General features: G+C 36.1%; 1 protein-coding gene and 1 long non-coding RNA gene across 2 annotated transcripts; both read left to right on the forward strand.

Moving 5' to 3' along the window:
- Positions 1–6,560: 6,560 nt before the first annotated feature.
- LYPLAL1 (lysophospholipase like 1) lies at positions 6,561–43,578 on the forward strand. The gene is made up of 5 exons (XM_082395434.1): positions 6,561–6,855; positions 11,573–11,672; positions 25,795–25,964; positions 35,180–35,295; positions 36,105–43,578. Exons 1-5 carry the CDS (start codon positions 6,573–6,575, stop codon positions 36,321–36,323), a joined length of 888 nt encoding a protein of 295 aa, XP_082251560.1. The 5' UTR covers positions 6,561–6,572; the 3' UTR covers positions 36,324–43,578.
- LOC309630690 lies at positions 11,679–21,693 on the forward strand. Its single transcript, XR_014245891.1, has 2 exons — positions 11,679–19,971; positions 20,513–21,693. It is a non-coding gene; the product is annotated as an uncharacterized lncRNA (long non-coding RNA).
- Positions 43,579–72,089: the final 28,511 nt, after the last annotated feature.

The raw sequence follows: 72,089 nt of genomic DNA on the forward strand, positions 1-72,089 counted from the left end.
CTTGCACTTAAGGAAACTACAGTTTAGTAGATTACAGGGATAGCAGGAGAAGTATTTAAACTTAGGTTTCATACCTCAAAGCCACTGCACCTTCCACCATACAACACTGACAATTTTGTCCAAACCAGGTGGGAATTGTGTGTGGGTTTGTAGATTTTCAACACTGTTTAATACAAACATTTCTTTTCACTTATATTATTTTATTCTCTTAAGCTCTGTGAAGGCAAATGAAACAAATGTATACAAATGAAAATATGTAATGAGTGCCAAATTAATGTTCTGAATTATCACTGCCTTAAACTCCTGTTTTGTCCCTTGCATCTATTTATCTATTGTGATAGTAGCACATAACATGGAATTTATCATCTTAACCATTTTTAAGTGTACAGTTCAGAAGTGCTTAGTCACATTGTTGTGAAACAGATCTCCAGAACTTTCTCATCTTTTAAATCTGAAGCTCTATCTGAAATCCTATACTCATTAAACAGCAATTCTTCTTTTCCCTCCTGCCTCAGCCCCTGGTAACCACCATCCTACTTTCTGTTTCTATGAATTTGACTACTCTAGACACCTCGTATAGGTGGAATCATACAGTATGTGTCCTCTTGTGAATGGCTTATTTCACTCACCATAATGTCCTCAAGTTTCCCTCATGCTGTAGCATGTGACAGGATTTCCTTCCTTTTTAAGGCTGAATAATATTCCATTGTATCATATACCTCACTCTATCCACTCATCTCTTGATGGACGTTTGGGCTGCTTCCATCTCTTGACTATTTTGAATAGTACTGCTATAAACATAGGAGTGCAAATATCTCTTCAAGACCCTGCTTTCAGTTATTTTGAATATATTCGCTCGCATCCATTTTTAACCTATACAAAGAAAATTTTCTCCTAAAGACTTACATTTTGCCAGCATTTTATAAAAAATTCTCTGAAAGTATAATTAGAAAAGGAATGGTATTTGCCTTTAGAATATGAATTAAGGAGAATTTACAGTTTCTGTATTTTCTTAATGAAATACAGAGATGACAATAGAAAATCCATTGTCATACCTTTATGTAAAATATTTTCCATTGGTCAATAATACAGACAGATAGATAGATAGGCAGAAAATAGTCCACTTCAGAATAAATTGCACTTACTTTCTAAATTGCAAAGATTGATTCATATGATCTGATTGTCTTCTTAAAAGATCTTTTTTAATTCTTTTTTTTCCTGGCTTTTAGAAACCATCAGGAAGAGAGTAGAAAGAGAGTAAAGGTACTAAAATCAGCCACACAAGAAAGGAGGAGAATTATATTTGCTGATATTTCTGATACTACTAAATAAAAGTTTGTACAGTACAATTAAGAGTTTTGAGCCGAGCATAATTAAATATCAGAGATATACTTATAAAAGTGGCATGTGTCACAAAGTTAAACTCCTTCATGATCTTAGAATCATAGAACTTGAGAGCTTATCAAGCCCTACTCCCTGATTTCACAGTTGGATAAACTGGTTCAAAGAGACTAATGGTCTGTTTAATGTTGCATAGCTTGTTACTCCTGAAGCTGGAACATCATTTCAGTATTCTGCTCACTGCGTGCTATTATGCCATTATGCTATTATGATTACATATATATTTCATCTGCTCTTAAACGAACGTAGCAGGACATAGATATTCAGACTGTATTAATAGGGAAATTACTCTTTTTGCTTTGCTTTTCTTTTTTTTTTTTTTAAATATGTGTATGGAATGCATCATCTTCCCCTCAGCCTATGGGATGGTTTGAAGATTGAGACTTCCCTGCCCTCAAGGAAACAAGATCTGGTTAGGCGTTGCTAATACCTCTTGCTCTGAATTTGAAGAGCCATCAAGATCTGTTATAGAAGAGCAAAGAATGGATTCTAGATATTCCAAGATCAATGGAGGGATTCTCATGAGGGATGTGAGGACATAGAGGAAGTTGACTAGGAAGCGTTTCCAGAAAGTATCAATAGCTTAGGAATATGAGAACTGGTCATGGGAAGTGCTCAAAAGGGAGGTGATCCCTTTCCTAAAGAAAAGTCATGTCACAAGGCAAACAACATTGTTGCAGTTTCCAGTCACATACACCGACCACCCAGCCTACGTCTGAGGCAGAAACTTCCACCGTCCTCAAGCAAGTCCTGTACACTGCTTTGGTGTGAATCACTCTGCTACAGTCCAGCAGGAGTGACAAGTGCCCATGCTCCAAGATTGTATTTAGTCCGTATCTGAGTAACTCATGTGGCATGCCCCCATGCTGCCTCAGCCTAGCTCACAATACCCCAGGTGACCCATCTGCTGTGAAATGGCCCTATGTCTGCCATGCATATCTAGTAGGAGTAGTGGTTTAAAAAAGGAGGATTCCCCACATCTGTATTTAGCAGGACTGAACGGAAAAAACTTAAGGTCCCTAGAACTGAGGAAATGGCTATACTAAAGTTTATAATCTCATATAGCCATTCATTTCTAAAAAGTTCATTCTTATTGTTTAATAAGAATTCAGGACCTTTAAGTATTTTCTAATTTTTCTTTCATAAATGGATAAGGGGAAAGTATAAAGGAACTTACTTTGTGAGTTTATAAAATTTTAAGTATTACCTAACACTGAGATATTTTGTCCAATGTGTACGTACTGTTAATGTATATGTGTTTCTCTCTTTGCATAATGCAACAGATAAAAACCCACCAACTCAAAGAGGGTAAGATTTGATGCTCAAGAATGAGGAAAACAACAAATGCACAAACTGTGTATTGTCTGATGACTAAAGTGATTCCAATTAACTGTGATCATTTGAAAGTACCAAATATACTACTCTAAATGGCTTATCTTACAATCATCTTTCTGAAGCCAATAAGTGTGTCCTAAAGGATTTCTAAACACACAGTGTCACAGCAAACTAAACTCTCACCTTACCATTTATCTTTAGATCCCAATAGATATTGAAACACTACAAAAAGGGAGGGTTTTTGTTTTTGTTTGTTTGTTGCTTTTATTTTATTTACTTGTTTTTCTGAGGTTAAACACTGAAGTTACCAAAAGGGAGTGCATCAATAAGGGGCATATGGATTGGCTGAAAGGAAACGAGTAAAAAACAAAAAAATTAAGAGATACACAAAGAGTAAAAGAATGTATGAAGAAAAATCTTCCAGGGATAACTCTTCCTCCAAGTTCAAAAGGGCAAAAGATCCACCAGAAAAGAAGCAAACAACCATCCTGGGACTTAATTACATTGCAAAGTAATGCATGAAAGGAACATGAAAGTTACAAAACAAAGTTACATGAAAGGAACAAAACATTTTTGTTCAATAGTTTGCCTACCAGCTGGCACTTCTAAATACAGTAATCTAAAACCTTCTGTTTGTTCTATGAATAAAGATGAAAGAAATAGCAACAATAGCTAAGCATTGAAATCACTGGAAATAAAAGAGTATTGTGATTAGGTTTATAAGACTCTGGCTTATTCCAATAATGATCCTGAATGTGGGAAGGCTCAAGTTCTAGGTGAAACTCAGAATCCCAGCATTCAGGTACTGCTTATCTACCCGCTCAAAGTGATGCCCATTCAAGGTGAACTGGTGCTCATTCAAGGTGGAGGAGCAAACCAGGAATTAAAACCAGGAGACTTGGGGATAATCTGAAGAAACACAGAACTCCTAATCCATAGAGACTCTAAAGGGCTACAATCTAAATCCCAGAAGCATGTTTTTTCCTAAAATAGAATAGTTGGAACATACCCTAATTTTTGTGAGCTACTGTGTAAATGTGTGTGACTGGACTTTGGCGTCAGATAGAACCAATATACAAATCAAGGCTCTACAAATGACTGGCAGTATGAGCTTGTGCCAAGTTCTTTACCCCTCTGAGCCTCATTGGTAAAAACAGATAGTAATAGTGCAGTTTTCTTACCGACCAGGGTTCTTGGCCTCCTTAATCAATAGGAATTGATAAGAGACCAGACAAGAAATTCAGGCAAGGCTTTACTGGGGTCCCTGCTGCAGCCGCAGGGAGCAAGAACAAGCAACACGTCCCCCTGCTTGCTCCCTGGAGGTGGGGGAGAGCTAGTTCCTTATATGGGGTGAGGGGAGGGATGTGTCCAAGGGTCAGGCCGGAGGGGTGCCTTAGATGGTCTGCCCACACCTTTGGTGGTGCTGTGTGCAGGGGCATGTGCAGTCCCCTGATTTTGCTCCTGGCTCTTCAGAAGCGGCAATCGGGTTTTTGGTCTTTTTGTATCTTGTTCATTATTTGCCCCAACTGCGCATGCATGCAGTTATTTTTAGTCCCTTATAGTTTGTTTGTATTTTGTAGGAGACGTCTGTCCAGGTGCAAGTACTGCAGCAAAGGGTCCCAGGTTCCAGCCTGTCTCAGTTTTATGGGAATTTACTTATGATACCTAGTTAAGTCCCAATGTTTTACTGTTTTTTACTATTATTATTTTACTATTATTAGCAATAATAATCATAATAATTATGTTTCTGATTTTTTTGCCATTTCAAAAGCATGGGGTAGTGCACAGAAAAGTTTTTCTGGAAGTAAATGGAGTTCTAAGAGTAGAACTCAAAGCCTTACCTGGCATATCTCCAGTGGTCACTCCTCCTATAGCACTGCCCTCTTCTCACCTGGCTCTTGAAAGTTATCGAGAATTCAAGTGGGGAAGGCAGATCTAGAGACAGAAGTAATTTTTTTTTTTTACTTGGAGTATAGCTGCTTTACAATGTTGTGTTAGTTTCTGCTATACAATGAAGTGAATCACCGATATGTATACATATATCCCCTCCCTCTTAGACCTCCCTCCCAACCCACCCCCCCATCCCACCCATCTAGGTCATCACAGAACACCAAGCTGAGCTTCCTGTGCTTTACAGCAGATTCCCACTAGCTACCTATTTTACACATGGTAGTGTATATATGTCAATCCTAATCTAGAAGCAATTTTTGAGAATTGTCTATCAGAGCTCAGCCCATCCCAGCCTGTCCTCCTTAATGACTTCATTCTCAGTACTCTCTGCTGAAGATCTAGAGGCTTGTGAAAGAAAACAAGAGTTCCTTTTTGATCTGGTTAACTAATGGCATGTAGGGCCATTCCCACGGACAGCATAGCTGATAGCATAGAGCTTATCTTGGCATCTGAAGATAAGCAGTTCAGTCACCTGGGAGTAGCATAATTACCTTGAACAAATAAAAGATAAGTTGCAATTGCTTAAATATGGAGCAGACTACAATGAATGGAAGGTTGGTGTTTAATGGCTCTTAAAGTTCCACTGGGTTGTTTGCTGAATTTTACATGAGGAGTGAGCCACCTGCTGGGACTGAAGCCCTCGGTATTAAAAGATGTCTATGATTAGGCCTTGATATAGAAAGCAATTCCTTTTTTTTTTTTTTTGGTACTTTAAAAATTGTGATAAAATATACATAACAAAAAATTTACCACTTTAACCATTTTTAAGTGTATAGTTTCAGTGGCATTAAGCACATTCACAATGTTGTATAACCATCACCATTTCCAGAAATTTTTCATCATCCCAAACAGAAACTCTGTACCCATTAAACAACAACTTTCCATCATCCCCCCCCCCGCCCCGCCCCGGCTTAAAGTCCTTGGTAACCACTATTCTACTCTACTCTGTCTTTAAGAATCTGTCTATCCTAGAGACCACGTATAGGTGGGATCATAAAATATTTGTCTTTTATGTCCAGTTTGTTTTCAAGGTTCATCTGTGTTGTAGCATGTATCAGAATTTCATTCCTTTTTAAGGCTGAATAATATTCCATTGTATGTGTATACCACATTTTCTTTTCCATCCACCCATCCATGGACACTTCGGTTGTTTCCACCTTTTAGCTATTGTGAATAATGCTGCTACCAACATTGGTGTGCAAGTGTCTGAGGCTGTGCTTCCATTTATTTTGTATGTATACCTAGAAGAAGCATTGCTAAATCATATGGTAATTCTGTTTAACTTTTTAAGGAACCGCCAAACTTTTCCACAGCTACTGCACCATTTTATATTCCCCTCAGCAATCTACAAGTGTTCCAACTTCTCCACAAACACTTATTTTGTTTTTTCAATAATGGCCACCTTCAGAAATAGAGACACAGAGGTAGAGAACAAATTATGGACACCAAGGGGGGAAAGTGGGGCAGGAGGGGATGAATTGGGAGACTGGGATTGACATAAATCCACTAATATGTATAAAATAGATAACTAATAAGACCCTACGGTATAAAAAATAAATAAAATTAAATTCAAAAATTTAAAAAAAAAGGCCACCTTAATAGGTATGAAATGGTACCTCTTTCAATCAGATTTTCCTAAGCAAACTATTTTTATAAACTACACGAAGATTTATCATTACATGGGTGTCTTATCCGGTATATAAAATGCTACAAATATCCTGTGTAAGTCTCACAGGAGAAGGTAAAATATGGTTATTATATGTTAAATTTTAAACATCATAACACCAATATTTCTCCAAATCAAAAGCAGTCCTGAGTTTTCGGACTGCAGCTGAAAATGCTACAGCAAAGAAGTATATCCGTGCCTTACCGAAGGGGTCACCTGTATGATACCAGTCTTGGCAAAACCAAAGCCTCAGAACAGCCTAAACTGCCTCAGACTTGACCCGGAGGCAGGACTGCGCAGCCCGGCCGCGCATGCGCCTCTCGAGGCGCGCCCCCTGGCAGCCTACGTGCGCGGGCCCGCGGGACAGCGTAGGGGCGGGGCTTGTGAATCTCTGGTCGTGGCGGCAGTCATGGCGGCTACGTCGGGTTCAGTTCGCCTGCAACGCTGCATGGTGTCGCCGGCTGGGAGGCACAGCGCCTCTCTGATCTTCCTGCACGGCTCAGGTGGACTACAGTTTTCCGTCCCGGTTACTGCAGCATGGGAAACGCCCCCCCCCACTCGGTTCCTCCAGTGTTGCCCTAGTGGGAGAAGCGCTGGCCCCAGTAGGGCGCGGTGGACTCGGAGAGGGTGACTGTCCCCTCGGTAGCCCCGCGTCTGTGGACACACGGGTCTGGTAACCTGTCCCCGGCCGTCCTCCCCACACCCCCCCGCCTTGTCTTCCTTTTTGCCTGTCTTGCAGCCACTGGCCCGCTGTTCTGGCCTTTGTGTCCCGTCATTCGGCCAGCCCTCTGTTTACATTCTCTCCATTGCAACCATTGCCACACATTCCCTCGCCCCATGTCTCTCCCCCAAATTTAAACAGAGCAAGTTAGAAAGGTAAGTCTTTTGCTAGAGGCAAATAACATTATCTAGTACTTTTCAGAGTCAGCTACTAGTGATTGGAATTTTCAACCGCAGTGGATTATTTATCTCCTTTCTGTGAGGGACCATGCCAGGGCTGGAGTGCCTTTCCCCCTTCACTCTTTCCTGCTTCCCCTTCCTCCTCCTTCCCCGCCCCCCCCTTTTCTTTAAGACTCCAAGATAACGCACAGAGTCAACTCTGAGTCCCAGGGACAGGTATTCTCCTTCCACTGCCTGCCTTTAGTGACGTGTTTAATTCTGTATAGCGTTTCTTACACTTACCTGTAGTTACTTCTGTCTTCCCCACTTCACTTCTTCCTCAAGACTAAGGACCCTTGTTTGAATCTTTGCATCCCTAGTGCGGCCCAGGGTAAGTTCTTGGGAAATGTTTTTTAAAGAAATGAAATGCAGCCTGTGTCCTCAGGGGGCCTACCTAAATTTAAAAACAATTCATTTAGTTTGACTCAGCAGTGGAGATCACAAGAGATCACAAGATGGTGCATGATTTACTGCCAAGTGAATTGTAAGGAAAAAAACTTTGGATAGGCATTATTAAGGCTTTTGGAAAATGAAGAGCTTGTTAGGGTTGCCAGAGGAAGTGGTCTTTGAGCTGGGACTTATGTAGGCTTAAAGAAGACAGTGATTGGATAGTGGAGAGGATTGTAAAGGTACAGGGTGGAAACCTGGAAATGGGCAGTTGTAGGAAATATTCTCATTTTAAAAATGAGTCTGCGTAGATTGAATAGTTTGTCCATGGTCACTTGGCTATTACTGTGAGTGGTGGTGGCGGCATTGGGATTTGAACCCAGATCTCTGACTCCAAAATCAGTGCTCTGGAGAGGTAAGTTGAAAAAACTCTGAACTAGGAGGTATCATTTTGGAAATAGGGAAGAAAAGGGCCAAAGATGTTTGAAGGGAAAGACTTGACTAATGAAATATACTTAGAAGATGAGGGGTCTAAGATGACAGCAATGCTTATAACTCGGAGACTAATGCTAATATTATTTGGGGCTCCAAGGGTGTTTATAAGCACCCAGAAATTCCCCCATACCACAGTCCTTTTAATAAATAAATAATTTCATAAAAAGTCTGAGACTTTTCTTCTTTTTTCCCTGGATAGCTTTGCTTAAAGTTACTATTCCTCACTCTTGTCAATTTCAAATTACTGACATTTTAAAATTTGTAACCATATGTCTCTGAAAGCCAGAGTTGTACGTATATATTTTTTCCCTCTGTGCTTTGAACGAAGACTTTATCCAAAGAATCCTGCCAGTTATGCAAGTATAATGTAGTTCCTGTGTATTTTGAGCTCCAACTTATTGGGAATATGATTTTACATTAGACAATAATATATGTGGTTATGTTATAGGATATGTTTGGCTTCTGGTTAATACAAATGTGGGCAAACCAATTTTAACAGTTTTACCATACTCTTGGAATAAGGTGCTGGCTTTTTAAAGAGCGGACTTTTTGAATGGATGGATGCATGTTGTTTTGTAGCATTTAGTTTTGCTTTTCAAGGTTGAAAAAGTATTTAGAGGCAGATTTTGTTTTTTTTTAAAAATCTTGAAAACTTGAGGTTCTCTTCTAGGCTGTGGCAGCCATAGAACATCATATAGGAACATAAGTTATATCTAGCCAACTTAATTTGAGTGTTTCCAACTACTAAAATACCAAAAGAGTACCTTCTTTAAGGATGATGAAAACAAATGATAGCTTAATTAGCTTTGCTCAGCTTCTCAGATAAATTCACTATTATACGCTCCATTAGGACACTGTGGTTCTTCTTTCAGTGGCATTCACCGTATTTGTAATTACGTAATTTAATGTCTGTATTCCACACTGAGCTCTAAGGTTCACACAGGCCCAAATCATGCATGACTTGCTTTCTCCCCATATAGTTAGTCTCAGCGAATTGACTGAGTTGGCTCTTACTAAATTCACCAGTAACCTCTGTGTTGCTAAATGTAATGGACATTTTTCAGTCATCATTTTATTTGAACTGTCAGCAGTATTCACCTTTCTTCTTGAAACACTCTCCTGGTTCTTTCTACCTGTGTATGTATTTTTCACACTCATTCTCCTCTCCCTGGCCATTAATGTTGGGCTTCCTCAAAATTCGGTCCTAGGGCCTCTTCTCTTCTCCCTCTACATTTTTCTCCTCAGGCTAAATTCCATACAAGCCCACAGATTCTATTTTTATCTCCGTTCATGTGACACAAATATGTGTCTCCATTTTAGATCCCCTTTGAGCTCTAGACCTGTTTATCCAACTGCCTAATAGTCATTCATGCATTAATCTATTCATTCAAGAAATACCTATTACATGGCCACTGTGCAAAGCACCGTTCTACGCTCTCAGCTCTTAAGAACCTGGATTTTGTCCTCCAGCTGGTTGTAGTTTACTCAAACCTTCACGTAGGACCTAGAGACATATATACACTACCAAATGTAAAATAGATAGCTAGTGGGAAGCAGCCGCATAGCACAGGGAGATCAGCTCGGTGCTTTGTGTCCACCTAGAGGGGTGGGATAGGGAGGGTGGGAGGGAGGGAGACGCAAGAGGGAAGAGATATGGGAACATATGTATATGTATAACTGATTCACTTTGTTATAAAGCAGAAACTAACACACCATTGTAAAACAATTATACTCCAATACAGATATTAAAAAAAAAAAAAAAAAAGAGGGGTGCTTCACACTCAGCATGTATAGACCTGCTGCTTCCTGTGTTTCCCGTCTTGGTGTATATAGCTCTGGCCAGAAACCTCGCCGTCACCCTTGAAACCCTTCATAATTGACCCCTCATAACTAATCTGCTGCCAGTTTCTTTTAATTTTATCTCCTAAATGTCTCTAGTATCTATTTCTGTATACTCCACTGCTGTCACTGTAGGCTAAGCATCTGTCATCTGAACAGCAGCCTCCTAACTATCCTTCCACACCTCTCTTTGTCCTCCTTCAGGTCTCTCTTCACATAGCTTCCAGAGTAATCCTTAGAAGCATGCCCCCTTTCTGCCCCCAAAAAACCTTCGTGGCTTCTCCATGCTCTCAGGCTTTGTCGGGATGTTAGGATCCATCCTGCATTCACTGCTTTTCGTCTCATTTTCTGCTTTTCACTTCTTCAGTGCCATACTGCTTCCTGTACAGCGTTTCAGCATTTGCCATATCCTGTCTGAGATGCTTTTCCTTGTGCACTTCAGTTTTTACCGTCCTGTAGATCGCAGTTCAAACCATTCAACAACTCTCTACTGGATGCCTAGTTTGTGTCAGCACTGTCCTAGGCATCAGATGAACAAGTAACTCACTGGCTGAAACACAAAAGGAACCTTGCCTTGTGGAGTTTATATTCTAGTGAAGTTATCCCTGAATCCTGAACTGGGTCAATTCTGAATCTAATAAACCCTTGAAGTGCAAAGTGTCTTACCTTTGCAGTGGTTACATTTGTCTTTCACATTTATTTATATGATTATTTGACTAATGTCTGTTTCTCACAATAAACTATACACTCCATGAGTATAGGAATTCTTTCTCCCCATCACCTTCCCATCACTGCCTCTCTAGCAGTAAGCACAGTGTCTGACACATTAGTAGGTATTCAGTAGATACTTTTTAAATTGCTGTCTTAATGAATTGATTGATTAAAAATTAGAGTTGTTAACTTGAAAATTTTCTCTTTAGGACCACATAAAATGAACCTATAGTTCCTTCCATTTTTTTATGGAAATACACATATATTAATTCTTGCATGAGGCTTGGTTGTTTTTCAGCCATGGGATGTACAGTCATTATTTTAGACTATGTAAACATATTGCCAAAATTAAATTCTCATTTCTTCAAGTAAAAAATAAAAGTATGCTGAGTACCCCTTTTGAAGAAATTTGGTTTTTTAACCAAGAAAATTGTTTTAGATTGTTACAATTACAAAATTTTATAAGCACTTTAGGAAGTAACTATTTTTAAGAGTAAAAAAAATGAATGACTGTTTAAAATCAGATATGGAAAGGATTTATTTTTTAGAAAAATCAGTTATTTATTTGTTTCTATTATATCCTTTAAACAAATGAGGAAACTTAAAACTCAGAGTTAAACAGGTCTTTAAAGTGAAGTCAGGAGTAAAATAATCAAAATTATTTCTAACTATTGATGCCTGATCAGTTATTTCCCATTAATAAATCGGTTTCTATACAGTTATTTTTATTTATGAAGACTTTTTTATTCTGTGTTCCAGCCTGTGTGTGACATGAAAGTTATAGACTGCTTTTAAATACACTGTATTGTCAAACTGTTTTAACTTAATCTAGATTTTGTGATTCATCAGGTGATTCTGGACCAGGATTGAGAACGTGGATCGAGCAAGTTTTAAATCAAGATTTAACATTCCACCACATAAAAGTTATCTATCCAACAGCTCCTCCCAGGTATGCAGTAATTTAAATCATTACTCAGTATAACTCTGTGGCATAAAATATATATAAATGTACCAGCTAGATGGTTTTTCAGCTTAATTCTGTATTTAAAATATTTTAAATTGGGATTCTTTTTTCCAGAACTTTTTTTTTTTTTTTAGCAATTACTCTGTTAGACCAAGTTTTGCTAGGTGAGTAATTTATTCTTTGAAAAGCATTCCCTGAAGCTCTTAACTTAAACTTTGTCCCAGGCATGGTTTACAGGACTCTGCTTTCTGTGGCCCTGCAGATTGCTCATCTTTCAAACTCTTTTCCCCTTCATTCACCCCCTAAAGAAACTAATAACTCAAACAAGGATAATCTTTCTAATAATTCAGTTAAACCAGAGTTCCTAATCTCTGGAAAAAGGGTTTTGTGACATTCTTTCTACACATAGAAGGTTTTAGAAATAATTTTAAGCTTTTTGAATCAGTAAACCTGAATAGGGACATGGAATCAACTACTTAATACATAGTTATACAACCTGTAGACATGTTTAACAAAATGCACAGTCATAAGACTGGTATAGTTTTGAAGTCAAACTGCTTTTTTATGATTATTAAATTAACATCTACATGGTCTCCTAAACTGGGATTTACAAGTTTTTCTGTGTGTGTAAGTGAAATATTGTGCTGAACTATGCAACCCAATCTGACTTACCATTATCTGTTCTTGATTTGTTTTTATTAGCACACTGTGTGCTTCTGCAAATGCTTTGATTTATTTTTCTGTAAACTTAGTATTAAGGAGAAGTATTGATAGAAGCAGAACTTCAAGGACCTTTTCATATATACTGTTAAAAATTTACTTACCTGAGTTGATAGAATTGAAAAAGGTAGAACAATAAAATGGTGATTTTGTTGTAAGATTTAAGATTCAAAAAAAAGTTATTATTTTAATATAATTTTGGAGCAGTTTAGTATTTTGGTAGTGCAGATAAAAGACCTAATGGCCAGTGGGTTATTTTTGTGCTGTAAATTGAAGGTCTTTGAAAATGTCTGAAGAGCTTATTATTTACTATTGGTTTTTAGGGTGAGTGAAGTTAAGAGGGAGGAAGACAGTGGTATTTCCCATGGGAATGGGAAAGATAAGTTCAGTTTTGGCTAAGTATAAATGTAATTGGCTGATAAAATTGAATGGAAGATCATTGGAAACATGATTCTAGGAATTACTATTTTTCAGCTTATGAATATCATGTCATCACCAATTATGATATGAATTTTAGAGCAGTGTACCTCATACTTAGGCCACAGATACTTCTGAGAGTCCAGAAATCTCCATGTGCTCTGAAGCATTATTTGTAGGTGCTGTTGTGATTTAATAAAATATAAAAGCATTGAAATTTTTTACTGAATTCATAGTAACTTTTTATTATATGTTTTCATAGTCAATAGCTATTTGGACAGATCAACAGACATTTTAGACCATGCTATCAATGGAATATACTATAAGCTACATATATACATTTAAAATTTTTGGCACCAAATTTAAAAAAAAGGAAGAAGAAACAGGTAAAATTAATTTTAATAGCTTATTTTATTTAACCCATATATCCAAAATATTATCATTTCAACATGTAATCAATATGAAATTATTAAAATGATATTTTACATTCTTTTATTTTCCTGTCATAGACCATTTTAGTTTTTATCCTCAGTTTATCACTATGCATACCTATTTATCTTATTTCTTATTTTCCGTCAGGAAAAATTCCTAGAAAGTGCTCAGAGGTCTTAAAGTCAATTTCTTTTTGTTTAGCGGATTAGCTTTTCCAAATTGTTTTCCAAAAATGGAACAATTTGCATTATTTAACTTAGCCTGTTATTAATGTAATGTGGTTAGGTTAAAAAAATAGTAGATTGGGAATTCCCTGGCTTTCCAGTGGTTAGGAATCAGTGCTGTCACTGCCAGGGCTCCAGGTTCGATCCCTGGTTGGGGAACTAAGATCCCACAAGCCACGTGGCACGGCCAAAAAAAAACACAAAAGTAGATAGATAGATAGTTAGATAAATAGATAGGTATAGATGTGTGGTTTTTTTTTCTTGTACACTCAAAATTTTTAATTATTTTTTCTTGATCACAAAATTAATTGTTGCCTTTACAGTGGTACCTAGTTTATAATTTAACAGCCTCTCAAAGAAGACTGAAAAGAAAAATATAGAGTTGTGTCAAAATAAGAGCACACTACTAATTTGTTGATCAATTTTAAGCTTAGTTAATGGGCATGTGCTTTGGAAATACATTTGAAGTCACTTTTATGTTATATTTAGACATTTTTAATGCCATTTATATTTCAATATATCATATATTAATAAGAGTGAAGCATATGTAATACATATCTAAAGTGACAAATATAGTAATAAATCAACAATAAATCCACTTGTTATTCCTTGTAATTAGTTTGAATGAAAAATCTGGTATGTACTATACAACGTGGAATCTCTGAGAAACCAGTACTTCAGTTAAAGAGGAAAAGTGAAGACTTTTAGAAATAGGTCATCTAATTCTTAATTAAAATAAAATTATAAGGGCCATTAATGAAGAATTTGTCAGTTCTGTGTCTTAATTTTCACGTCAGAAATTAATAGATTTGACTAGATCTCTAAAATCACTTACAATGATTAACTTTTTGGATTTGGGGACCCTTCAGATTTTAATCTAGTAAAGATAGAGTAAGAACCAGTAGTGTGGGACTTCCTTGGTGGCATACTGGTTAAGAGTCCACCTGCCAATGCAGGGGACATGGGTTCAAGCCCTGGTCCGGGAAGATCCGACATCCCGCGGAGCAACTAAGCCTGTGCACTACAACCACTGAGCCTGCGCTCTAGAGCCTGTGAGCCACAACTGCTGAGCCCACATGCCACAACTACTGAAACCTGCGTGCCTGGAGCCCATGCTCCGCAACAAGAGAAGCCACTGCAATGACCATGCACTGCAACGAAGAGTAGTTCCTGCTCGCCGCAACTAGAGGAAGCCTGTGTGCAGCAATGAAGACCCAACGCAGCCAAAAATAAAAATAAAAAATAAGTAAATTTCTAAATAAATAAATAAAATAAAAAGCAAACTGGGTTTATATGAAGTTCAAAACCAAGCTAAACAAAAATCATTTAAAAAAAAAAGAACCAGTAGTGTAATACTCATCATCTTTTTTGCTCTACTTGTTAGGCCAATAGGTCAGGGAAATACCCAAGATGATAATATTATTCAGTAGGAGATTGAAGATACGTGGAATTATTGTGGTACAGTATTTAAGAATGCAGTTTTTGGATTAAGCAGACCTGTGATTGAATCCTGATTTCTCTACTTAATGCTGTAAGATTTTGAGCAAGGTATATTGCCTCCCTAATGGTGTCCCAATTTCTTGAGCACTAAAGTAGAGATAATTGTATCTACCTCAGAGTTGTGAGAATTGAACATATAATGTACATAAATTCTTCAGCACGAAGTCTGACATAAAATAAGCACTCAATGAATGTTAGTTAATTAGAGTAGTCTTTGATATCCTTGTGGGCAAGATACAGAAATATCCAAAGAATTACCGATAATCCTTGAGGAAATTTTCCAGAACTGTGTTTCTGGGTTGTATTCTTAAGCCTTATTTGGGTTTGCAGTTTTATTTTAATTTAGGTGAGGAGACAGTGCTCAAATTTCCAGATGATATCCTCAAAAGAAATGCCCAGTCATGTTGTTTGCCCATGTTTTTATTTGGTTGTCTATCCTTTACTTACTGATTTGTTAAAGCTCTGTATTTTTTTAGATACAGCTGTTGTTGTTGTTAGATGTATGAATTAGATGAATTCAAATATCTTGTCCCTGTCTGGTTTGCATTGTCACTCTCTTAATGAAATCCTGTGACCAGAAGTCCTAATATGTTTCTTTAAAAGTAAAATTTACAGTGAAATGCAAACATCTTAAGCATACAGGTCAATCAGTTTTTATGAATATATGCACTTGTTTACTTCAAATATAGAGAATGTTCCCACTATCCCAGAAAGTTTTCTTGTGCCTCCTTCCAATCAATTCCTACCACACATAGATTACCATTGTTCTGATTTCTATCACTGTAGTATAGTTTCGCCTATTCTTGAATTTCAACTAAATGGGATAATTTAACCTTCTGTGTCTGGCTTCTTTCACTCAACATAGTGTTTATGTGCTTATCAGTAGTTCATTTAAAAATTTTTGAGTAGATATCATGTGTGAATATACCACACATTTATTTATCCATTCTACTGTTGATAGACATTTGGATTATTTCCAGTTTTTGAAAATAATGTATGTCACTGCTATAAGTACTTTTGTGTTTTTGTGAACATATTTTAATGGATTCTTACCTGAACTCTGTTCTGTTTCATTGGTCTATTTTTCAAATTTTATGCCAATATAAAACTGTTCTGATTAATATAGCTTTATAGGGAATTTTGAAATCAAATTGTATAAGTTCTCTTTAACACTTTTTCATCCTAGGTTCTTTGCATTTGTGTGTAAATGTTAGAATCCACTTACCAATTTTATGAAACACCTGTTTGGATTTTGATTAGAATTGCATGTAATCCATGGCAGGTTTATTTACAGAAAGTTGATGTCCTCCAGTCCATGCACATGGTGTGTCACTGTTTATTTAGATCTCTATTCACTTCTCTCTGCAGTGGTTTAGAGTTTTCAGTATAGAGGTCTTTTGCCAAATTTATTCACAAATATTTTATGTTTTTTTGTGTTACTGTAAATGGAATTTTTTTAAATTTAAATCTCTAATTTGATTGTTACAAGTACATAGAAACACATTTTATATTTGTTTCTTGTTCTTATATCTAGCTATGTTCCTAAATTCACTTATTTCTAGTAGTTATTTAGTAGATTCCTTATGACTTTTGTGTAAACAATCATATCATCTATGAATAAAGGCAGTGTTACTTTCTCCTTCCCTGTCTTCCTTTTATTTTTATTTTATTGTCTTGCCTGATTGTGCTTGTTTGAAGTTCTGATAAAGTGTTTAATAGAATCAGGGAATGCCTTCCTGTGTAATCTTAGAGGGGAAGTGTCCAGTATTTCACCATTAAGTATGATGTTAGTTAGTAGATGTTAGTTAGTAGGTTTTTTCTTTGCACCTTTTATTAAGGAAATTTATTTCTTTGCCTAATTAGCTGAGAGTTTTCTTTATGAACTAGTTAGATGCTTTTTCTGTATTGTTTTGAGATAATCTTGATTCTTATCTTTCAATTTGTCAGCATGGTGAATTACATTGGTGGACTTTCAAATGTTAAACCAACCATTCATTCCTATTATAAACCCTGCTTGGTCATAATGTATTATCCTTTTTATATACAGCTGAATTTGATTTGCTGTTATTTTGTTGAGAAATTTTGTGTCTGTGTTCATGAGGGATATTGATCTGTAGTTTTCTTTAATGTCTTTATAAAGTTTTGTTATCTAGGTCATACTGTCTCTTAAAATGTGTTAGGAAATGTTACCTTCTCTGTTTTCTGAGTTTGTGCTATTTCTTCCTTCAGTGTTTGATAAAATTCACTAGTGGAATTATCTGGACCTGAAGTTTTCTTCTGTGAAGGTTTTGATAATAAATTCAATTTCTTTCATATAATGAGAATGTTAAGATTTTCTGTTTCTTTTTCTGTCAGTTTTGATCATTTGTGTTTCTCATGGAATTTGTATCTTTTATCTAATTTACAAAATTTATTGGCATAAAGTTGTTTGTGATATTTCCTTTTAATGCCTTTAGGATTTGTGTTGATATCTTTTATTCCATTGCTGATATTAATAATTTGTATATTTTTCTCTTTTTTCTTGCTTTATCTTGCCAAGGGGTTATTAATTTTATTAATCTTTTCATAGAACCAGCTTTGGCTTTGTTATTTTGCTCTTTTATTTGTTTTCTATGTGATTTATATTTGCTCTTATATTTATTAGTTCCTCCTATTTATTACATTAAAGCTCTAAATTTCTCACTAATTGCTACCTTAGCTAATTCCCACTAATTTTCTCTTTTGTATTTTTAGTATTATTTATATTGAAATATTTTCCAATCTCTCTTATGTTCCCATTATTACTCCTGTGTAACAAACCACCCCAAACAACTTTTTATTATGGTGACACATCTGTAGATTAGAAATTCAGAAAGGGCACAGCACTAATGTCTTGATTCTGTTCTATGATAATTGGGGGCCTCTGCTGGGAAAACTTGGAAGGCTGGGGATGACTGGCAACTGCTAGGGACTGGAATCATCTGAAGGTTCACTCATATCTGGCATTTAATACTAGATATTAGCTGGGACCTTCCTCTGGTCTTGTTACTGTAACACCTGCATGAGTTCTCATTATCTGGTGTCTTGGGCTTCCTGGCAGAGTGGAGGCTGAGTTCCAAGAACAAATGCCCTAAGGAGAACCAGAAAGGAGCTGTATTGCCTTCTAAGACATAGTCTTAGAAGTTACATAGTGCTGTTTCCTCAAGAAGAGCATGTGGGATGAAAGATATTGTTCTGGCCAGATATGGAAAACAGAGTTCTGCAAGCTTCTTTAACTCATAAGTTATTTAGAAATATGTTGTTAATTTCCAAGTATTTGGGGCTATTCTCAGTCTCTTACTACTGTTGACTTCTGATTTCATTCTACTGCTGCCAATATTCTGTACAGTTTCGGTCTTTGATACTCTTTGGCACTTATATTATGGTCTTGCATAAGGTCTTCTTGGTGACTTATTCTGTGCCTTTGTGTATAGGGTTCTATAAATGTCAGTGGCTCAAGGTGGCTATAGTATTACTCAAGTTTTATATTTTCTTAGTGATTCTAAGTCATTCTATTAGTAAAGAATGGGTATTAACATCTTCAACTATGATTGTAGATTGGTCTATTTCTTCCCTTTAGTCCTGTCAGTTTTCTCTTCATGGTTTTTAAGCTATATTATGTACATTCCCAGATAGGATTATTGTCTTCCTCATTAATAGCTACTTTTATATTTTAATGTTTGTTTTTATCGCTGGTAATTCCTCAAAGTGTACTTTGTTTAATAATAATATAGTATGTATCAGCTTTTATGTTTACTGTTTATATAGCGTATCTTTTTCATCTTTTTACTTTTAACATCTATATCATTATATTTAAGGTGGATTTCTTATAGATAACATATATTTGGGCTTTGTTTTTTCTTTAACGAATCTGTCAGTTTCTGTCTTTTAAGTGATTTGTTTAGACCATTTGCATTTACTGTAACTATTGATATATTTGAATTTAAATTTATTGCTTTTTGTTACTCTTTTATCCTTTTCCATCCTTTTTGGATTTAAGAAAATTAATTCTCTATTTTCATTTATTCTTTTTTTTCCTGATTGTTCTGGGGATTATAAGATACATATCACACCTTTCACCTATTTACTTTTTACCACTTTACACAAGATGTTGAAGCCTTACAACCATATAGTTTCCTTTATCCTCCCCACCTTTATGTTATGCTTGTTGTATATGTTTTATCAATGTACATTGAAAACTCTCTCAAACAAAGTTATAATTTTTGCTTTCAAACATCATACATGTTTTAAAGAACTTAAGAAGAGAACAATAGTCTATTATGGTTACCCAGTTGTGGCCTATTACAGCATATCAGTATGTTTTGATTAAATTGTGAATTGCCACTTTGGCTACAAGGTACTCCTTTTCTCAACCCTATTTAATAGATGTTTTTAATCAGCTGAGTGAGGGGCATATTAAGTAAAAATCAGCATTTAGTTGCTGTGTTGATTTAAATGGAAAATATTGCTTCATTGTTTTATTATGTTAATTTAGACTATATTTAATTGAAGTGCTCAATAAAGATTTTTATTTTGTGACATACTTTAGCTGTATTTGTAATTAGAGGTTTTCTTGGTTTGGGTTTACTAGTAGAATTTCCGTTTAAAAAATAATAATAATTTTTAATGGGCCATCAATAATTTATATGATGGTATAGTTTCTCGGTGTTTTGAAAAATTCTAAAAGTAATAAGATTCAGTCAGTAGTGCCTCTACTTTTCAATTCACTGTTTTTCCACATGAAGTGCATGTTTATATTTTTCATTAAACATATATTCTGAAACAGGGTTAGGCACTCTTGATTTAGGTTTAGTAATGGGTTCATCATTACTCCATCACTTAGGATTCATACCTGAAGCATGATATTAGGAGATCTCTCTCCTGATAACAGTGGATCTGTACTATAAGTACACTCCACTGGCAAGGAACCCTCATTAAAAAATGCTATTTTGAAGAAATAGTATACTTCTTTGGTAAGTATTTTAAATGGTACATTTAAATATCTATTAGTATGTTAAAACTTATTTTCTTAGAAACATGTTCTTTCTAAAACAAATCAACAAAAGAAAATTTTGACCTTTTTCTAGAAATCACAGAATAGATATTACAAGAATTAAAGTCAAAAGATATTCAGAGCAAAATAAAATAATTTTAGGTATTCTGTTAGGTATTCTGCTGACAAGAATTATTCCCAAATCACAAATGATGATTGGCATTCATCGTTCAACAAATACTTGCTCTTGGCACTGGGGGTATCACTGTGGAAAAGAGCATTACAGGGAGAGGGAACGTCAGGTGCCAAGTCCCTGGATCAATAGTGAGGTGGTCCTGAAGAAAAAGGAGGGAAATGTGACTGGAACCTAGTGAATGTTGGGGGAAGAGCAGTGAAATGAGGACAGAGAGGAAGCCTGGAACCCGATGATGTTATCTGAAAGGTTATGAATGACCTTTCGATTTTATGACTTACAGGGAACAAAATTTGGTGTCAAGCTGAAATGTCAGCTCTTTTTTTAGACCTTGGACATTCATTCCCGCTTAATATTTTACCAGTGTACAGTGGTTTGATTGATTGATTGATTGATTGATTGATTGATTTGAGGAGCCACACAGATGTTCTTTGCCAAACATATTTATTTATGGTGGTAATGTCTGAGCTGTTTTATACCAGCTAATAAAGTGGTTTATTTGAGGAAGAAGGTGAATGAGTGTAATATATGTGCCAGTTTGTTTAGCTGCTTTAAAAGACAATCTTCCTTTCATGCTTTATTGAAAGGGTTTTCTAACATCTTAGGAAAAGTATGCATTCTTGATTGTTTTCTTAACAAAAAAAGTTCAAAATTATTCTTTGTCTCAGCACATTTTTCCTATTATCTCCTTTGAACAGAATTAATTTTCTTAGAGAACTGAGAGAACAAAAGGCTACTATATTAGTAAAACTTATATTCTGTGGAGCATCTATCTCTAATTAAGTAAGATACTGTCAAAGACAAAAAGTGAAGTGAATGTCATTTTTTTTCTATTAATGGCTGAGTTCCCAGAATGATTCATATTTTAGCCTATGATATCATCCTTATTTAAGTGCTTCGACAGGCAAATAAACACTTAGAGAAACAGAAGAAAATGAAAAGGGAAGTAGAAACAAGTCAAAAAAGTACCAGTCTAATTCAGGCTTTAGTATGAGTGTTGTATATTGTTTTCATTCAGAAGATCACTGTGATTTAAGTGACAATTTCAATAGTTTGAGAGTTCTTTTTCTCTAACAGTGACATAATGCTATATGGAAAGCACCTGCTTTCATTTTCAGAGTACTTTAAGAAAGTTAATCCTGAGAAGGGATTCTGGGAGGTGGGAGGATAGAATGCTTTCTGTCTTCTCTCCCCTTCTGATTCCAATTTATCTACCTCTCTTGAGCCAAGCAGCTTCTGAAGTCAGAAGGCCTACAGGAATGAGGGAGAATTTAAGCTCTGTGGTGGTCCCCATAGAGAGCTGGGGCAGGATTTTATCTTCTGTGCACCCAGTGTACCCACTTAGAGCCTGGGGGACGAGGCAGGAGAAGCCTTAGGTAAGGCCCAGAATGTGGCCAATCCTGGGAAGAGCACAGTCTGCAAAAATCTTCCCACCTCCCAGATTCATGTCATAAAATGTTAATTCCCAGGCAATAATGCAATACTAGTTAAATCCCACAAAGACTTTTTTATTTTTTATTTTTTGGTTGCGTTGGGTCTTCGTTGCTGTGCACAGGCTTTCTCTAATTGTGGCGAGCGGGGTTTACTCTTCCTTGCGGTGCTTGGGCTTCTCAATGCGGTGGCTTCTCTTGTTGCAGAGCACGGGCTGTAGGCGTGCGGGCTTCAGTAGTTGTGGCTCACGGCCTCTAGAGTGCAGGCTCAGTAGTTGTAGCACATTGGCTTAGTTGCTCCGCGGCATGTGGGATCTTCCCGGACCAGGGATCGAACCCATGTCCCCTGCATTGGCAGGCAGATTCTTAACCACTGTGCCACCAGGGAAGTCCCGAAATCCCACAAGGACTTTTAAGGGGAATTATTTGAAATTATTTAAGAATTTACTAAATATTTGATTAATTTCTTAGAGAGATAAAGAAGATTAGATACCTGAGAATAGGCAGGACAAGTCTGAAAGACATGTAGTAATGATGGTAGGGAGAGGGGGCCCACCTGACTCCACCTCAGAACATATTCTAAAACCACTGTAAATACAGTCGATATGATCCTAACACAGGAGTAGATAAATAGATCAGTGGAACAAAATAGAGCCTTTCCCAACCAGAATTTTCCACCTGAATCACAGAACACACAAAATGACTTGTCATTTTCTTGATTTTTGCCTAGGATAGAACAGAACTAGTACCATTCTAGATGCTTTGGAGAGAAGCCCATTCATTATAGGTAGTAAATGTATTAGGTATTAGGGTTTAATTCTCTTATTTACCTAGGTTGGCACAGACTAGATAATTCAGAACTATAATATGGCAAAGGTAGAATTTCACCTTTATGAGAAAAGTGTTTGTTTTTTTGTAGTAGTGCAGGCACAACTGGCTATCCATTTGGGAGAAAATGAATTTGAATCCTTAGGTCACTTCATGTATGAAGTAAATTCCAGAAAAATTCAAAACTTAAATGTAAGAATGAAAACAAAAATCTTAGAAGAAAATCTTGGATTCTATATGTAAAAAAGTATGGATTGAGAATACCTTAAATAAATCAGAAGACCCAGAAATTTAGTTTAATACCAAAAAAAAAAAAGGACAGATTATATCAATTGTAAAAGTCTTTTATTTGGCTTTTAAAAAAAAGATAGATACTTTAAATACATTATGTCAATATACAGAAATTGATTTGAAAAAAATACTTGAAATACAAATGAAAAATATTTATGGCAATAATATACAGATGCAGTTCTAAACTAATAAAAAAAATCAAAACCCCAATAGAATAAAATAGCCAACGTTATGAATAAATAATTCCTTTATGTGGAGTTCTGGAAAGGCAGCACTAATCTACAGTGATAGAAATCAGTCAGCAGTTGCCTGGGAAGTGAATGGGACTTGCTTGGAAGTGGGCATGATGGAATTTTCTGAAGTAAAGGAAATGTTCTGGATCATAATGGAAATACATTGTCAAAAGTCTTTGAACTTTGTATTTAAAATGTGTGCATTTATATATGTAAAGTATACCTCAGTAAAGTTGATTTTAAAACTATAGTTGGTACCCTTCAATGGTAATATTTTAAAGTATGTTAGTACCTATTGTAATTAGGGTAGGGCTGTTGGGCAAAAGGATGTTCTCAGACCTTTCTTGTAGAAAGGGGAATTTTTATAGCCTTTGTGGAAGCAACTTTGAAACATCTATTAAGATAAAAATCATACCTCTCAATCCAGTAGTCCTATTTCACAGACTCTGTTCCATAAGAATAAAAGTCCCAGTATGTAAAAACATGTACGTGAATATGTTTGATGCAGAATTGTTCTTAGTGGCTAAAACCTGGGTACCAAATAAATGCCCATTAGTAGGTGAAGGGCAGATTAAATTGTGGAACACGTTTATTATATTATATAGCTATTTAAAAGGATGGGTAAGAGCTATATCAGATGAAAGGATTTCCATGAGGTATTGTTAAAGGAGAAAAGTATGACACACATAAGAAAACCAAATAGGCTTATTTCATTTTTGAAAAGCAAATGCTCTAAAAAATATAATGTAAAGAAACATGTTCTAATGTATGTGCAAAGAAAAACATTCCAGATCATTAACATAGTTTACCTAGTGTGAAGGGCAGGATGTGCAATGGGGTGGGAGAGGAGAGGAGGAATGGAGAGTTGAGCAAAAAAATAAAAAGGACTTAATTGGAAGACATCAAAACAATACACAAACAGACAAAATAGCCTGTATTTGCAAGATTTCATGCATGTGCATAAACTAGGAGAAAATGTTAGGGTTTTATATACTGACTTACAGAGATATTTGTAATACACATTCAAATTTTAGAAAGTACGTTACCAAGTAAAGTTTATAACACGATTATATTTTAGTAAATACGAGGTTCTCTGAAGATGAGTTCTTTTTAAATCTGAATCGGAGCAACTGTCTTGTTTCCAGATTTCTTTCACTTTCTCTGAGAAAGTTTCCAAAATATTTCTGTTGACTTTTAGGCTCCTTAAGTGGATATCCGTTTATTTTAGAGTGTTAAGACCAATACAGAACAACAGTTGTGTAGTTCTCCTATTCCCTTCAGCGCCACCCTTTGGTCCTAACAGTTGGATGTTTCTGATGGTCAGATCTGCACAGACTGCAGAGTTCTTTTGCTACGGTGGTTGAGAGAATGAGAATTGAATAGTTGTAGCTCCTTGGGTTTGTCAGGATTCCACTTGGTTTTTCACTAAAGAAAGTGCAAAGAAGCACATTCAGATCTCAGCTTGTGTCTTTCAGCCCTCCATTTTTTTGTTCTGGCTGTACATTTTATGCTTTTATTTCACTGACTCTGGAGGGTGAGAATATATAGCTAAATTTGAGATGGGGCAAAGTAGTAGAGGTGTTGGTCTAGGAGAAACCCTGCATCTGTGGTCATCACTGGTTTAGATTTCTTTCAAATTATAGTGTATACTTTTGTCACTGTTTGTGTTTTCTGTGGTCTTCTTACTTATAACATAAAACTGTTTTTCGCGGTCACATGAGGAGAAAGCAAGATTTGCTAAGTGAAAAGCTGTATCTTTTATTAAACTTTCCTATTCCTCATCTTTGGAAGACTATTGTTCTCCATGTGTGTCTTATATATCCCCATAAACTTCTGTGTGTTTGCTACAGGAAGCTCTAAGAGTGTTTTCATTCCCTTCATTTACCTTTACCAACATAAGACTTGATACAGGACCCCTTAAACCCATTATAATTGATTAAAACAGAATATTGGAATACCTTGGGATACACACAAACATGTGCATACACACATGTATACTTAAAATAACAGAGTATCCAGAGCAAGATTCAGTAATACTGTAACCACCCCATCTCATACTCAAATGTAAAGCATCTTATAATATCAGTCTTGTTCAACAGGACACCCAGTTCAGGGCATCTTATCACATAAAATGTTTTTAAGTCCAACAAGGCACCCAATTTGAGATCCAAATGATGCAAACAGTGTGGAATATCTGTATGATAAGCACTTCCAAAGATTATTTGTATCCCATTAAACTCTCTCATTTCAAGGTTCCTGAGAAGATTTAAAAATAAAATAGCTCCAACTCTTGATTAACAAAACAAAACAAAACAAAAATACTGAAGACTCCTATTCTAAGGATAATCTGCCTGGATGTGATCAAGAAACATTTAAATTACTAACGTAGCCTTCATACTTATGTGCTACAAACTAACCACCTTTTGAAAAGCATTTTGGTAAATCATATTTTCTACTCTTGAGGTCCTGACTTTTTGCATGGCCAGACATTATTTATTTAGCTGTAAATATTTAAATAATCATTTAAATAGAGTGGAAAAAATAACATGCACACACAATAAATAATTACCCTTTTTTCTTGGGGATTTTCTGGAGAATTTATGAAACTTAAAAGATGGAGAAACTAAGATGATGAACTGGCATTAATAAATGTTAATAGAACCAAGGTAAGTATAGGAGAGTTAAGGCAATCAGCATGGGAATATTTTTAATGTGAATTATTTAACTTTTAAAACTTGGAGGAAATTGTAATTATTCAAAACACTAATTTTTTAGAAATTAAAACATCTATTTTAATTTTTTCTTTTTCTTTTTTTGGTTTTAAACAGGCCATATACTCCTTTGAAAGGAGGATTCTCCAATGTATGGTTTGACAGATTTAAAATATCTAATGACTGCCCAGAACACCTTGAATCAATTGATGTAATGTGTCAGGTGCTTACAGATTTGATTGATGGTGAAGTAAAAAGTGGTATCAAGAAGAACAGGATATTAGTAGGTAAGATCTTTAGATGTTGAGAATTTAAAATTTTTTTTCACTTTTGTTTAATTCTATACATTGAATTTTACTTGGAACATTATTTAGAAGCACTTTGTATATCATTTGACCTATTCACAGTTTTAGATAAACTTTACATATTAAGAATTTTAAGGATAATAGAATTATAAGCAAAAGCTCATGAACCTTTAAATGATTTTCTTTTTAATAATAACATACTTTAAGACTCCCATGGCGGTTAAAATTTTCTTTCTACTTTAATTTTCAATTAAGAGATTATTCATTCCAGTTTTTAAAACATTTTATTTTAATTAGCTTAAATTTTATATGTTTAGACTACTATCGCCATAATTAAGATAAATTAAAGTACGTAGTCAAAATATAACATCAAATTCATGAAAAGTAAACTCTTCGGAGTTAATATTGTAGGAATAAGGTATTCATAAACTTTTGTTAAACATGTCTTTAGCAATCTCTCTTCCCAAGGGGGATATATCATGCCTTTATATAAGCTTTATTCTACTTATACCCCTTTCTTTTTCTGCAATCATAAAATGCATAAACTATTTTATAATACATACAAAAATAAGATAAACTGTATAGAATGTGAATGATACAGGATAGATTTTTGTTAAAGAGTTATTTCCAAGTAACTATTTAATTTATAATGAGGTGTATTTAATGTTGAAATTATAAAGCAAATTAAGGATCTTCATCATGTTCTAAATAACATTAAAATGCACATTGAAATCCTGTGTAGACAGGATTTGGGCAAATTAATAAACTTCCTTTGTGTTTATTGAAGTACTAAACGATTCATTGAGTTGAGAAGCAATATGATATAATGGATGGGATCCATTTTTCTGTCTTGGCTTCAGCATTCACTTTTGTTAGTTAAAAGCAGTGTGCCCTCCAGTGCAGTAACATCACCTTTCTGGGCCTCTGTTTCCTCATCAGTGTTTAACTCTATATTTCTGTGTTTCTGTGTTTAACATCTGTGTCATAGAGATAAATACAGAACATTATGGGAGTACTGGGAAGAGCATAGTGAAGGGGCACCAACTCAGTCTAAGGCATCATGAAACAGTTACAAGATAGAATTCAAAATATGTGAATGTGTAACAGATTCTGTCATTCAATGATTTAGCAAATATTTTCTAAGTTTCTAAGTACTGTGTGTCTGGCAGTAAGTTAGATGCTCAAAGAGACACACAGATAAATAGAACAGGAATGCCACAGTTGCTTACAACCTAGAAGAGGCCATGAGGTACTTAAAATGGTAACTGTAAGGCCAGCTAGCCTTGATGATTGCCCTAAAGCAGTATAACTGACAGCTCTTCAAAGGGAGTGATCCTCTGTATTTATTTTTATTTCTCAGGACCCATCGCAATGCCTAGCACAGAGCTAAACATTTATAATGAGCAGCATGACCTGATCTGTAAATTGATGACTTAAGTAGTTAAGTATCACAGGAATTCAGATGAAAAGAGGTCATAAGTATTTGGGGCTATTAGAGAACAATTTAATAGGAAAGTATCAGAGGCATTTGAGATTTTGAGATGTGCAAATAAATAAAATTTTAACTATTACAGCGCAGAGGTCTAAACATAGAGAGTAATATGAATGGTAAATAGAAGTAAAAAAAAGTAGTGCTTGTTTTTGTCTGTCTGGATGTTAGATGGCTTTAGCAGAAAGTTTGTTGTCTGACTGGAAGACGCCTATTGATCTGATAGCTGGACTAACAGCCTGAAGAGCATAATGGTATAAGTGACCAAAATGGGTCGAATCTAAAGTCCACCACTGCCTAGCTGGTTCATCACTTAATTGCCTACACTGAATTTCTGCTACCTCATCTGCAAAGTGGGAATAATAATACTATAAAAATACTATTTTACTGGAATATGATGTTTGTAAAACAGTTGGCTCATTTTACACTCTCAATAAATACTTTCTGGTTCCCCTTTTATCCTTTATTCTATAGGTAATTGAGGAGAGATGATTAAAGTATGTCTTTGAGTCATATAGTTAGTTAGAACTGTGCTTTAGGAAAATTAATCTGGCAGAAGGGATAAGTGAAGAGATAAAAATTTGGGTATGGGAAAACCAGTTACTGAATTTATGATTATAGGGTAATGAGATCCTGAAGTCATGTAACGACAGTGGGAAAACAAAATATTAGTACTATAAGAAATTGCTTTAAATTAAAGTTATAAAATCTTCATACATAAAAACGTAGAAAATATACTAATCGTACTTCTAATGTATATGTGTTAAAGAACGTATCGCGTTGAATTGTAATTGCTTATCTGCTTGTCTCTTGCCCCATCCCTCCTCCTTGCCCTTCCCTGTATCCATCAGTTACTTCATCTTATTCATCTTTGAAAAGAGGTTATGGATTGTTGTAAGGTCGGAGAGCTGATAAGAATTTTGAATCTAGGTTTACTTCATTTCAAAGCCCATGGTTCTTCCATTTAACTCAACGTTTGTAAAACTCTTAATACATATTGTCAAATTCCTTTCGTGAAAAAACTGTACCAATTGATACTTCTCCCACCTATATTAGAATGTCCATCTTATTATACCTCGCTGAATAATATTGTCTTGAAAAATATTTGCTAAAAATAAGTAAACAAAAGTGGTAATTTATATGCACTTAATTTGTTATTTTGCTTTTAATTCTGTTTATGTTTTGACACAAGAAAGCTATTTTTAGTTGTCCATTTTTTTCCAAATAATTTCTCAGTTTAAGAAGGTATTTCTCCAGAACTTGAATAAATATTCAAATAGGTGTTCTACTGGCTTTTCTATAATTTTTTAAATATTTATTTGATTCATCTGGAATTTGTTTTAGTTTCTTTCTACCATATCATGGAAGGTTTTAATTATTTTCTGAAGTACCAAGAGAACCTTGTTAAAAGATGATCTTATTTATAAAGCAATCAGTAATGTGGTCAATATTTTATCAAAGCTCCACTGAATTTTTAACAAAATTTCATTTTGGAAGGGTTATAAACTATTATATTATAAAATTATAAAATTTGAAATTTATTACAAAATGCGTATAATAGGATATTTATATACACTTATGAATATAAAAAATTGGGAAAGAAAAAAATGCCTTTTTAGAATTTGTGAGATGAGCTTATGAACTTCTATAAAGCCTCTTTCCTAGCTTGAGATATGAAAGAGACGACAGAAGTGCAGATCCAAGGTTGTTTGTCCTTGTTACTTTACTGTTAGTTTTTTAACCAGTCAATGAAAATAAATCTTCAGTTACATTTCTGTAGAGTTAAACAAGTGTGCCAAAATACATGTGATTCTTGACCTTCTTTTATTATGACAAAACATTACTTATACTACCTCCTTTTTCTTTACATGGATTAGCTATTGATGCATAGAGGAAATGGCATTCTAGTCCTATAGGGATTTTCTCTTGTAGTTGTTATTTTTTTTGTCTTATTGATCTAACTGAACTTCTCACTTATTTGAAAACATGGCACATGAAGCAAAATATCATTATGTATTCAGATATTTGTACATGCATTTCCTGAGTTGTGAATATCATAATTGCAAATGCATGAGTGCAACTGACAGCAGTATAACATGGTTAAGAACTTGGGCTCTGGACTCAGACTGCAGGTTTCTAATCATAGATTCACTATTTTGTAGGTATATGAGTTTCCTTAACCTCTGTGTGTGGATGATAATAATAGTACTTATCTTATAGAGGTGTGATAATTCAATTAGTCAATTCATGTGAAATACTTAGAAATGTGCCTGGCAGGTAATGTTGAAGAAATTTTCTTGCTGTTATTAAACACTCTCTATACCACCTTCCCCATGGTCTCTCCAGACAACAGAAAGGCCCTACTGGACCAGTGCTGCCCTGTGGAGACTCAGGGAGCTCATTGTTCCTTCTCTACCAGCTGTTTTCTTTCCTCAGTAGTATACGTGCTGTGCTTCCCTCTTTCTTTTTCATTGCTCATAGATTCTTTAAACAGAAGTTACTGCTTCATATTTTTCTACTGGTTTAATCCTTTTGTCAAGTGTCTATTATAGAACATTTTAAATTAAGTAGAGATTAAGATTTAATTTGATTTAAAATTTAATTTAAATTTAAGATTTAAATGCTATTTATAACATTTTAATGAAGGTGGGATCCAATGGGACGTCAAAGCAAAGTGCATTTGAGATGCTAGACACACATATACAAACAACATAGGTTATTTTAAAAAATTAATTATAAGAGAAAACTAGAAAAATTAGAAGATTAAAAAGGAAAGGAACTTCCCTGGTGGCGCAGTGGTTAAGAATCTGCCTGCCAACGCAGGGGACACGGATTCGAGCCCTGGTCCAGGAAGATCCCACATGCGGCGGAGCAACTAAGCCCGTGCGCCACAACTACTGAGCCTGCGCTCTAGAGCCCGCGAGCCACAACTACTGAGCCCGCATGCCACAACTACCCACACACCTAGAGCCCGTGCTCCGCAACAAGAGAAGCCACCACAATGAGAAGCCTGCACACCGCAACAAAGAGTAGCCCCCACTCGCTGCAACTAAAGGCAGCCCGTGCGCAGCAGTGAAGACCCAACGCAGCCAAAAATAAATAAATACATAAATAATTTTTTTGAAAAAAGGAAAAAATAGAGATAATAGTACAAAATTGTTATCCTTGTTGATTTTGTTTAATATGTGATAAAATTTCAGATTTAATATCACACATTGTGTCCTCATGGAACCCTTTTCTCTGAGATTGTAATTTTAACCAATATAGCTTTGTAAACAAAACTATTCTCTATATTTGAGTAGGTGGCAACCCATTCTTTTTCTGTGGTTTTATTTTGATTAGTGATATTTTATTATATTAAACTTAGTTTAAAAATAATGTTTTTATAGAGTATGATATACCACCTTTTCTAGGTAGTTTACACAGCTTAATCAGGTCGAAAATGAAACTTCTCATACTAAATTTAATTTCCAAATTGTTAATAAAACTTTTTAGTGCTGGAGTACCAAAAATTATCAAAAGCTTGACAGTATAATGAGGGAGATAACAGAAGTAAAGTGTTCTAAAGAACAAGTCAATTTTGGGGGAAGCTAGGAACTGCTTCTTAGAAGAGATAATTTCCAATTGAGTTTTAAAGAATGAGTGAGAATATGACTGGTAAACAAATAGGGAAACACATTCATGAAAGAAAACAAGGGACACATTAAAATCTCTCAGGAACTACTAGTTTGGTATGCGCTTCAACTCCTAGGATTATTGAATTATATACAGAGAATGACATGATCAGATGAGCATTTTAAAAAGATTACACTGACAACACTGTGGAGGCTGGCTGGTCTGAAGTCCGGGGGAATAGGAAGATGGCAAATGCAATAGATCCAGTAGAATGATGAAAGACCAACACGTACAGTGTTTCACGACTTTGGAAACACAAGGGTGAGTAAGATTACACTTAAGAACATTGCAGTCAACTGTGAGTTTAGCTAAGAAAAATCCTTTGTTTTCTTGTTTTCAACAATGGAAATATATTTCTTTCTTAATGGAAAGAATAAACTGGTTAGAAAGGAGGAACTGGGCAAAAGCTTTAAATGTGTTCCTTGGAGACATTCGTGAATCCTTACTATGCATATTAAGACGATCGGATATAAGAAAGTTTATTTATTTTTATATAATAATACCACACATGATTTTACAGAGGGTATGGTAAAAATTAGGGGAAACACAGGCAATAAAATAGTGACTTTTAAATTACTTTCTGAATTTGGCAACATAGCTATTGTTAAAACCTGGATTCAGATTCTGTATTCTGAGAAAATTATTAAGAATATAGTTTAACACTATAATGTGTTTAAATTATACACATTTTTTCATATACAGTATCTTTCTTGACCCTTGTAATAGGTGAAGTAGGAAATTATTATTCTCATTTCAGATAAGAAGAAACTAAAGTTCAAAGAGACTGCTGGCTAAAATAGAGTTGGGACTAGAACCCAGATCCTATGCATTGACTTAGAAACTTTGTACCATAATGAGATTCCTTTTTCTAGCCACTAGGTGGTGATAATTTGTTGTTAAGAGAAAACTGAAGTAATTTAGATTTAACTTTGATCTAGGATGTATAGAACCTGACAAATGATAATGACCAGATTATTGGTATAGTTTTTCATGTTCTCTGATAATATTATCAGAATTTTGAAGCAGGGATAATCAAGTGCTTCTCGAATTACACCTGAATAATTTACATGGATGCTCTACATACCCATTATGATGCTCTAAATACCCATCATGAGGAAAGCGGTTAAGGGAGTAATGGTCTATTAATACAACTGACTATTATGTAACTGTTATGTACTATATACATACATTTAGAAGGCACTTAGTATACTTAGTATGTGTTCAAGGAGTAAAAAAATAATTATGTAATTTTGTAATTCTGTTTAAAGACATTCAAATCAGTATTACATGAAAGTAAGGTATAAAATTGTACATATAGAGTGAGTTTAACTGTTAAAATGAATTTTTAAAAACATGTCAAAATTATATGTGAGTAGTGAGATTTTGGATAAGCCATTTTCTTTATTTTTGTATGGTGGAAATACTTTACGCAGTGGGCATATATTAACATATTAATTTTATAATAAGATTTAAAATTAAAATGAAGGGATAGTTGCAGTTACCAAGATGAAACCTAGCTCCACAATTTCCAGGCTGACTTTCCTGACATTATATAAGTTTCTTTTGAAGCTCTTGGAGGGAAAACCGGAAAATGATAGCATCCTTCTACTTTCTTTTAACATATATATATATATATATCTTAAATAACGTACGTTTCTTCAGCAACAACTATCAGAACTTTTAAGGCTTGGGACTGCTGTTTTAATAGCTTTCCATAGAAGATGATAAATATTTTGTTTACCCTGTCAATTTTATATGAGAGAAAATATACAAATATGGTGGGCATAATTTATATATTCCCAAATTTTTGAGACTTTATCACAGTTCATTCTGAAAAATAATTATATATATAGTGGAAAAATTGTTGAAATTTGGTCGGAGGGTGGATTTTATTCCATTTTAAAAATCCTATTCAATTGACGGTAAACTTGAATTGTAAGTTCCCTGCCTCCCCCCCGCACCCCCCCCCCGCCCCTGGACTTTGTTTTCAGATAGATTAGCTTAGTTTTCCCAGTACAGTTTTTATACATTATTACTGTTTTATTTAATTTAAAGAGTTCATAAAAGCTAGGTTATTATTTTTTTTAACATGTTTTATTCAGCCTGTTAATCTTAAATGTATGTTGAAATGTTAACTCTTGACATTTTAATGCTTCACCAGCGACTATAAATATACATCATAACTATTACCTACAATGAGTTTACTCTTTGGTATTTACTTATTGAACAGTATATTTTATATTGCATTTTAAACACTTAGATGGAAATTGAATTGAAATAACTAGTCTTTTGTGTTAAATTTCCTTCCATTAGAAAAAAATACATAAAGTCCCTTTCACACCGGTGTCTGCAATGTTAAAGGTGACTGTATTGTCAAAGATCGCTGGTGAGGAATTGCAGACTACCTCACGAGATTATAAATGGACAAGGAACTTAGATTGAATCTTAAAATAATGAGTTTTCAACGAGTACATTTTTCTTCATTATAAATTAGGAGAATTGAACATGAGGTTAAATGTCTGCAGGATGCCTTTGTTCATAATGGCATTTCATACGTGGGAAAGTGTTTTCTTTCTTAGTTTTGTTGCTGTTCTTGTTGCTGTTCTTGCTGTGATGCTGGACCCCCCGAGGGGCTCGGAAATCCCATAAAGTGATTAAGTTACCCTAGTCAATAAAAATGCAGTGATGGGGTGGGTGCATTTAATGTGTAAAAATTTTCTCAGTAGGTGTGCTTTTATAATAATTTTTAAATATGTTTTTGCTCACCGGTCTATTTTTATTCACATTTTATCTTTGTATGATTTTTAAAAAATCTTTATCACATTAAAAGATCACATTTAATGCTATTAGCCACATTATTTTTTTTAATGGAACATTAATTTCATTTTGCTCCATTTATGAAATTTAAAGCTTTTTTTCCATCATTGGTGCAGCTTAGATTATCTAGAACTTCATTGTCCCATATGATTACCCCTAGCCACATATATTTAAACTCAAATTTTAACTAGGTAAAATTAAAGTAAACGTTTAATTCCTCAGTCATACTAGTCACATTTAATATGTTACTTAGGTACATTTGGCAAAAAATATAACTCAAGCTCTTGAATTTCTCCAAAGAATAAAAACTGTGTTCCTACAACCTTGTTATCTGTAACATATGGATTTCTTTTAAATCATGAGAAGTCTTTTAACTCTCAGTCATGCTGGGGAATATCACACCGAGTCTCTAAGCTGAAGCTGGGCCATCCTCTCTGCTATGTCACGTCAGGTACCTACCTCCATATTCTGTGTTGTGTCTGTTTTCGCCTTTGAACAGAAGGGTCCAGGTATTTTCATCTGCATATCTCTGGTGACTAGTGTCACTCCAGTGACAGTGTCTGGCACATAAAAGACAATAAAAGTTTGTCAAGTGAATATTTTTTTCCCCAAACTCTTTTTTAAAAGGGCATATGGGTATGTATGTTTGGATTATACCATCACAAGTCAGTTTTCAAAATAATATTATAATACAAAGATGTTTTATCTTTCTCACCAAATTTTTGATCATCCTTCCTAATTCAGGGATCACTAAGCATCTATTATATGGCGAACTCTAGAAATATAATCCTCATGGAGCTTATAGCTTGGCAAGTAAGACAGAAAGGTGCATGTTATTACTTGTAGCCTCAGGTGAGGACTCCTATAAGTATAAACAAAATGTAAGTAGACACTAGAAGTTTAAATAAATAACACTTGTGCTATGACTCATATTTTGAAATATAATAAATATTTTTACTTGATGACCAAGATTTCTTTTTTCAATTCTAGCTCCTTTTATAACAAATTATTTTACCAGTGATGACATAGATAGAACAGTGTTATTTACTCATAGGTTTTTTTCCATGAGATCTAAAGTAGGCTAAATTTCTCTTTAGCATAGTATCTCTTTTAGGTCTCCAAATATTTATGGAAGACTGGCATAGCTCTATCTTGTTCTAAATTGTTGTTGCATATATTCTGCTTTTTCTGATAAGTGAGTTTTTGCTTCTTTTAGGAGGATTTTCTATGGGAGGGTGCATGGCAATGCATTTAGCATACAGAAATCATCAGGATGTGGCAGGAGTATTTGCTCTTTCTAGTTTTCTGAATAAAACATCTGCTGTTTACCAGGTAAGTTCCAGATTTTAAAAACAAAACAGAAAAAAAAAAAAATGAGACATTCACACATTGAAACTAAAACAACATTGATAATTACACAATAACAGTTGATTCACAGAGCATTCCTGGGAACTCAGATTAGTTATATTGGTAAATTCCAGCTGGTCATCCATGTTTAGGAAGTGCCTTGTACAGAGATTATTGTTAAGCAAAGTGTCAAAGAGAAAAGGATAAAAAAAATGTGTATGCTATATATGTATCCTGCATACATATTAAAAATATAGATGATTATAACTAGGTTTGCTTATTATGTCATGAACATAATCAAACCAAAGAATCAGTTACATGGCTGATACCTATTTTGCAGCAATATCCTAATTTATGAGTATGGTATATTATAGTGCTGCAGCCTCGTTACCAGAAGTAGAACCAGCAGGTATGGAAATGAGAACAAGAATGCTGTTTTTTCCTTGATTGTACCTGAGCTCTGTGTTCCTCCCTCTTTCCACTCCACGTGAAGAGGTTTGTCTTCCCAAGACACAAGGTTTCTTCGGGAAATGCTTTGACCATTTTTGAGACAGTCCTCTACGGAGTAAATTCAGGCCACGTACAACTGCAGCTCCAGTGGTGCCAGCAACCAGCTAAGCTCCTGGTCCTGGCCCATCAATATATACCTCAGAGAGCTCTACCACTGCCTCTTTTTCCCCTTTAAATATTGAAGCTTTGGTTAAATTGGAATTTTTCTGCCCCCTCTGATTTCTAAGAATAATGTTCTTAAATGAATTTCTTAAACTTCTCCGTTTTTATGTTCTCTTCTCTAGGCTCTTCAGAAAAGTGATGGTGTCCTTCCTGAATTATTTCAGTGTCATGGTACCGCAGATGAGTTAGTTCTTCATTCTTGGGGTGAAGAGACAAACTCAGTGTTAAAATCTCTAGGAGTGAGCACAAAGTTTCATAGTTTCCCAGGTGTTTACCATGAGTTAAGCAAAGCTGAGCTAGAAAAACTGAAGTCATGGATTCTTACAAAGCTACCAGACTGAATGAGTCAAGATTGATTTGTTAATATATAAGTAATGTCTTTATGAAAAGTGATTTTTACTGCCAAATTCTAATTTGATAAACAATAATTAAAATATTAAAAAGTAGCAACAGTTTACTGACTTATTTATTAGTTATTGAAATGCTTAGCACCATAGAGGGTAGTATAATCTTCTTAATGGTTAACATTAATTTAGGCAAACATCTGTGTATTATTTGTCAGATACATTTTTATAAATATTTGAAGGCCTTATTAAGTAAGTAAATATTGAAATATTAGAAAGTAATTAAACTAGCTTAAATAAAGGCAATGAGAAACCAGGAAAAGCTTTAACATGATATTATTTTATCTTTGTTATCACTTTCTTTAAATTGCCTTTCCAGAGATATTCACGTTCGTGTAGTTTTTGACAGAATAACATTAGTACCCCACATTTATAAAGTAGTTTCCCGTTACCTCACCTGATCATCACAAGAGCTTGATGAAATAGACTGAGTAGTTGTTACTGGTATTTTATAATAGGGATAGAAGGATTGAAGACTTTCCCAAAGCCTCAAGAGTGGAAACTAGAATCCAGACCTTCTGGTCCCAGTGGAGCTCCCTTTCTCTGAGAACAGATTGCTGCTCTGCTCCAGTCCTAGGATTCCGGTTGCTCTTCAGACCCTTGTCAGCACTCAGTATGGCCAGTCTTTTCAATTTTACCCATTCTAGTGGGTAGATAGTGGTAACACTTTGTGGTTTTAATCTGCATTTTCCTAAACTAATGATGTTAAGCAATTTTTATATGCTTATTTGTGATCTGTATAAATTCTGATTATATCTCTATTCAGATCTTTTGCCCATTTTTTTATTAGGGCATTGTAAGAGCTTGCATTGTAAGAGCTGTTTATATATGCTGGATAAAAATCCTTTGTTAGCCAGATGTTTTACCATTTTTTTTTCTTAGTCTGTGGCTTGCCTCATTTTCTTTACAGTGTAATTCAAAGAGCAGAAGTTTTTAATTTGATGACGTCCAGTTTATTCATTTTTTTTCATTTATACTTTATGCTTTTGATGTCATATTTAAGCAATCTTAAGAAATCCTAGGTCACTAAGATTTTGTCTTATATTTTCTTCAACTAATACACTCCCTTAGTGCTATAAATCTTCCCGCAAGTATTATATTAGTAACATCCCACGATTTTTTATATTTTGTGTTTTCATTTTCATTCAGGTCAAATCTTTCTAAATTCCCTTTTGATTTCTTCTTTAACCCTTGGGTTACTTAAAATTGTGTTATTTTGTTTCAGTATATTGGGAATTTTCTAGAGATCTTTGCTATTGATTTCTAAGTTAATTCCATTGTGGGTCAAGAGAGCATACTTTGTATGGCTTGAAACCTTTTAAGTTTATTGTGACTTGTTTTATAGCCCAGAATATGGTCTATCTTGGTAAATGTTATGTGTGCACTGTAGAAAAATGTGTATGATGCTAGTGTTGGGTGGAGTGTTCTCTACATATCAGTCAGATCAAGTTGGTTGATACCCTTGTTCAAGTCTACTATATCCTTGCTGATTTTCTGCCTGCTTGTTTTATAAATTATTGAGAGGGGAATATTGAAAGTTCCAAGTATAACTGAATTTGTTTCACTTTGCCATTCCTTCAGTTTTTGCTTCATGTACTATGAGGCTCCATTATTAGATGCATAAACATGTGGGACTATTATGTTCCCCTGATGAACTGGCCTCTTCTTTATGAAATGATCATCTCTATCCCTGATAGATTTTTTTTGCTCTGAAATACTCATTGTGTGATATTGATATAGTCCTTCCAGCTCCCTTTAGACTAGCATCTTTTTCCATACTTCTCTTTTAACCTATTTGTGTCTTTATCTGTAAAGAGCAATTCCATCAGGCAGAATACAGTTAGGCCTTCCTTTTCTATCCAGCATGGTCATCTCTGCTTTTTAATTGATTATTTAAAACATTTTAATGTGATTGTTGGCATGTTTGGATTTCAAGCTACCATCTTAACTGTTTATTTTCTCTATATTCCATCTCTTCTTCTTTGCTCCCTTATTCCTCTCTTTCTACTCCCCCATTTTTTCTTGGATTATGTGTTTTTTTGCTGGCTTCTTAGTTATGATACTTTGTACTTTTATTTTAATGATTACTTTAGGGTTTATAGCATATAATTTTTATAAAATTTTTTAAATTTTGAAATAATTACAAGCTCACAGGAAGTTTTAGAGATAGTACAGAGGAGTCCCACGTACCCTGCGCCCAATGGTTACATCTTACATAACTATAGTATAATGTCAAAACCAGGAAGCTGACATTGGTACAATGTGTGTGTATAGTTATATGCCATTTTTTCACATGGCTGCATGGATTCATGTATCCACCGCTGCAATCAATATGCAGAACTGTTCCATCACCACAAAGATGCCCATTGTGCTGTCTATAGTCATATCCATCCCTTCCTCTGTCACCATCTAACCCATAACAACCACTGATTTGTACTCCATCTCTATAATTGGACATTTTGAGAATGTTATAGAAGTAGAACTATACAGTATGTGACATTTTGAGATTGACTTTTTTCACTCCATCCAAATTGTTGCAACCATCAATAGTTTACTTCTTTTTATTGCTGAGTAGTGTGTCATGACATGAATGTATTCAATATTATAGTTTGTTAAACTGTTCTCCAATTAAAACACAGTTTTTTTGGCTATTACGAATAAAGCTGCCGTGAACACTCTTGTGTAGATTTTTGTCTAGACGTAATTTTTTTTCTCTCTGGGATAAATACCCAGGAGAGTGATTCCTGGGTTGTATAATAAGTGTATGTTTAAGAAACTACCAGACATTTCCAGAGTAGCTGTGCCATCTTATATTCCTACCAGCAAGGCAGGAGAGAGAATATTCTCTACATCCTCATCAGCATTTTGTAGTATCACTATTTTTTTTTAATTTTAGCTGTTCTAATAGGTATATAATGAAATCTCATTGTGGTCAAAATGTGCATTCCCTAATGGCTAGTGATGTTGAGCCTATTTTCATAAGCTTATTTGCCATCTCTATATCCTATTTGGTAGATGTATTCTTCATGTCTTTTGTCCATGATCAAATTGAATTTTCTTTTTTGTTTGCGTTAACTGTTGAGTTTTGTAAGTTTCTTTTAATATCTTCTAGATGTGAGTCTTTTGTTAGATATATAGTTTTCAAATATTTTTTCACTGTCTGTAGCTTGTCTTTGCAACTTCTTAGGTTCTTTTATGCAAAAGTTCTAAATTTTAATGAAGTCCAGTTTACTGACTTTTTCTTTCATGTATTATGCTTTTGGTGTTAGTGAGTTATTGTGAGTTAATTTTTGTATAAGGTGTGAGATTTAGGTTGACATTCATTTTATTTTTTTTGCCTATAGATACCAAATTGCCCAGCACTATTTGGTGAAAAAACTATCCTTCCTCCATTGAATTATTTTTGTACCTTTATCAAAAATCAGTTGTCTGTTGCTTGTGTGTCTGTTTCTTGTTTATCTGTTCTGTTCCATTGATCTCTGTGTCTGTCCACATAATGTTAATTACTATAGTTATATAATTCTTGAAATCAGGTACAGTTAATTCTTCCTAATTTATTCTGCTTTTCAAAATTGTATTAGCTATTTTACTTCCTTTCCTTTCCATATAAATTTTAAAATACACTTATCTATATCCACCCAAGAAATCTTGCTGGAATTTTGAAAGGAATTGGGCTAAATCTGTATAACAATTTAGAGAGAATTGACATCCTTTCCATATTGAATCTTCCAATTCATGAACATGATATTTTACTCCACTTATTTAGGTCTTCTGTAGTTTCTTTCATCATTTTTTTGTAGCATTTAACACACAAGTTCTGTACATATTTTGTTAGATTTGTACCTGAGTATTTTATTTTTTGAGGAATTATAAATGGTACTGTACTATTAAATACAGTTTCCCTGTGTACATTGCTAGCTTATTGAAATACAATTGTTTTTTGTGTGGGTGTCTTATATCCTATGATCTTGTTTAGCTCAGTTACTAATTCTAGAAGTTTTTCTGTAAATTCCCTGGGATTTTCTACAAAGAAAATATCACTTGCAAATTGGAATCAATTTATTTCTTCCTTTCCAAATGAAGTCCTTGTGTTTCCTTTTCGTTGCTTATTACACTGGCTAGAACTTCCAGCACCATGCTGGATGAGAACAGTGAGAGCAGACATCCTTGTCTTGTTCCCAGCCTTAGGGGGGAAAGCATTCAGTCTTTCATCAGTAAATATGTTAGCTGTAGGGTTTTTTGTAGATGTTCTTTATCAAGTCAATGAAACTCCTCTATATTCCTAGTTTTCTGAGAGTTTTTATCATGAATGGTTGTTGAATTTTGTCAAATGCTTTTTCCACAACAAGGGATAAAATTATGTGGTTTTTCTTCTTTAGCCTGTTAATAATATGTTCTTCTATATCTGATATGTGTTTTAACTCTTGCTGTTTTTAAGAGTTTCTCTTATCACTGATATTGAGCAATTTGATTATGACATATATTGGTATAGTTTTTCGTGTTTCTTATCCCGGGGGTTCCTGCTAATCTTTTTAGGTGGTTCTTTCTGGCCCCAGATAGTTTACTCTGCTGAATACTCCGGGTGGACCATCTCTAGATCTCTGGAGTTCTGTCTCTGTGAAACTTACTCTTCTCTGGTACTCTGTCCTCTCAATTCTAGCCAACATCATCTACTCAGACTCTTAGCTCTGCATGTCAACTCAGGGAGTCCACCAGGCTCTGCATGGATTTTTCCTCTCTGTTCTGCAGTCTGGGAACTCTCTCAAGGCAGTAAGCTAGGGACATTATAAGGCTCACCGTGTTTCCTTTCCTTCTCTCAGTGATCACTATCCTTCATTGCCTGATGTATGCTGCTTTGAAAAACATTGTCTCCAGTATTTTGCCTTTATTTGCTTGTTTTGTTTTTGTTTTTGTTTTCTGGTTGTTTCAGGTTAAAGAATCCATCTAGTCCCTGTTTATTAATTACATTATGTCTGAATGCTAAATTATCCTTTAAAGAGATTTTTTAAAAGTTTTTTAAAGTCTTTTATATTTACCCATATTCTTTCCTTTTCTAATGTTCTTCATTCCTTAATATAGCTTCAGATTTCCATATGGTATCATTTTCCTTCTGCCTGAAATACAGTAACATTTATGACAGACATGTCTGCTGCTGTTAAATTCTTTCAACATTTTTCTATCTGAAAAAGTATTATTTTGTTTTTATTTTTGAGAGCTGTATAGAATTCTAACTTGACAGTGTTTTCTTTCTTTCATTACTTTAAAGATCTTATGCTGTCATCTTCTAGTTTGCATTTTTTCTACTATTGTTCTAATCTTTTATCCTCTGGCTGCTTTTACAATTTTCTCTATTTTTAGTTTTAAGCGATTCGGTTATGATGTGCTTTGGTGTTGTTTTCTCCAGTTTCTTTGTGCTTGGAATTTCTTGAGTTTCTAATCTGTGGATTTATAGTTTTCATGAAATTTAGAGACATTTTGGCCATTGCATTTTCAAATATTTGTTTGCCTATCTCCTGTCCCTTTTTTGTAGGATTTCAATTATACTTATATTAGACTATTTGAAGTTGTTTCACAACTTACTGGTACTTATTTTTTTCTTTTTTGAAATTTGTTTTCACTCTCCATTTTATTTTGGATAGTTTCTATTCCTGTTGTGAATTTCACTGATCTTCTCTTCTGCAGTTATTTGTCATTAATCCCATCTTTTTTATCTCAGATATTGCCTATCTCTAGAAGTTCTTTGTTTTTAATTTCTTGAATTCATATAATTAATATGCTTAGTCTTTTCTCCACCTTCTTGAATATATGGGATATAGTTTTAATAGCAGTTTTAATATCTTTATTTGTTGAGTCTATCATCTCTGTCATTTTTGACTTGTTTCGATTAATTTTTCTTTTTATTAAGGATGAATTTTTTTGCTTCCTTTGTATGCCTAGTGATTTTTTATTGGATTTCAGACATTGTGAGTTCTACATTGTTAAGTGCTAGATCAGTTTGCATTTCTATAAATATTTATGAGCTTTGCCATGGAATGCAATTAAGTTACTTGGAAAGTACTTAGAAGTATTTTGATCCTTTTAGGCTTCCTTTTAAGCTTTCTTAGGTAGTACTAGAGCAGTGTTTGCTCCAGGACTAATTTTGCCCCACCATTCAAGCAACACATGTTTGAGTACTCTAGCTGATACTCACTGGATTGTGAGGTTTTACACTCTGACTAGTGGGAACTCAGATTTTTCCCAGTCCTCTCTGAGCCTCAGTGATCATTCCTTCTGTTCCTTCTAGGTAGTTCATACTTTCCTTACACAAATCTGTTGCTTAGTACTCTGCTGAAGATTTGAGGAGGACCCTCTGAAGATCTCTGGCAGTCTTGCAGCTGTCCAGTACTCTGTCATATGAACTCGAAGCTCCTTGACTTTCTGGACTCCCAGCTCTATCCCCTCCCTCAGCTCCATCTGGGTCTCCATCTCCATGCTGTAGCCTTGAAACTCTTCACACAGTAAGCTGGGCATTTGTAGAGCTCACTGCATTTGCTTCTCCTTCTTAAGGGATGACTCTCTGTACTGCTAGTGCCCAATATCTGAAAATATATATGTGGCCCACCTTTTCAGTTGTTTCAGGTCAAAAAATAAATCTGGTCCCTGTTCCATCTTGGCCATCTTGGTCATAAGCGGAAGTCCCTTCATTCCCCTTTTATTTGAAGCTATAAACTGTAAATTTGAAGAGGGAGGGAAGGAGAAAGAAAGGGTAGGAAGGAGAGAGGAAGAGAGACAGAGACTGAGATTTTAACTAATAAAGTCCAAATCCCCTCAGAGAAGACTCAGTTCGTACAGTGTTTTAATTATCTTAAGCTTTTAATGACCTTCAACTTCTTGACGTTTTAAATGCCCTGGCTTGAATGTACATGGTATCACTCATGTTTAAAGCCCTTATGGCTGCAATTTGCCTTAAGAGTAACATATATACATATCATAGATAAGGGTGTCAGGCTTATACGTGTTGAGTATATACATACTAAATATAAGAGAAAGGAATCCAGATTTTTTTGGTGAATATTTGTCCTATCACTTGATAATTATGTATTCTTGGATAAATCTCAGCTTCTGCTACAGTATACTCTTGTGAAATTGTTGTGTGAGGATCAAGTTGTATAGCATGTGTAAAAGCCTTTAATAAAATGTAAAGTTAAAGAAATTGAAGGTATTACCTGTATTGTTTTGCCAGAAATGGAGGGATGTATGCGTGTAATGGTTATAAATCTTTCTCCACAAACTGATCTATGCATGGAAGATACATCTGAATATTTTATATGATAATCTTCGATCCAATTCTACTCCCCTACCCATTGGGCTGATAGGATATTCAGTCTTAGTTATCATTTGCTGCTTTACCTCATTCCAAATCATGCCAGTCTGGGCCCCCTTGCAAAGGGCAGTATCTTTAGGGGAGGCCCTCCATTATCCAGTGCTCACTCACCTTGAGACACCTATTGTCCATATGCATGTGGTCTCTTAAAGCCAAGTATTTGAGCCTGAAAAGTCATTGCTAAAGCTAGGCACACGAGGGTTTAAGGTTTTATCCTCCTAAGGAAACCGCTCAGCCATTTTCCTCATGTTCTGTTGCTTCACCCACATAAACATTTCCTAAGGCAAGAGAGTTGAAATAGTCTTGATACTTTCTTACATGGGAGAGGAAGAATAGCAACAAGAAGAAAGCATAAATCAGTATCACAGTAAATTATATATGTTTATATGTTGGGGAGACTGGAATTTTGCAAGAGAGGAGAGAGAAAGCTAGTATGTAAGTGAAGGGAGATGTTCACTTTTTACTATATATTTCTTCTGTTTGAATTTTTATAATGAGCTTTATTGGTTTTGTAATCCTTAAAGTGAAGTAAAATGTTTATTGATGGCAGTTTTTCTCAACTAAGGACTGAATAGGAAAGATCACCATCAGTGGTAGGAAAATTAAATGTATTCTTTATAGGAAGTTAAGAATTTCAATTAACAAAATGAACTGAGAACAAAATATGAAACAGACTGGCAATTTGGCTATTGAGGATTTAAAGCACTTTACTACGTTAAAAAAAAGTCCAGATACCACTTAGCCAGAATATGTTTAAACAATACGTCTTTATCATATAAAAGGAATTTCTTGATATACAATAAGAGAACAGAAAGCCATGTAAACATTTCAAGAAAAATCAGATTATATGATACACAAAGACCGCTGGTTCACAAGACTTTGTATATAATTTTAATACATGAAAAGCTAGAATTATATTTACAGAGAACAAATGTACTGTTATGTACATTTTGATTCTACTTTAACATTTACCCTTTAGAAATATGTTTCTGTGAGTATGCACATGTACAGTCTTCTGAAGGGAGTGTAGCCTCAGCATATTCCTACACTGAGGGTAAGATGCAGACCCATGCAAGTGTTATCTCTGTCATATTGGTTAAATTCTGCCGTTTAGCTGCAACCAAATCAGCTCAATTTGTTTCATACAGCAGTAAGACTACTATGAGCAGGACTCCAGCACCAGAACGAGGTCCGCCTACAGCCCTGCCCTCAGCTGTGCTCCCCAGGGCCCTGGTGCCATCCAGCTGAACAAATCGCATGGCCTAGCAAGGATGTGCCCTAGGAGGCCAGCTGTCCTTCTTAAGTTTCTGTAGTAACCTTCCTACTTGGACCAAAGCATTAATCCAGGCATTGCAGGTGCAATTGCACAGACCCCACCTTGGCCTGCGAGGACACAGTCTAGGACAAGGTATCTTCCACAACAACCATGGCCATGAACCGAAGTGGACCTGAATGCTTCCAGGAACAAGAGGGTATCATTGATCATTTTAGCTAAAGATACATACAAATTTCATACCAGTTTTTCAAATTGGATGGTTCCCATTGTAAGACCACAGCCCTTAGGCTGTACATAAATAGCAAATTGGTTATCGTCTCTCTAGAAAGCTTTCCCGAATAATCAAGGTAGCTTCATTTTGGAGAGATCTCCAGTCATCTTAGATCTGCATGAGCTATTTGTGGTATTTCCTAAAACACTTAAAGTCTGTTATGACAGGTGAAAGTCACCATGTTTTCCAGCGATACAAGTTAATACCTACTTTGCCATTCTGAGGCCCCCTCAAATGGGACCTACATCAGCCAAAGGCATAGGTGGCAGTGTCTCCAGCATGACTCCTGGCCAGCCGAGAAGCCTTAGTGTTCCCAGTTGAGTCTAGTCTAGCAATTGAGTCTAGTCCTTGTTTTTGCAGAGAATGCCCAGGGGAAATCACCCCAGCCTGTGCTGTTTTGTCCACACCACGAGCTGTGTTGCATTTGTCCATACCACAGACTGAATAAGTGACAGTTACGGGAATGGGTATGGAGGAGATACCTGGGGAGCGCGCTGACAGATGGTTGGTTTTTGTCTTTTGTGAGGGAAAGTTTTGGTACAGGAGCTGGGGCCATCCTTTGCTGTTTCCACAGACTTAGTAAGGTTAAGAAGAATGGTGATCAAATCTTGAATCCTCTGTAGAGAGATGGCAGGCCCGGCAGTCAGTTAAATCTAAGGTGCTTGTAACAGTGTGGGAAACCTCACCAGGGTGTTTTCCAGCTTGAGGAAAGCTCCAGGGTGGTCCTGAAAGACAACAATCATTAATGTCCCTCTCTTCCCCATAAGTTCCTGGGGTGTAAGATGCTCTCTCCTACTGTTTTCTCTCCACTTATACATAATTTATGTCCTATTCCAGTAGCTATAACTTCATCTTTTTTCTAGTTGTCCCTTACTCACGTCCAGACCTTTCATCCAGAAGGGTTAGGTACAACAAGGGCAAAGGCATTTTTGTAAAACCTACAGAGACCCATTATGCCCCCCACTTGGGTCACATGGACCACCATAGGGAGACTCAGCAAACACTGTGCTCAACCAATTAGTCATGATCTTGTTTCTCCAAGATCATGTCATTGAAACAAATAAATCCATATTTGTAAACCAGAAGTAAGTTTAAATCCCCTTCCTGCTTTTGGCTAAGCAACCTCCCGGAAGGTGTACCAACCAGACCAGCCTGGGTTGCCATTAGGGGAAGGAAGAAGCATTACACTCAGTGGTCAGGAGGAACAACACATTTTCAAAAGCGCTTTATATAATCTCCCAACACTTTTATTCTGACCCTTACCCAGGAAACAGCTGAGAGGAGATGATCCCTTTCTGAGGACAGCTGTATTCCTTGACCTTACCAAGGTGTCTGGACCAGAAGAAAGTGAAGGAGGTAGAGCCAGACATCTTTTGAGTCAATTTTTGACAAGAATCCCCCAAGTCTCAACAATACCAAATCCCAGTGAATTGCAGGGAATGTTCAAAGACTACCGAATACCTGACTACCAGCCCATTGTTTTGGAACAAAAGACACACCATTGCCAGACTGAAAGCTGTCCAGAAATATAAGCCAAAAATATAACACAGATGAGTTTCATGACCCACAATAGTGTGGCCAGTGTAAACTTATCACACTGGAACGTCAACATATAACCTGAAAAAGTGTTAATAAGTAGTGCGGCACCACCTATAACCCCAAGAAGAGGTGAAAGGTCAGATGTAATCAGTGTGTCAGGAACAAGTATGGGCAATGCCCCCTGCTATGTGGTTGCCTTCACTGCCAGACAACTGGGTCAACTTTTGTCGGGACTCAAAAGTTTGGCATGCAGTGGTAGCCTGTGTATCAAAAACAGAAGCTCTTTTACCTTGTACCCAACATGATGGTTGATGTGTCACTCTGTCTGGTCTGATGATGGTTCAAGTAAGCAACATTGGCAGTCTGGCAGTGCAGACTCAACCAGCAGCTTGATTCCAGTTGGTTTCAGTGCCAAAGCGGGTAGCCTTGAATCTTCCAGTCTGTGGTTTTCCAAGTGACAGTCCAAATAATCAGGCCATGGCAACAGCCCAAGAGTCAGTAAAAATATAATGAGATTTATCAAGTGCCGTATTTGTCAGAGCTATAAGAACGACCTTGGGTTTTGCCCACTGAGCAGAATGACCCTGTCCACTTTGAGTTCTGAATAAGTTGGTGCAGAGCCTGAACAACTGCAGCTGCCCAGTGGGCACCACCAGCTGTCAGCTTAGCCAAACCATCAGTGAAGCAGTCCCAGACATTAAGGGGAACCTCTGTGAATCAAGGGCCCCAATGAGCCAGCAACTTTGCTACAGGCGGTGGAGTGGAATAGCTGCCATTTTTTCATGTAGAGCCAAGATGCTTCTGGGGCCAGGCTGGCTACATTCTTGAATGTACCATTTCCATTACCGGATCCTTTTTCACTTTGTTAGTCATTGAGTCTGAATCGATCCATTCCAAAATGGAAATACCAGGCCAGAGAGTCACAGTTGCTCCAGGGGTCAGGCACTCAGTTTCAGTAAGAGCCCAATAGTGAGCTAAGAGCTGCTTTCAAAAGAAGTAAAACTGGTAGCTGTGTCAAGGAGTCAATGAGTCTAAACCCTAAGGGGCACCTCCAAGTAGAGACCACCTCCCTTTGCCAGAAGCTCCAACTGGCAACATCATCGCTCACAGGGACTTGTAGCTCAAAGGGATCATTGAAGACGTAGGGCCCCAGAAGCATCAGTGCCTCTCTACATGCAGCTCTTCCCAATCAGGAGAATCCCTTTTGGATCTTATGGGCATTTACACTATAAGCATATAAAACATAAATACCAATTACACATTCAGCGGTGGAAGCCAGAACAACCATACATTGCATTAACACACAGGACTCCACTCCCTGGTCACGGTAATGTTCCTTTCTTACTGTGAACTCTGTCCCGACCCCAGCAGTTGAATTTGGGCATAAACTCACTAATGGGACCCAGTTGGATGGTAACTCAGGTGCCAGTATCCGCCAGAGCCACAAAAGTTTGAATCCCTTCTCTTCCCGACATTCCCGAACCCATTTGATAGATTATGGCTTCTCATCCCTTTTGGGAACACAGCAATGTCACCTAGCCCTAACCATCTTGCTCCTTAAACCAGCTGAGGTCAGTGGAAGGAGACAGGATGGGTCACAGGGGCATGGAGAGGGAGGGTGGCCCCACGCAGGAAGCAAGTCACATTTCAGTTTTGGGAGGCACGTCAGCGGCATGCAATAATTTATTTAGATTGTTGGAGTCAGTTTCTCATCTTTCAGGGGATCAGCCTCATCAGCATTGTAAACCAAACCTAGGACACTAAAAGCCTGAGTACCAGTCAATGCCCTATCTGTGGTTTCCCATGGGAAATTGTCTCAGGGAAATTTTCCCAGGGGGCCAAAGCTCCCTGAAAGCAGGCAGGACCCACTGCAAAAAAATAAGATAAAGCTCTGAGACTTTTTACTGCCATCTTCAGATGGATCTAAGGTTGGCAGAACAGACTACAGGAGGGTCTGAGCCATAAGCCAACCCAGCTGTTCTGTTCCTCCTTAAGGAGCATCCTTGCACGATGCTCTCTATCTACCAGGTGAACCAGAGAACGTTCTAAAGATTTGCCTGGTCTCTCCTCCTAGGGATTGTGAATTTCACTCCTTTCACACTCAAGGCAGATATGTGTCTCTGTAACCGTTGTCTGAAAGAGAAAAGATACTTCTACCCATACAGAATGAATGTTAGTATCAGTTATTCTAAAGGGGTGGGCCCGAAGCTGAGGTTGACCGAGGTCCTTCCACTGAAGGAGAATTAGCAATGGAGAGGGTACCAATTGGATAGTTGTCTTGATCCAGTTCCTTAGCCTGCAATGGCCCCCCTAATTGTTACTGAACACAAGTTTGTGTGCCCGACACACAGCCAAACAAACTGAAAGGTTGGAGTTTGGAGCAGAGAAAGGTTTATTGCAAGGTCATGCAAGGAGATGGGTGGCTCGTGCCCAAAAAACTCCGAGCTTCTTGAAGGGTTTCAGCGAAGCACTTTTAAAGGCAAGGTGAGGGAGGGGTGTGGTTAGCTGTTGCAGACTTCTTGGGGTAGGACTCCTTTGTTCTTGCAGCTGTCCGTGTTTGTCAGGTCAGGATGTTCCTGTAACCCTGCAACAAGACAAATATTATTCTCTGTTCTGCAACTTTTTATCTCTATATGAATGGACTCTTAAAGATCAGAGCCCTGAGAATAGGCTATCCTGTGTATTTCAGGCAACATTGTTTTGTAAACACCTTTTGTAAAAGGTGCAGAGCCAGCATGACTAAGCACAGGCAACAAAACAGATCTAATATGGAGTCAGATTTGTTCTTCTCTATTACATAATTTCTTTTCATTAAGAGTAAATACACTGGAAGACCATTTATTGCCCAATTGACATGCAATTTCTTCAATGTGTTTGCTGCCATTTCCCATGGACTTCCCTCAAATTCTATTCATCATCCTGCAAAGCCTTCATTCTTTCCTTTCTAGTACTTCAGCATTTTAGAAAATGAGTGTGAAATTTAATTTGAACTATTGAGTGGACTTTTACAAAAATGTAAAATATTATCTTAAAATACATTTTCTTTGTGCTATCCTCAAGTTATTATGTGCATTACCTTTGTGATTTTACTTAGGCCTTTTTGTCTTGGATTGGTTGCAAAAGCCATATGTGATTTTTATATTGGGAATAGAATTAATGAGTCTATGATGAATAGTGGACATCCTGTTTTGAAGAAATCATATTTTGGGCAAAATGCCCATAAGAGACTTATGTTTTTGCCAATAGTTTAGTTCAGAGCCTCAGGGATCTTTCTTTTCTTTCTTTTTTTTTTTTTTTTTTTTAAAGAAATGAGAAAGTTTGATGCTTTTGCATTCTATTTTAAATTCGTTTTAGGGGTGATTTCAAAACAGCTTGTTACTTCATTTTTTGTTATTGTAACAAATTCATACTTTTTTTGTTTTGTTTTGTTTTATTTTGGTGTTTCACTACCTACACTTAAGAGCAGAGTATTACTTTAATTAAAAATCACTTTGGGGACTTCCCTGGTGGTCCAGTGGCTGAGACTCTGTGCTCCCAATGCAGGGGACCTGGGTTCAATCCCTGCTCGGGGAACTAGATCCCACATGCATGCCACAGCTAAGAGTTTGCATGCTGCAACTAAGAAACCTGCATGCCACAACTAAAAAAGATGCTGCATGCCGCAACTAAGACCCGGTGCAGCCTATATAAATAAATAAATAAACATTAAAAAAAGAAATCACTCTGTTTTCATTTTCTGTTTCTCTCTTTCTTCCCACCTCAATTTTTTCTAGTCAGTTGGTGGCTTGTCCAATTGAAACTAGAGAAACACTTGACATATTAATTTTGGCCACTTCTGGTATGCTTTCTTTTGCCAATGAAATTATTGAAATTGAAAATTTGGGTGCAGGTCTCTATGAGAAACGGAAGTCTTTCCCTTAGGCATTCAGTATTAAGCCAGTTTCTCTACCATATAACAAGAGAGAAGTGTTAAAATCAAAGTTCACGGCATGCAATTGGCAGAGGCAAATAAATGGTTCTCTTTAAAAATTTAACTTCAAGAGCAATAAATCTCTAGTTAAACTTAAAAACAGGATTTTTAAATGGCAAATGAAAAATATCCCAATTTCAAATAGTAGCTGAAATCCCTTTTTTTTTTTTTTTTAACATTTCTTAATTATCCTGTGAAATGTCAAGTGTGCTTTAGGGCATCTGGTTAACATTGTCTTAGTTCTGCCATATAATCAAACAATTTTTACTGCTGGAGGGAATTCAGAGATGATCATTTTACACATATGGAAACTGAGATCCAGAGACGATCAGTGATGTACCCATAGTCCTGAACAAGCAGGGCTAAAACATAATTCCCCTTTCTGATGCTTTTTTCACTATGCCACATTGCCGTAGCAGTAACTGTTCAGAAAGTATAGCTAAATATTCACATAAATTTCAAATGTCTTAGATTTAAAGCCATTTCCTTTCCTTTGTAGACATTTTATATTCATGCTCCTTTTGGCTCCGTTTGTACTGTTTTGCTAAATGAATGTAGTGGTCTTTCCCTTTGCCTCAATGTAATAGTAGGCCCAGCCTCATTTTTAAGTAATGGTACAGGTTTAAGAGTTTTTAAAGATTATGAACCGTTTCTATCAGAATTCTAATTTCTGAATCCCATAACCTGCTTCAGTCCTTATCTTACTTGATATCTTTATAGAATGTGACACCCTGATTAACCCCTCATTCTGGAAACAACTCTTCCAGCCTGGTTTTTCTAATATCTCTGGACTACGATTTCTCTATCTCCTTCAGTGGTTTCTTTATTGCTAGTCCCTTAATGTGGAGACTCCTTTTGGTTCTATTTTTGTCTTTATTCTCTCTCTGGGTGATCTTCCACTTTTATGGCTTCAGAAAGCTGGCTTCCTATCTGCACCTCCGGCCCCAAGCTCTCTTTGTTGCTCCACATCTGCATTTTACACTTCCTGCTGGAGCTTCCCACCTGGTTGTCAGACAACCAAGATACATTTCATATATTCACAACATTGCAAAATTTTCACACTTACCAAATGTGATTTGGGTTAAAAAAAAAAACTAATCTCTCCAAGTTCCTGTTCCCTCACCTGTACAATGGATCTGTTACGAGATTAAATGTGAAGAGCCCAGCACAGCAAGTGGAGAGTTATTGCTTTGCAGTCCACTCCAGAACCTACTTCTCCTGTTGTGGTCTGTTTTCAATGACCTTCCCTCCACATAACAATGTCTTTGTGTCATACCCTACTCTTCTCCATCTCTCATCTTTTCATTACGTCAGTTAACAATTCCTTTTGATGTTCTATCAGCGAAACATCTTTCTGTTTTCGCCTCTAAACCATCCTCATCGTCTCTGCCTTAGTTCTGGTCTCATTGTACCTTTGGATCCATCTGCCTCTGGTCTCTTTTGTCTGTTCATTCTCCAGCATGGCCTTCTCTACTACCTAACAACCTCACTGTCTGGGTGGGCTTCCCACTGTCTTCAGAAAAAAATTAAAATTTTTTAATTAAGCAGCAAATCCCTTTACAGTCTAGTCCCTACCTACTATTTCAGCTTCATCTCCTGCCCTTAACTTTGTTAAGTTAAAATATTGTATACAATGAGGTAGTTAACTTGTAAAACTGATTTAGTGTCTTCTGGTTTAGTTAATAACAAGTAGGAAGGTAGGATAGACCAGTGTATGTTTTAAAACAATTTAAAATTTATATAAAAATCAATTGCAAGTACCGTACAAAGAACTTTTTTTCCTGTACTATTCGAGAGTAAGCTGCCAACAGAATGCCCCATCATCCAGAATACTTTGGTGCATATTTTCTACAGACAAGAACATTCTGCACATCCATAGTACAACCATAGTAATCAAGGAGTTCAAAATAATACGTTACTACAATTTAATCCTCATTAGACTAGACCCTCATTCAAGTTTCACCAGGTGTTCAATTCTATCCTTTAGAGCAAAAAAAATCCACACCAGATCACACATTACATTTATTTGTTATGTCTGTTTAATTGCTTTTGGTCTGGAACAGTTCCTCACTCTTTCCTTGACTTCTATCACTTTGATACTCTTGAAACTTTTAGGCCAGTTAGTTTTGTAAACTGTATTATTCTGATGTTTCCTCACAGTTACATTTGGGTTAGTTCCTCTTGTGCAGAAATATAGAAGTGATGGTGTATACTCCTCATTGTATCCTATCAAGTGGCTCATGGATTCAATATATCCCAGTACTAGAAATGTTCATGTTGATCATTTTATCAGTAAGGATAATAACATAGGTATTATTCACTGTAAAGTTACTCCTTTCCCTTTGGCAATTAATAAGTATTTTGTGAGGACATACTTTGAGACTATGGCAGTATCATATTCCTCATTAAAATTTTAATTTGTTTATTATATCAGAATCAACTCATGGCTTCCTATTTTATTCAATGGATTGTAATATGCTGCTCTCATTTCCTTTTGATACTAAAATTTCCCCAGAATTGGCCAGTTAGTGCCTTTTTGAGTTGGCTTCAATGTTCTTTTCACAGGTCCCTTTCATTCTTTGAACATTGTGTTATTTTACAGCTCACAAAGATGTATCAGGTGCATCTTGCACTTTTCTTGCACAAGCCACTGAATCAATCATTTCTCCAAAGACTTCTGGTTCCTATTTAGTGAAACATGAAATTTAGAAACCAAAATCTGGGCACTAAGTAGACTCATTCTATTAGGGTATTGCTGTTCCCAGGCACTTAGTGGAAAGAACTGGGGATAAATGTATGTATATATATATACACACATTAACAACGATATTTAGGTATATGTATATTTATGTATATTCTATATTATATATATATACATATATATGAGTTATACAATAGACATACCTTTACATGTATTTATGTTGTATAAACACATATACATATATGCATATATGGAATGAGTTCATACATGAATGAGAGATAGTGTATGATAATGGAATACCTTCTGACTTTTCTGAAACATATTAAAAGTTAAAGTAATCAGTACAGAGTGACTTTGGCTGCAGAAATTCTGATCAACTATGACTTAAACAGTAAAAACAGTTATAAATCTCACAAAGAAAAGTTGGAGAAGTGCTCTCTGGTTTGGTATAGCTGTCCAATGCTGTCATCAAGGACCCAGGCTTTTCCATTTATTCACCCTGTCATCCCCAGCATGTTGGCCTTTTTCCTGACATTTGTTATCCTATGGTCACAAAATGGCTGCCAGAGAACCAAACAGTGCATCTTCACACTGCAGCATTCAGTGCAAGAAGAAAGAGAAGGCATGGCCAAGAAAGACTTCATCACTTGTCTGTCTTTTCTCAAGCAACATAGTCTTTCCCAGAAATCTCCCAACTGTCGTCTCCTTCCATACTAGTTTTCAGAACTATGCTACATGGCCCCAGATCCCTTAGAAAAAAAGTCATACTTAGCCAAAGTTTTCTGACTTCGTTAACAATATGTGTGTATATATATATATATATATATATATATATATATATATATATATACACATTTTTAGTTTGAAGTTTATACTAACTCTTCTGTCTTTCTGCTGGGTGAATATGTAGAGAAAACCACTTGTGTGCTTTCTAAACTTGTTGACACTCCAATGCAGGTGTCCAGTTCCACCAAGATGACAGAATATGTATTTATTAATTCAATGAGTATTCACTGGATATTATTGTAAATGCTAGGATATGAAATTCCTGTCCTGAAGGAGCTTGCATTCTAGTGGCGTGCTCCATTAGACGAAATCTAAATCCAGATCAGAGGAGATCAAAAGACTTCTCAGAATTACCTTTACTTACTTCCTATCACTCTGCTTTACTCTTTCAAAAACAGAAGTCGGCTGTTCATTCCTGGGGTATATTTGACTCTGACCTAAATTATATTTTTCCTGGCTGATATTTCTGAGTTTGTGAAATGAATTTGGGCTTCCTCCTACTTTTAAGTACTAACATTTGCAATGCTATTTTTGCATCTTTTTGTTCATTTTGGTCAATTATAGTGCTGAGAATTTTGTAGTCCTGCTCTTTGAACAGCCACTCTTCCTTAAATTTAGTGTGTCCCACTTGGGAAGAAACTCATACTTTAAATGGAAACTTTTGCTGTACAATATGGCTTTGGAAAATTGCCACAGGAATGTTTTTTGATTGTATAGGACTTGGCAATGAAAATAATTGGTTAAAGAATGACATTAAAAAATAATCCTCGGATTTTGACACCTTAGAGAAGAAAAGAGGGAATGTTATTATATCACTCTTTCTCCATGATATGCTTTTCTTAGAAGAGAACAGTATATGTTTAACTAAATAATAACTTACTGCTTAATGTCTATTTTAAAAGGACATATTATCAGTTTGGATGCTTTGGAACAGCATGTAATAGAAAACACAGACTCTGTCTTAGTCCATTTGGGCTGTTATAACAAAATACCACAGGCTGGGTGGCTTATAAAGAACAGAAATTTATTTCTCACAGTTCTGAGGGCTAGAAGTCCAAGATCGAGGTGCCAGCATGGTGGGGTTCTGATGAAGGTCCTCTTCTGGGTTGTGACGACTTCTCACTATGTCCTCACATGATGGAAAGGGCGAGGGAGCTCTCTAGGGCCTCTTTTATAAGGTCATTAATCCCATTCATGAGAGCTCCTCCCTCATGACCTAATCACCCCCAAAGACCCCACCTCCTATTATCATCACATAGGGCATTAGGATTTCCAAATATGAGTTTGATTGCACCAGGGGTGAGGGTGAGGGGGGAAGGAAAAACATTTAGCCTATAGCATATTTTTAAACTGAGTAAAGAAATAAACGTATTACTTCACAAAACAAGAAGTCCAGAAGTTTCACAGGCTCCTCCACCGTGCAGCCAGACTGTTAGGGACACAGACTCATTCCATCTCATGGCACCGCCATCCCAAGAGGGCTGACTGTGCTCTCAGGCCAACTCCTCTCTGGTCGAGCGATGGCCTCAGAAGTTCCAGGCATTCCATTCAGATGCAGCATCGTCAAGAGGAAGAAGAAGAACCACCCTTTTTTCTGATTCTTTTTTGGGAGTGAGAAAACTTCCCTAAAGGTCCCCAGAAGACTCCCTCTCACATGTTACTGACCAGACTTGGGTCACATGCCCATTTCTAAACCAGTTGCTGGCAAGAAGTGGGGTTCTCCTGATTTGCTTAAATCAGGGTCCATTTCCTAACGCTGGGGACAGGATCACCTTCTCATGACACGCTTTGTGGAGCGCAGATACCTGAATGAAATTGGATTCTGCTAGGAAAGAAGAAGCTGGAAGGAGAGGAAATGGATGCTGAAGAAGTGACCACTTAATAACCACCGAGTGGGTTCTCGCTGTTATTTGATTGGTTTAGCAATGTCAATCCATTGGTCAAAAGAAAATTAGTTTAACTAAGATTGTATTGTCCTGACCATATGTTTTCAATAGTGTCTAAAAGCAAAATATGTATGAAGTGAATCTCATGTCATTTAAAAAATCTTAGGTGTAATTGCAATTAAAGTTTAGCAGACAACCTCCAATCCCCAAATGAAATAATCTGTCTCCATCTGTGTCTCCTTTAACCTTATTCTGTTACCTCAGTTGGTTTTTAATGCCTGAAGCATTATCTAAATGTTCAGCTGAGATCCGCATTTGTTCACTTTAAATCCCCAATAATTGGTGCAAAGAAGCTTTTTAGGGTGCTGGTGCGAAGTTGTTTTCACTCAGGCTGTTCTAGATGAAAAGCTTAATTCTGTGGGAAAACCATGCCAGGGCAAGTCTCAATCCAATCTTTATGCCAGACTCACACTTGGTCACTCACCCAAATGGACATTGTTCTGATTCAGAAGTTATTTTAGAGGCCCTTTTAAAAAATTACTTGTCAAAATTTAGTTGTATAAATCCCTGAAAATAGCTCATAAAACTACTAACAATGACAGCTAACTTGTAGAAGGCATTTCTAAAGAAATATAATTCTACTTTTAAATTAGTCCCTCTTGCCAGTATATTGAAATGCTTGGAATTTTAAGTAAATCATCCTTAAGATCCCTTAACAATTTTGTACAGATGGAGGGCCACGTGGGTGAATATCTTGCATGCATGAGGATGAGATCCAGATGACGAGAACATAGAAAGGGTTGTTTGAAACATATTAGAGGAGAACATTGAAAACATCAAACACTGTGATTGTAAGCAACTGTCCTAACTCTGAAACAATGCAAGAATATGAAGATATCAAAACCTATGGCATCTTCATTTAGTCTTTCTCTGGACTAAAAATATTTGTGTTTTCTTTCAGGAAGAGATGAAACTTGAATATATAAATATATTCAGACAAACATGCATGTTAATAAACACATTTATGCAATATGTTACATATATTACATTGCATGTATGTGTGTATATATATGTTTGCATGTATTCATATGTATGTAGGTTTTTTAGAGGACATATGTCACTGGTAATTGATGGAAAATGTTCATTTTCAAACCTTTATTTTCGTATTTTCTTAACAACACCACCAAAGCAAGAAAATATAAAAATAAAAAGGATCTTCATTGTTTTAAACAGATGGGAAATACACTCTCTGGGGATGTACAACCAGACTGATGTTTTGTCTGCATCAGTTTCTTTGCAGACTATCTGGCATTCCTTGACAAGCTTGGCATGCTTCCCTTACTTGTTGAACATCAATATCTATGGGCAACTACATATATATTCTCATAAGGGTAAAGGCTATGTCAAACAATCACCAATAAATATGTATATGTAATTATTTCTATGTGCCATATACTAGCTGCCTTATTTTCACTAAATACTAAGCTGTCTCAGACATAGAGATTTTTCTGATGTTCCCCATAACACATACATAGAGAATACTTAGTACAGAATTTTCATGACACTGTAGAAGCTGTCCATATATATGTAATTGAAATTCTGTATGTTTCTACCACAGTTATTTCCATGAAACTGGCTCTCAGCTTTCAGGAGACAAATTTTCTCTTGAAATTCTAAATTTTTATTTCTTCTCTGTCATGATGTTTGTTTCAGAAACAAAACTTTTTCTTTTATATAAGCAAGTATTACCCATATCAGCTAAAATCTGTGAGGTTTTAGGGAGATATTTATTGCACTGACTTGGAATAAAGTGGTATTTTTTACTCTTTGCTAACTCAACAGTAATGCCCAAGCTCAGATAGCCTGATTTCAGTTCAGTTAAACACACGCACATACACACACATGCACACACACATTTTTTAAAATACAGTATAGCATGAAGTTGGACCCTTATCTTACATCATACACAAAAATTAACTCAAAATGGATCAAAGACCTAAACATAATAGCTAAACTATAAAATTCTTAGAAGAAAACATAGAGAAAACCTTCATGACATTTCATTTGGCAATGATTTCTTGAATATGACACCAAAAGCACAGGTAAAAAAGTAAATATAGATGAACTGGACTATATCAAAATCAAAAACTTCTGTACACTGAAGGACACAACAGAGTGAAAAGGCAACCTATGAAATGGGAGAAAATATTTGCAAATTATATATCTGATAAGGGGTTAATATCCAGAATATATAAAGAGCTACAACTCAAAAACAATAATAAAAACATTAATTAATGGACAAAGGAGTTACTTAAGTAGACATTTCTCCAAGGAAGCTATAGAAATGGCCAACAAGCATATGAAAAGATGCTCAACATCACTAGTCATTAAAGAAATGCAAATTAAAACCACAGTGAGCAATCACCTCACACCCAGTAGGATGGTTACTATCACCAAAAAAAGAAAAAAAAGGAAGGCAAGTGTTGGCAAGGATGCGGAGAAACTGGAATCTTTGTGTACACTTGGTGTAAATGTAAAACGGTGCAGCTGCTACGGAAAACAGTATGACAGTTCCTTAGAAAATGAAAAGTAGAATTACTTTATGATCCAGCAATTTCCCTTCTGGGTATATATCCAAAAGAATTGAAAGCAGGGTCTCAAAGAGATATTTGTACATTCATGTTCACAGCAGCATTATTCACAATACCCAGAAAGGTGAAGCAACCCAATTGTCCCTTGATGGATGAATAAAATACGGTATATATGTACAATGGAATATTATTCAGCTTTAAAAGGGAAGGAAATTCTGACATATATGCTACAACATGAATGAACCTTGAGGACATTATATTAAGGAAATGTCAGTCACCAAACAGTAAATACTGTATGATTCCTCTTAAGTGAAGAATCTAGAGTAGTCAGACTCATAGAAACAGAAATTAGGATGGTGGTTTTCCCAGGAACGAGAGAGAGGGTAATGAGGAGTTGTTGTTTAAAGCAGGGGTCCCCAACCCCCGGGGCTACAGACCAGTACTGGTCTGTGGCCTGCTGGAACTGGGCCACACAGAAGGAGGTGAGTGGCAGGTGAGCGAGCAAATCTTCACCTGTATTTACAGCCACTCCCCATCACTCACATTACTGCCTGAGCTCTGCCTCCTGTCAGATCAGCGGTGGCATTAGATTATCATAGGAGCGCGAACCCTACTGTGAACTGAGCTTACAAGGGATCTAAGTTGCGCGCTCCTTCTGAGAATCTAATGCCTGATGATCTGAGGCGGAGCTGAGGCGGTGATGCTAGTGCCGGGGAGTGGCTGCAAATACAGATTATCATTAGCAGAGAGGTTTAACTGCACAGAGAACATAATAAATCAATTGCTTGCAGACTCATATCAAAACCCTATCAGTGAATGGCAAGTGAAAACAAGCTCAGGGCTCCCACTGATTTTGCATCATGGTGAGTTGTATAATTATTTTGTTATATATTACAATGTAATAATAATAGAAATAAAGTGCGCAATAAATGTAATGTGCTTGAATCATCCTGAAACCATCCCCCCACCACCGGTCCGTGGAAAATTGTCTTCCATGAAACCAGTCCCTGGTGCTAAAAAGTTTGGGGACTGCTGGTTTAAAGGATATATATTTTCAATTTTGCAAGATGAAAAAGTTCTGGAGATTGGTTGCACACCAATGTGAACATACTTAACTCTACTAAACTGTACACTAAAATGTTTAAGATGGTAGATAAAAAAGTGTAACAAAATGTAATTAGATATAACAATGGAAAACGCTTTCCAAGTGAGTGATAATCTCTGCCTATAAGCACTGCCGTATAAAAGGGGGACAGACTGTGAAAGGCATTTTGAAGAAGAGATGTGACATAATTGTGGGGAAAGCAGTAAATAATACAGTGGAAACACTGTCACACCCGGGGTCAAACTAGGGCTTGACCATGCTAAGTATTGTTACGTTGAGCCAAGGTCACTAAATGTTCTGATCCTGGGTTCTCTTTTATATATGGCAAATATACAAGCCTTATAAGATTATTTTGAAGATTAATTGATATATATGTACTTGTTCTATCCTGGAAGAAGGAAAATACGAATATATTGTTGTTGCTTTTACTATCATTATCACTGTTCTTCAAATCAAAATGTTTTTGTTTCAAGTCAACATTGTTTTGAACTTTGGAAAATAAATAACATACCAGAGCTTATATTTAATAGATAGAATCTTATGCCTAAGTTATTAAATTGATAAATTATTGATGAGTCTAAAAATGTATAAAATATTAGATAACTTCATTAAATAATAGTACCTTTCCGGGCTTCCCTGGTGGTGCAGTGGTTGAGAATCTGCCTGCCAATGCAGGGGACACGGGTTCGAGCCCTGGTCTGGGAGGATCCCACATACCGCGGAGCAACTGGGCCCGTGAGCCACAACTACTGAGCCTGCGCGTCTGGAGCCTGTGCTCCGCAACAAGAGAGGCCGCGATAGTGAGAGGCCTGGGCACCGTGATGAAGAGGGGCCCCCGCTCGCCGCAACTAGAGAAAGCCCTCACACAGAAACAAAGACCCAACACAGCCAAAAATAAATAAATAAATAAATAAATTTATTAAAAAAAAAAAAGTATCTTTCCCTAATCAAATAACAAATACTCATAGAATTCTAAGTGTAAATCGTCTCACATTTACTTAGGCACAAAGAATAAACTAAAGATAATCAGAGACGTTATAAATTTGAAATTAGAGAATATTGAAAGTTATAAAAATAATAACGAAAATCTGCACATTGAACAGGAAGAAAACAGTTGCTTCTATGTTAGTAACTGTCCATAACTCCATGGGCTTTCTTCCTACCTACTGCTATAAAACAACTAGAGGCAGCAGACATCTTCTTCCTGTAGAATTCTTACTAATTTTTGAAATATCTTGTATTTGGTTCCTTTATAAAGCACAGCATTTGATTACTGCTGACTTGGTATTTGTATCACTTAGAAATATTTACTGAGTCCACATTGTGGAGCCCCTAAGGAAGTTCTATCTGCAAACAGATGATGGATAATGTACATGCAGCCTCTAGGTTGGAGGTAGAATGAGGGTTATATCTTTCCTTTAAATGTTGAAGATTACTTATTTCTTTATCCTTCTACTTGATGTAAATAAGAATATGGCAAAGATCAAAGTCACTCAAAGTGATTTTTTAAAAGTACTAATTTTTCACACTGGCTTTCTATGTAGTTCTTATATAATGTAATCTGATATCTCATCTGTGTATATCATAATTCACTTTGACCAAAATGTCTTGAGGAAAAGAAAAGATTAATTTAATTAACATATTATTTGGCTTTGACTGCTGAACATATGGTTTTTGATAGCTGACAAGACACTTTGCAGAGGTTGAAATAACCACACCATTAAATCACACACTAACCGGTGTACTTGCTCACGGCTACATCGGTAAGCAAATGTGTAAACATCTGAAACATAAAGGTGACATTCTTGAAACAGAAAACTTCTTTCACTGAGAACATACACTTTCTAAAGTTAATACTGAGGCATCTTTGATTACTACCAGACCACACTGTATGAGAAAGTGAGGTTGTCAAGCCAAGCCTTTGTTTACAGAGCATAATCTAATTACCTAAGGATCAGTGTGGGAAAATGGACCAGGATCTGACTTGACATCAATGCGCTTTTAATATTTCAGACAATCTATTTTACATTCAGCCTTGGAATGAGTGGATGACTTGACCAAAAATGTTTTTGCAGAGTAGCACAGAAATCAAGCTTGCCCCTTCTACTATGTATGCATACACATACAGAGTGTATTCAAAAATAAAATTACCTACTTCCTACATGGTTTTCTAAGACATATTCATTACGTATGTGAGCCTCTGAATTCAAGCATAGTCTTGGCATCAGGAAGACTTCTCAAAGCCAGTATGGAGATTAAGTACACCATGCTTATTTTATATAAAATTTACACAAATTGCCAGCATTTCATAAAGTTCTTGTCTACCTTTGGCACATTTGTGTAGGGAGCCAAGAGAATAGGTTGATATTGTGAAGTTCCATTTTCAGGGAAAGGACCAAGGACATGGCTTTAAGGTTCGGCATTTGTTTGGAGTTCCAACAATATTGTTTTCATTATAGTGAGCTTAAATAAGTATTAACAGTCTTTCTATCAAAGAAATTAGTCCTTATGTGAATGGCCTATAAATAAAATTGTTATACAGTGGAATAATAGGAGCATGTAATGAAACTTGATTTCCAGCCAAACAAACATATGGACATTAAAAATTTTAAAAAGGAAAATGTGCACTATATGGGTCCCATGTGGGATGATTGAAGTCATCCACTAACATGTGTGTCTGGATTCTATCCACTTAGGAGTGCAAGATCCTTTCAGGCAGGGGACCGCTCTTACTGTCTGGGGGTGTTGCAAGTGAGAAGATGTGGTTTCCTGTGGAGGGGAAAAGGGGTGGGGCAAAGTTTTCAACAGTTACCACAGTTTTGTTCAACACGTTTTATTGGGTAATGGGATACTGAGATTCAGCGCATAGGAAGTATTAACAATTATAGCATTCACTATTATGTCAAAGCAACTAATGGTGCCTCGATTTTGTGTGAAGTTATCTTACAAATACCTGCATGGTTTTTGTTATCTTACAAAAAAAAAAAAAGTTATCTTACAGAAAAAGAAAGTTATCTTACAGAAACCTGCATGGTTGTCTACATCAGACTTCATGTTAATTTCATACATTCACTTATAGTTTCAGACATTCATTCATTTAAAACCTTTATCAAACACCTATCAATAAAACAGTCTCCTAATGAACAAAAATGTATAACTTTATGTATCTCTACCAAAACAGTCCATTCATTCAAATAACCCAAGTAACAGTCCTTTTTACATACCCCAGAGCTTCCCTAGTCTTCTGTGAAAGTGTAAAGTACCGAAATAATGGACTTAATTACAGTTAAATAATCCATTTGAACTTTTTATGAATTTTCAGGTCAGTTAAATGCCAGTTGAATAAAAGAGAAAGAACTTTTTAGTTTTAACACCTTAAGACTGTATGGGTTCATAGAAAATGCTAACAAGAAACTAATGCTGTTAACTGAGTATATTGATAATCAAGGAAATTAATGGCTAAAGCAACATAAAAAGGCAGGTCAGGGGCTTCCCTGGTGGCTCAGTGGTTAAGAATCCATCTGCCAACGCAGGGGACACAGGTTCGAGCCCTGGTCCAGGAAGATCCCACATGCCACGGAGCAACTAAGCCCGTGCACCACAACTACTGAAGCCCGCGTGCCTAGAGCCCATGCTCTGCAACAAGAGAAGCCACTGCAAAGAGAAGCCCGCGCACTGCAACGAAGAGTAGCCCTTGCTCACTGCAACTAGAGAAAGCCCGCATGCAGCAACAAAGACCCAATGCAGCAAAAAAAAAAAAAAAAAAAAAGTCAGGTCAGCACAAATGAATATGCACACTTGTTGGAAATTCCCTATTACACATTGCGGTTGAGAAATTTTTGAGTGAGCTATTGTGTTAACTCAATCATCAGCAGAATAAAATTTCATTGTTTAAATGTTTTGTACTTTCTTTTCAGTACAACAGAAAATTATCTTTTTTCTTCAAGTAACATTATTTGGGGGATCATATTGACCAAACTATGGCTCATAACAAAGATTCAGACCCTGTGTGAGGGAGAAAAAAGTGGTAGGGAGAAGTTTCCAATGGTTAACAAAGATTTTGTCAACACATTGTACTGGGTAATGTGATACTAAGCTTCATGGCAGTATTAGTAATTACAACATATGGCATTCTCAAAGCAGCAGTGATGTCTTCATTTTGTATAAAGAGTTATATTAGTTATCTTACCGCTGGGTCCAGTTTGATCATAAACTTTCTACTATTCTTATCTCTGTTTTCTCTCTTTGTCTGGTTTTCGTCTGTTCTTTTTTCAGTTTTCAGCTTAGGCTTCTCTTCTTCCAGGAAGCTTTCTGGGAGCATCAAGGCTGAGTTGGGCTCCCCATAGGTTTTCTCATAGCTCCCTATACTTCCTCTTTTGTTTCCCCTATATTATAATTCCTTGTTTAATAGTCTGTCCCGGCCTAGCCGCCCCCTCCCTGGTGTATGCTCTACTAGGGCAGAACTATCTCATTTACCACTTTATCCCCAGCAACTAGCACAGTCCCTGGCACATAAAATTTGTCCAACGTATACTTATTGAATGAATGAAATAATGAGTGAATGAAATAATGAGTGAATGAAAAAAATCAATGAAGAAATGCATGAATGAGAATCTGTAGACCTGCCTTCTAGACTTGCCATTAACTGTCTGTATGGCTTTTGGCAAATCACTCACATTTCTCTGTCTTAGTTTCCTCAAGTTTAAAATGAGAGGTGTGGGCAAGATGATTTCTGAAACTTTACAAATCTCAATGTATATGCTTCTGTGATGAACCCTTCAGAATAATCCTTTCTTCAAAGTACCATTTCATTTCCCTTGGGAAAAACTTCAGAAATACTTCATATGCCATGTTGAGGGAGAATTGCTTCCATAAGCAAATTTGTAGCTAATAACTTAAATATGGAGCATTTGTTTAGCCTTTGAGGCAGAGTCTTTATTGCAGACTTTGTACATACCATCTGCTGTATAGTGTTGAGACTATCATAGAAAATCAAACAATAGATAATAAAATAAAATAGAACCTTATTTTACCTATACCAGCACAGATAAAGAATGATATAAACCTCATCTTATTTAAAATTTACATTTACCCATTTAAACAATAAACGTAATATAAAATGACAGAGTATGAAAATGAACATATAATCTCACTACCACTATGCAGATAAATATGTTTTGTCCATTGTCTATATGCATTCAATCAGAAACTAACTAGAAAAGAGAAAGAAGAGAAGAATATGGCAGGTGTTATCTTGGGTATAGAGTGAATGACCTTGAGAAGATGTTCAAATCTGTGTAGATTATGTACTGATAAGGGTCTGTCCCAGGAAATCTGTACATCAGGAGAAATTTCTTTAATTATCTTTTTATTTATCTGCCTTAACCACTCTGGCCCTGGTCCAGCCAAAGAGACTGTCAGATAATAATAGCTAGCATTCATTCAGAGTTTGCTATGTGTCAGGCACTGTGACAGAAAATGTATTATTATCTCTAGTTTACAGATTAGGTAATTATAAAATCAATGGGAGTACTGAGATTTGAATGTGGGCTATATGAATAAAGACCAAACATGTTGTTACTCTACGTTATCTCTGCCACCTGCTTGGTCTGCTGGTATTTCCAGCATACAACCTAGTTCCTGGCACATAGTAAGTGCTCAGTTTATGTTTGCTGAATTAATAAATGAATAAATAGTTAAATAGGTAGGATTCCAGAAGTAGCTGGGGAGCCCAGAAACGTGAAGGTAGTCTGGGGAGTTGATCAAGATGGCAGTGGAATTCCCTTTATGAAAGAAGCACTATCCTAAGATATAGAGAAAGGATTTTGTCAGAAATATATGTGTGATTCACAATATGTGTGGGTGTATGTGTGTGTGTGTTTTCTTGTGTTAGCATATATAATAGTTTTAAAATGGTAATGCCTAAACTTAAAAGTGAAATTTAGGTATGATATTCTAATTTATAGCCAAACTAAATGTGACAGAATATAAACTCCTGACAAGGAAGGATTATAATGGAAATCTTGGCAGTTCCTCAAGTATGCTTCTAGAAATACATCATAATATTTTAACTCTTCATATTTAGGCCTGGAATAAAGTTAAGTTACAGCATTTTCCCTTAAGACATTTAATCCAATAATTATAATTGAATCTGTTTGGCTGCTCATTTTGAAGTGATCATTGAACTTTTCCCTACTCATCGGACACTGATCAATGGATCTGCAAAAGACTTATTAAGATGAAATATTTTAAACTGGGACAAAGAAAGGATCACAGTATTTCCACTATCATTAAATGTTTGTCAAACAATGACTCCAAATGGGAAAAGACAATTTGATTTAGTCTGAAATCTGGAGGTCCTGGTTATAAAACATATGGAAAAATAAAAACTGGATTCTGTAGCATACTGCACTAGCAGTTGTATGTGTGTGTGGTTTTCATAATGCAGTTGTGAAAGAATCACTGCTGGAAGATATCTACAAATATATATATATATATACACACATATATATACACATATATATATACATATATATATACATATAATACTAGTTGTACATCTTTCTGGACCTAAGAACAGCAATGTGAGTAAATTAGTGAATTGTACCATGGAAATAGCTTAAAAAAATAGAGTTTATAAATGTGTACATATTGAAACTACATGTTTTTAAACAAGCATGAAAAACTCTTAGAATTATCAAGGCATAACTTCAATGAAACTGTCTAGGACATAATGATAGACCTAGGGTTTTACACCATTTTAAAAGATTTTCTACAAGATGCATTGGATTGAAAATGCACAATTATGACCCAAATGCTTAAACTGGGATATCTAGAGATCCATAAGTCTATTTGCATATGGGCTACTTATCCCTTTTATTTAGAGTTATTTTAAAATACTGTTAAAATATAAATAGTCTTATAATATCAAGATGGAAATTAAGTGGAAATAACATTTTGCTCTCTGATTTTAAATTATGGAAGCCAAATTCCCCAAACTGAGTATTGCAGACCTAAGTTCTTATAAATTCTATTGTTTTCTAATGAAATTCTATTCAATAGTTCAAGTAATATTTATTAGGTACAGAGAGGAAACTGTGAGTTGACCTCCAAGAACTTACAAAAATGGATAGTCTTATCTGGTAGAAGCAGGAAATATGTATTAACAAGGCCCCTGTGAAGCAAAGTGAAAGTGGGAAATTATTTCTTAATTCTCAGTGTATGACTTTGTATGATCATGGTTCCTTCTTAGTGATACTTGCTTTTTTTCATCGATGCTTTGCATATACTGCAGTGTTATTTGTATTCTATTCAGAGAATGAGATAGATTTAAATTGGAAAAGCTGTCACAAACTTGAAATTTGAAGTCATATCCACTTTTTGTTTTTAGATATTATTACTAGACAGTAAAGATTATACTTAAAGCAACAGTAGCTTTCAAAAACCCTATAAGTGAAACTTGCTCATCTGTTTCCTAACATTAGAGTAGATTCCATTGTAAAGAAATACCTTTCTTCCAAAGGAAGACTTGCTCTACAAAATATCAGCTGAGGTTGACTTCTTGGTCCATGCAGTGTGGAGTTTATAAAATTCAAACATGCTTATAAAAACCAATTCAAAACTCATTTGAGGCACACTGTGTGAAAAATGTATATACTAAAACTCTAAGAGCTGCCATTGTCTCTGATACTCTTAGATGATATTTCTCTTATATTTTCTTTCTTGTTCATGGATAAACTCATTTACATGAAAAAGCTTAATTTTGAAAATTGTTGCACGTATTCCTTGTAGAAAACTTAGAAAGTACATAGACCTTTAAGAAATAAAAAGCAAAAACAAAAATAAACACTACTCAGAGATAACAACAACAAAAATATCTGCTTAGATGGGCTTAGATGTTTCCAACTCTGTTCTTTCTTCCTGTGCATACAAGAAGACTTCATTACCCTTATGGGACCACAAACACCACAAATGGTGTTTATCATCTCTAGGCCTGGTCCTTAAAATGTCCCATGGGATCTTCTATGATGTTTTTCCTGTTGACATGACTAGAAGTGAAAATAGCCACGATGGCAAAGCCACAGGATAGAAGGATCCCACATCCCAGACTTCCCACTTGGAGGAAAACAACCAGAGAACTCATCCAACCTACATAAGACTCAGACATGAGTGAGAAGTACAGTTTTATTGTATTATCTGTTGAGATTTGGAGATGGTTTGTTATGACAGCATGTGCTTCCACTCTTTCTTTTTCTGAATGGGAGATTTAATTATGGTTTATCTGTCCTTGCTCCATAGCTGTACATTGTTTGAGGGCACTTAGTCCCCACAACATTGACCCCCCAATGAGTTTCTCTGTAAGAATTATTAGAGAATAATACTCTAGGAAAAAATATACAACCAAGAAGAAAAAGAGGGATACAAAAAAAGTGAGGAAATAAACTGGTAAGGATTTGTTATTAAAACTCAATAAGTATATTTATAAAAATAAATTAATACAGTTCTAGAACTAAAATCTCATGATACTCACAAGATATTTGGAGATGCACAAGCAGCAGTGGAAATTAAAAGAGAGTTTGGCAGAGCTTTTTGTTGTTGTTGTTGTCGCATTGACAGTTTTTCTCAGTCAGATCTGCAGTTTGGGGCTTTAAACTGTTAAAGCGTCCCAGTCCCGTATAGACTACAGAGCACCAGTGTGTATCAAACCAGGCATCTGCAGGTTGTGCTAAATCAACTGTCTTACATTTTAGTCCCCTGTACACTGCAGTCAAGGACAGGGAAGAGAATTGGTGGGAGAGACTGCTAGCCTCTTGGATTCGCATAGCTTGATCACAGGTTTTATGTTCCCTAAACATGTGGTCTCAATATGGCCTTACATCCATTAATTACATAAGTTCTGATCATGGCTTCAGATTCCAGAGGGCCAGACATTGGCTTCATCCACTGCAATACACTGAATGTTTAAATCTCCCCCACATTCATATGTTGGAGACTTCATCCCCAGTGTGATGGTATTTGGAGGTGGAGCCTTTGGGAGATAATTATGTTTAGATGAGGTCATGAGGGTGGAGCACTATGATGGGATTAGTGCCCTTATAAGAGAAAGAAGCCAGATCCCTCTCTCTGTCTGTCATGCGAGGATACAGTAAAAAGGCAGCCAGCCATCTACAAGCCAGGAAGAGATGCCTCACCAGAACCTGATGGTGCTATCACTCTGATCTTGGACTTTCAACCTCCAGAACAGCGAGAAATAAATTTCTGTTGTTTAAGCCACCTATGGCTTAAATTATGCAATTTTTTACAGCAGCCCAAGCTGACTAAGACAACCATCAAACAGGTGATGGATGTTATTTATAAACAAAAGAAATGGAAATGCTTTATTTTTCAGAAATGAAGTAAAGAAACAACACAATTAAATATTTGCAAACCCAAAAGCAAAGGAGAAAATGTAAAAGAACTGTATCTGGAACACTGTCTCCAGGAATCAATTGTGATCAGAAAATGAATGAGGAATTAGGGTGTTTTGAGGTATATGTTTTAATCTTAGTATCAGAAGGGAAAAAAGGAGTAGTAAGAATGAAAGCAAGAAGAAGACCAGCTTTATTAAGCTGAAGGAAGACAGGGATTTCCTTAGAAATGTTGAGATTTTAGACAGACTGATCAGATAAGACAAAGAAAATGAGATCTAATAGGATAGGCTAGAATTTTGGAAAAGGAAAAGCTACCCATGTGTAGCTACTTTAAAATAAAATGATGTGGAGAGGTTTTTCCTTTCTCTGATCAGTCTCAAAGAAATCTCCCAGAGGTAGGCAGTCAAGACCTCAGAGAGCAGACTGAAATAGTCCCCCCAGAGGAACCATCATTAGGAAACTATTGACATGGGTGATTTTAAAGTTACTGATAGAGTCAGTAAGTGCGATTGGAAAATCAGCCCTTGAAGATTGAGCATTAATTACTAGGTGACCTTTGTAGAGACACTGATATGGTGAGTGGGCGATACGGTTATTGCCTATGCTATGAAGAAGCACATCCAATAAGAAATATAAAGGAAGACACAGGGAAGTTAAAATTCCTGAAGGAGAACCAGGTAGGACAATGGTTAATAGAGTGGCTGTGGGTTAGATGTTGGCCTGGTAGGAGAATTACCCAACTCCTGCCATTTGAGATAGCATAAGTTATTTAAGACCTGAACAATTTCTAAGGTGAAGGAGGGATTCTGCTTTGTGGAGCACAAGGTGGAGGTACAGTGCCTAATAAGACAAACAGGCCTCAAAGCATCAATAGCTCTTTCAGTGAGGAATGTGCCAAGGGGGCTCCTCCAACTGAGCCACCTGTAGAAAAAGCCCTGGAGAGTCAGATTTTATCATTCCTACAATTCCACAGCCAGAGGCCATGGTAGCAACCATGAAACAGGTCTTAAGAGGCCTATTGGCCATGAATTTATCACTCACTCATTCATTCATTCAAGTTTAAATGTTTAGGAGAGCTCATCTTCAGTATCATATTACAGTTTCAGCATTACAGGATATAAAGGAGGAATGAAGTTACAACTTGGAAGCATTTGAAGACACCGGGTAGAGAAGATTAGCATCTCAGGATATTTTAGACTGCTCAGCTTCTGGAGTCCTAAAGGAACTTCATCCATTCTGAGCTACAGTTGTTGAAGGAATAGCTCAACCAAGACATTGAGTGGACAGTGATAAATTGGAGAGGATGGTTTTCAGATCTCAGTGATTGTGAACTTACATTTTACTGCAGTTTAACTCAGAACAAGGGAATGTTTACCTTAATTATTCACTTATTTGATAATGAAGGGGACTCTTTAATTAAATTGGAGGCCTCTCTATGTTGATGCACTATTTACAACTGGAGAATCTGGATTATGTCATTTTGTTTATACATTTGTTCTGGTAAATTATGTTGAGGTACATGTGTCCACATGATTTGAAATAAGAAGTAGAGTAAGGAGTGAACTTGTATCCTAGGATAGAACCAGCCTTGGAGTTGATTCGATTAGTATAGAATTTGACCCATTTCAGCACCTTATGATGACATAATTTAAACTGCACACTCTGGATTGAGGCGGATAAACAAAAGAGGGGTTAAGCCTTGATGAGGAGAGAAGCTGAACTATCCTGAGGGAATATCCTCTGTGTGTGCATGGTGGGGAGTTCCGGGAAGGGGAGGGGAGGCAGCGAGCCATACCTCTGGTTTAATTTAAGTTTAATGGTTAAGAAGCAAATCTGCTGGGCATATACCTGGAGGAAACCATAATTCAAAAAGATACATGCACCCCAATGTTCATTGCAGCACTATTTACAATAGCCAGGACATGGAAGCAACCTAAATGTCCACTGATGGAGGAAGGGATAAAGAAGATGTGGTGCATATATACAATGGAATATTACTCAGCCATAAAATAGAACGAAATAATGCCATTTGCAGCAACATGGATGAACCTAGAGATTGTCATACTGAGGGAAGTAAGTCAGACAAAGACAAATATCATATATCGTTTATATGTGGAATCTAAAGAAAAGGGTACAAATGAACTTACTTACAAAACAGAAATAGAGTCATGGATGTAGAAAACAAACTTATGGTTACCAGGGGATAAGTGGGGACAGGGATAAATTGGGAGATTGGGATGGACATATACACACTACTATATAAAAAATAGATAACTAATAAGAACCTGCTGTATAGCACAGGGAACTCTACTCAATACTCCGTAATGTCCTATATGGGAAAAGAATCTAAAACAAAACAAAACAAAACAAAGAGTGGATATATTTGTGTGTATAACTGATTCACTTTGCTGTACACCTGAAACTAACACAACATTGTAAATCAACTATACTCCAATAAAAATTTTTAAAAAGTTAAAAAAAAAAGAAGCAAAGATGCTGGAGGATATTAGGAGAGCACTGCTTTTTGCTTTGCCTCTCGATTCTCTAAAAAACTTCTGCCAGCATAGCAGGCCCAGCTGCTTGCCCCACTTCTTACTTGCTCCAAGAGAGAATTGAGTTATCTGATTGGTAGATGGAACCCATGGTTCATATTTCTCAGTTGAGTAGAACTGATCCAAAGACGGCAATGAGAGATGAAGGAGAGGGAGGAATTCTATTCTCTAGCTCTGAATGTTCCTGTAGGCAGGCTGGCCCAAGGTCCAGACTTGAAATGGAGAAGGAAGACCCTTTCATCAACAGATCTAA

The sequence above is a fragment of the Balaenoptera borealis genome, assembly GCF_965194805.1.
Source record: "Balaenoptera borealis genome assembly, chromosome: 1".
Taxonomy (NCBI): Eukaryota; Metazoa; Chordata; class Mammalia; order Artiodactyla; family Balaenopteridae; genus Balaenoptera; species Balaenoptera borealis.

Excerpts from the sequence above, each read along its gene's own strand:
- LYPLAL1 (XM_082395434.1), top strand. The coding sequence starts at position 6,573 with ATGATACCAGTCTTGGCAAAACCAAAGCCTCAGAACAGCCTAAACTGC. Across the intron at positions 6,856-11,572 it reads GATCTTCCTGCACGGCTCAG|GTGATTCTGGACCAGGATTG; the intron begins GTGGACTACAGT and ends GTGATTCATCAG. Across the intron at positions 35,296-36,104 it reads AAACATCTGCTGTTTACCAG|GCTCTTCAGAAAAGTGATGG; the intron begins GTAAGTTCCAGA and ends TCTCTTCTCTAG.